Source organism: Dipteris shenzhenensis, chromosome 16 (assembly GCF_047967505.1).
Source record: "Dipteris shenzhenensis isolate YYH24624 ecotype China chromosome 16, Dip_SZ_1.0, whole genome shotgun sequence".
In the NCBI taxonomy this organism is placed as follows: Eukaryota; Viridiplantae; Streptophyta; class Polypodiopsida; order Gleicheniales; family Dipteridaceae; genus Dipteris; species Dipteris shenzhenensis.
This window is the reverse complement of record NC_141611.1, coordinates 43,670,216-43,742,304: the sequence shown is the minus strand read 5'-3', so window position 1 is coordinate 43,742,304 and position 72,089 is coordinate 43,670,216. Positions and strand designations below refer to the sequence as shown.

At 40.6% G+C, this 72,089-nt stretch overlaps 1 protein-coding gene across 2 annotated transcripts; it reads right to left on the bottom strand.

Moving 5' to 3' along the window:
* Window positions 1-12,240: 12,240 nt before the first annotated feature.
* LOC147893000 (protein SUPPRESSOR OF npr1-1, CONSTITUTIVE 1-like) lies at window positions 12,241-62,963 on the bottom strand. Of its 2 annotated transcripts, none has more exons than XM_087387279.1 (7): window positions 62,302-62,963; window positions 62,081-62,212; window positions 61,679-61,986; window positions 39,974-40,131; window positions 28,733-29,805; window positions 28,370-28,624; window positions 12,241-13,448 (listed from the first exon to the last, which is right to left on the bottom strand). In XM_087387279.1, the coding sequence occupies exons 1-7, from the start codon at window positions 62,587-62,589 to the stop codon at window positions 12,438-12,440; spliced, it is 3,225 nt and encodes a 1,074-aa protein (XP_087243405.1). In that variant the 5' UTR covers window positions 62,590-62,963; the 3' UTR covers window positions 12,241-12,437. The 2 variants fall into 2 exon arrangements, with proteins under 2 accessions (XP_087243405.1, XP_087243406.1); XM_087387280.1 differs by having other exon boundaries at window positions 28,370-28,612; window positions 62,302-62,962.
* Between the last annotated feature and the right edge of the window lie 9,126 nt (window positions 62,964-72,089).

The following is a 72,089-nucleotide window of genomic DNA, read 5'->3' as shown; positions in this document are numbered from 1 at the left end:
TGAGCCCCCATATGAGGACATGGGAGAGGATGATCTAGAAAATGGAGATGGGCAAGATAGAAGCCATGTGGCCAGAGAATGAGGCTGCCATGGGGGCAGAGTTGAGAGACAAAGAAAGAAAGAAAGAAAGCAAGAAAGGCTATTAATGTCCATGGGAGACCAGCAGGTCTATGGGATAGTAGAAAACCACTTAATACATCCGTTGAAGGAGGGCACAAGGCAGCTCCCAAGAAGTGCATAAAGCAACTCCGAGTTATTTGAAGGTATCTACGTAGAAGTCAGAAAAAATAAGACGATAAATAGCCATACACTTTGATTGTGATTTAAACTTCTTGATGAGGGCCACACCCTCACAATACAGTTGCTGTCTTGCTGGCAGCTCTGCAGCGCACTGCATGAAAAGCAAAATAGCTCCGCAACAAACCTTACAGCAGCTGTACAGGCTATACAACAGCCTACATAGTCTGGAGTAGGCACAGATCGAGCGCAGAGTAGGCACAGTCAGTGGAAAGAGAGTCGGAGAGTCTATGATAGTCGGCTTTCATAGACTGGGTCTATCAGTAGTAGTAGCAATCTGCTGACATCAACCCTGCCCCATAAAAAGGAGCCATTTACTACAAATTTGTCAGAAAGAGAATAGTGAGAGAGCAAGAGAGCTGAACGTCAATTTGCAATAGATGAAGTGAGTAATACAAGAAGAGGGAAAGGTTTTGTCTAAGTGATAGAACCTTATCCTTCACTAACTGTAGTTAGTGAACTAACTATGGTTAGGGGGAAAAGTCTCAAAAGAGGGGAAAGTGCCCCTATCCTACTTATTACATTACATTGGTCACTGCTAGAATATAATAACAATTCTAACACCCCCCTGCAGTGCCAATGTCATGTACAAGGAAATGATCAATCACCAAAAGGAGATAAGTTTAGGGCACTATGAAATGCCTCAAACTTTTCACGTGGAAGTGCTTTGGTGAAGATGTCTGCAACATTGTCATGTGTTGACACATAGATCATACTGATCTCTCCTACATGCAACTTCTCTCTGACATAGTGATAGTGAACCTCAATGTGCTTCGTGCAAGCAGGAAACACAGGATTCTTTGCCACTGCTATAGCACTCTGACTATCATTGAGAATCGGAGAAGGACCCTTCAATGAAAGATGAAGATCAGCAAACAAACGATGCAGCCAAACACATTCAACTGTCACTGTGAAAGCTGCCATGTACTCAGCTTCACATGAGGAGGTAGCCATTGTAGATTGTTTCTTGCTCAACCAAGAAATGCAAGCATGTCTCAGAAAGAAACAATTCCCACTAGTGGACTACCTAGTATCATAGTCTCTAGCCCAATCTGAGTCATTGTAAGCATGCATCTGCAAGTGGGAAACATCAAGCCAAAAGACTTTGAACCTTGCAAGTAACGGAAGATGCGTTTTACAGCTGGCCAATGCATAATCTTTGGGCCATGCATATACCTACTCACCTGAGAAAATGAAAACTGAATATCATGTCATGTATTGCAGAGATAAATGAGGCATCCAACAACCTAGCTATAGAGTGTGACATCAATTGATTCACCTGCATCATGCATTGTAAGCTTCATCAGCCCGGCTCCATCGGAGTGGACATAGGCTTGCAATCATGCATGTTGAATCTGTCCAAGAGCTTTTGAACATACTTGGACTGAGACATAATAATGCCACGTTTCTCTTGAATAAATTGGATTCCCAAATAGAAATGTAACAAGCCCAAGTCTGACATATCAAATGTAGCTTTTAATTGGACTTTGAAATCTGCAATTACTTCCTCATTTGATCCGGTGAGGAGCATGTCATCTACATAAAGAATAATGACATGTCATCTACATCCCCCGCATCTTTCTTGATATAGAGGGTGCTCTCAGTTGGACTATTGTGCAGCCCTTGTTGGTTAGAAAGGCATCAATTTTGGCATACCATGCACGTGGGGCTTGTTTCAACCCATACAAAGCTTTATTCATCTTGCATACTTGATGTGCATTTTTTGAAATTTCAAAGCCCAGAGGTTGTTTGACATAAACTTCTTCCAACAAGTCTCCATGAAGGAAAGCTGTTTTAATGTCCAACTGATGAACATTCCATTCAAAATATTTAGCCATTGCTATAACTGACCTAATGGTGGTCATTCTGGATGTAGGAGCAAAAGTCTCCTCATAATCTAAGCCCTTTTTTAGGGCATATCCTTTTGCAACCAACCTTGCCTTGTACCGATCAATGGACCCATCTAGCTTTCTTTTGACTTTGAAAACTGAACGTGTACTTATGGCATTCTTACCTGGTGGCAAATCCACGACATCCCAAGTCTGATTTTTATGAATGGACTACAATTCATCGTGTATGGCATTCATCCAGTGCACATTATCCCTTTCTTCTTCAAATGTCTCAGGATCCTCCTCATCAAGAAGAGTACCTGCATAAGCTGATTCAACTGAAAGAGCCCCCCTTATGTGCCTTACTGCACTACGAGTCCTGCCAAGTAATGGAACCTGTGAGCATCTATAAGTTGGTTTCATAACTCTTCTTTTAAAATTACGCTGCTTTGGAATCAACCATGCTACAAATATCTTAAAATAATGAAAAATCTAAGCCATGGAAGTCTTGAACTTTTCTAAATCCTAGACTTTTAAAACCATCAACAAGGATCATTCACCCTACTAAACACAAAAACAAACGTCAATGGTAGCAAAATTTAAGCATGGAATACATGCGTTGCATTAGTTGTGTATGTATGTCTAGGCTTTAGAAATCGGACATGGAAAAAGTGACACTAAAATGATTATGTCAGTCAAAAAACACCCTTATGAAAGCTTGCTTGTGACCATTTACAGATCCCATAGTAGCAGCACTATGCTATTAGAGGAAATGAAATAAATGTTTTGAGCACAAGACACTTCTGTGCAAGAGGAACACTATAAACTTGGATGCTAGGATTGAAATTTAACTTAATAAGGACATGAGATCTGAACATGTTTCATGTCCTTATTGACAAGAATGCAAGACCAGTCCAAGCAAAATGATGTAGCTAGTTGCATATGCTCCAAATCTTGCCACTGGTCTCATGTGCTGATGGATGGTGCATTTACTACCTGAAGAAAAGTGTGAAATACAAGGAAGCAAGCATCACAAGAAAGGGAAAATCCTTCCTGGGTCATTTGAGCTTCTGAGGATCTATCCTATTGTGTCAACAAAGAACAAGTGATAGCTTCATACATTTATCCTCTGATTAATTAGCTAGCATTTCCAAGCAAGCCTCAGCGCTCATCAAGGCATCTATTCCAAGCTCACATTTTTAGTGAACTATTAATTATGTCAAACACGCAGAAAGTGCGCTTGGAATTGCAGGTTTATGTAGATCGAAATATACATTAACGTATGAATCCCTTTGTAATTTACTTTGAGCATTTCTAGACTCCTTGTAACTCTACAAAGCAGTCAGTTGCATTGTCTGTTGCCACAACAGTTCGAAACAATGTCTAGTCTGGTCACATTGGCAAGCCTGGCTAGATGCATTACAAATCACAGAGTTTCCCTCCTTATGGCAACCTTTTGCAATTACCAAAAGTGTTGCTCAAGAGGCTACATTGCCCTCTTTCATTTCCAACGTTTTTCAAGACATGGAATATATAGAATCCTTAACAGGTTTAGGGCTTTTTTATTATCAACCAACTCGGACGTAATTACAGAGAAAAATACAACACTTTCTTTATCACGCTGACACGGAATGCATATAATGTGAGGACGCTATGTTGTGAGGACTCTGCTCATAGTGCGAGAGATTGATCGAGGAAAGCATATGATATGATATGTCAAATACGTATGATTGCAAATAAAAAGACCTTGAATGAAAATTTTGGAGATCAAGATTTGGGGTCTGAAACAAGACTAATACATGCACTCTCGGCTTGTATACATCTATGTAGGCGTGTATAGGTAGAACTGTGCAACATCGCCCAAGAAGACATTGAGATATGGAAAGCATTCGAGTAGGTTTCATAAGATGCATTTAGTGGTTATCGTGCGATGAGAGGCAAAGCTTGGAGGGCAGACGCTATGGATAGTATGTTTTTCATCGTGGTTTCTGACTCAACCGTAGATGAGGCTGAAGAGAAGGCTTTTTCTTTGTGTGCACACAAGGAACTTTTGACTAATGTCTATATAGGAATTTGGTGTTGAACTAGGAAAGTTGAGCATATTTCCTAGGCAGAAATATGGGATTTTCTCCTCTTAATCTAGGAAATGCTTTTTCCTATATAGACAACCAATGCTATCTAGGAAATTTGACTTGTAATATGGAGAATCAAGTGGATTCTATGTTTTCTATCTAGGAAATGACGTCTTTTTTTCATAGCAAATTATATTTCCTATATAGATCAGTCAATGCTATCTAGGAAATGTGACATCCTATATGGAGACTCAAATGAATTTTCTATTTTCTATATAGGAAATATGGTTTCTTCTAGGAAATATGTAATTTAATATGAAAAATTAAGTGTTTCCTATATTCGAAATTAGAAAGAATGTATCTTTTATATATGGTGATTGCAATTAACTACATAGGAGGAGTTTTTTGTATACTAAGCAAGAATGTTAAATATTCCATATATAAAAATATTTTTATATAAAAAATGAGCATATACTTAACAAGTGTGTATCATTGTAATTTTAATAAGATATATGTTGTAGGCTAATTATATTTTCTTTAATATTAGAACATTATATTTCTTCTATATGTAGTCGAAATAAAAGTGACAATGAGAAGTACATGCGCTTATTTTTCTTCCAAAAAATTTCATGAGAATTTGAAATGAAGGTTTCTCCATTTTGTAAGTTAAAGATATAATAAAATCTAAATTGTCAAACACATAGACAATTATAATATGCTATGTAATTCCAAATTAATTTTCTAATTAGAAGTATATGCACAATGTTAAGTTCACAAATCACAATTATGTCTCACGTTTTCTAGGGTAAAAGTATATCTCAAGGGAAATATTTACCAATATAGGGTAAATAATTCCTTGAACCTTGAAATACAAAATGTGTGATGTCAAATGTATTGTTTTGGTATAAAAATCAACTATCTCATGCTCCCAATAATAAAATTATAACTCAAAATAAATGCTCTCTAACATAAGATAAATATTGTTTACCAATAAATATATGAAGTTTATTAAATTAATTACGAATGAGATGTTGATTTCTTGTAGTGTACATCTTTTCACTTAGGTATGCAAAGCTATTATGTTGTCATGTCAACTACATTCATATTTTGGTACTTTGAACATCTATGTACATTTGTGAATACGCCCAAAATAAACCACTAGGTTGAGTGACTTGTTGACCATATAAAAATCTTTCATCTAATATGAACATAATCTTCTTCCCTCCCATTGTGTTGTTCCCTTACATTCTCGTATTCAGCTCATACACATTATACATTTTGGAGTATTATGTTGTAATGCTAATGCATCATCACTCCATTAACTTTTTGATGCCCTTTATCCAAATACATTTAAAACTAAATCCAAAAAGACCTATATGTTTCTTGCTATATTATCAATCCAAAAGAAAACCATCTAGATTAACATAAGGTGCTTCACTCCCATTTTCCCTCTACATCTTTGTATTCTACTCATATACATTCTACTTTTGTAGTGGAAGAATGGTCGAATGTCCAACAATGGTAAAATACCTCCACTAAACACACATAGTTTTCATAAAAAGATGATGGTTGAAGAAAGTATACATGAATTGAAGAAACAAATATTGAAAATGTCGAATAAGAACCATAAACATGCTTTAGGTGATGTAATAGTAACAATAAATGTTACCACATGCAATTGGCACAAGCTAAATCTATCAAGACAATAGAAATGCATTCTTAGATATGCATTGTTTAGATTTGAACTACCAAAGGGAAAGTATTCCCATTGCCATCATGATATGATCATTTACCATTCTTGGAGTGCACATATATTATTTTTCAAAGACCAAAGAAACTGTACTATATGATCTAGTGGAATTATTTTATAAATCATAAAAGCATGGCCTTCCTTTGCATCACAAGTCAAAGTACATGAGCTCTTTAATGAGAGATATCGATAATAGAGTGAAGAAAGAAATCGATGAAGCAACTCATAGAATGACATTGGCCACACCTTATTCCATCTGATATGGTCGATGGCCAAGGTTTCCTAGCAAGTATTTTGAGAGTTACAAGGCAGAGGAAACACAAAAGTTCGTACAATGGTGTCTTCCTTATGTCCTAAGTGAAGTCCAAGGTATTCCTAAGAAATTCTATGATTTGGGTCTCTTGATCATAGATATTGCTCATGCCTTTTATAACTATACTAGAAGTAATGGCTGGTCTCAAGAAGACATAAACACTCTGAGGGTATTGCTTGCTTCTTGGAGAGTAAGATCAGAAGAGTGGATTGGAAAGAAACTCAACTCCATTAGAGCATATTGCAGGTTTCGGAGAATTTCTTGATGATATTTTGCGACATGGCAACCACGATGGGTTTTGGTGCTACATATATGAGCGTATGGTCTCAACATATGCTAGCATCAAAACAAACAATAAGGACAATAAGATCTCATATGCAAACTATCATCGAAGGAGATTTTTCACATGGGTCTTTCTACATATTCAAGAAGATGCTGATAGGTTGTTTCCTCATCAAAGGATGTTGAAAGAGTTTCATGGAGTTCTTTCAGTCCCAGATGGATATTTAGTGGACAAACATGGATGTTATGACTGTCCTCAATGGCATTCATTAGGATTGATACATGTATCATCCATTTAAAAAGCGAAACATTTATGGAGTTTAGCTACATTGCATGCTAAAGACTATCCTTGCCAAAGAGTCATTGGCCAAAAGGGTATTGTAATAGCACAAAAGAAGCCAAAAGTTGGATACACAACAAGTGAGGAAAGAAGGTATGTAGAGCAAAATCTTCAATTCGGGATTGAGAGAGTAACAGAATATAAGAAAATTATGTTTAAGGGTGAGGTTTATAAGATTGAAGATAAGGTTATCGTAAAGTCTGAAGAGGATCCAACATTAGTCTCTAGTGTGGGACACTGGAAAGCATGTATAGCATTGTTTTTTTCCTTTCAGCATAATGGTGACATGCAACTATTCTTTGGAGCACACTACTATAGGCAATGCATTGTTGTTGAAAGAGGATATGAAAGATTAGATGTTGATGGCACCACTGGCATGAGTGTCCTACAAAATGCATATTTTCCATACACCTGGAATTGTATAAGGCCAATTAGTTCTTTATTGCATAAGTTTATTCCTCTACAGCATGGAGGTGGTATCATTGCATATGAGACAAAAGATTTAGGATTGAGAACACGTTTAATCCAGCCTAGTTGCATTGGATGTATTCCTCCTTGGCTAGAGGAGAATGATATTGTTTTATTGAAGTCTTATCTTGCAGATACAATATGTTCACCAAATGATCTCAAGTATGCCGTTGTCAGAGATGTGGATCACATGCTAAATCAAGTTAAAGTAGCATGGCTAAAGCTAGTTCACACAGAGGAAAAGAAATGGAAGGTCTCGATGGAAGACAACGAATGGAAGGATTGGTGGTTTTGTGTGTCTGTCAACGAGACGTGGAAAGTTATCAAGACAAAGAACATGGTAGTTCAGGGCAAAGCCAAGATATTTCCTATCATGTGGCAATCTTAGGCATATAGCTAGGATACATGAAGTTAACATCATTCAAGGAATTAGAAAACGGATTTGGTACGTATTTGTATTTGATTTCCTTTTATATCTATTTCTATTTTGTGTGTTTTTATTTCATACTAACAATAACTAAACTCTTTTATGCTTATGTTGTGCATGATCAAGATGGCTAGCAACAACATGGACATGGTGGCGCTACTAAAGAAAATGATGAGTGAAGATGCAAGTTTCCTTGGACTCATGGATTCCATGATTAGTTCAATTAAAGGTATGTCATTTTTTTGTTGGATTTATGTTATGCATTTGGAGAAAGAAGGGGTTGAACATATAGAGAAGGTGCTGTGTGGTTGATGAATGCATGGCATGTATTCACTGCATTTAGAGAAAGAACGGGCTGCTTTTGTAAGCATGTATGTTATGCATTTGGAGAAAAAAGGTGGTTGAATTTATAGCATGTATGTTTTTGCCTTTGGAAGTAAGGGAAGGGGTTGAATATATGGGAGAAAGGGGCTGAATATATGGGAGAAGGAGGCTGAATTTACGGCATGTATGTTTATGCTTTTGGATGTAAGGGAGGGGGCTAAATTTATGCATTTGAATTTAAGGGAGAAGGCTGAATTTATGCATTTGGCTTTAAGGGAGAAGGCTAAATTTTTGGGTGAAGAGAACAGTTTTATGAATTTATGGGCTATTTTCATTGCATTTACAGAAAGAAAAGGCTGATTTGTAAGCATGTATGTTATGCACTTGGAGAATCTAGGTGGTTGAATTTATATCATGTATGTTTTTGCCTTTGGATGTAAGGGAGGGGGCTGAATTTATGGGAGCAAGAGGCTGAATTTATGGCATGTATCTTTATGCATTTGGATGTAAGAGAGGGTGCTGAATTTATTGGAGAAGGGGGTTTGATTTATGGCATGTGTGTAGATCCATTTGGAGAATGCATGTGGCTGACTTTATGGCACGTATGTTATGCACTTAGAGAAAGGAGGTGGCTTAATTTCTAGCATTTATGTTTTTGCATTTGGATGTAAGAGGTGGGATGAATTTATGGCATGTATGTTTTTGCATTTAGATATGAGAGAGGGGGCTGAATATATGGCATGTATGTTTTTTATATAGGGAAAATGCCTATGGGAGATGAATCAAAGGATGTGTCCTTCAAAGAGAACAAGGAGCATCTCTCTTTGCAAGATAAATCTCAAGTTTCTATTCCTCTGATCTCAGGGGTAAGTTTTACACCTACATATGATGAGGTGTTTAAACCGCCCAAAATGATCTGTAGGGATAAGAACAAGCTATATGGGAAAGAGCTCCTAGAAAAGTGCTTTAGAGACCAGCATTCTCTGTTGTTAGAAAACTACCATTGTGTACGAAGGTGGTTCGAGGGAATAGAGACTATTATAGATCTACGGCATAAAAAGGAAGGACAACAGCATATTAAAGGCATCATCCATGAGCGTCATCATGAGATAGTGCCTCTAAAGTTTAGTGGAGTTGAATATAGCTGGAGAGAGGAAGATATATATAGGTGGTGGATCTCCTCAAAGCAGTGTAGCAGGAAATACTCGAAGAAGAGGACCCTTGTAAATAATGTGAGTTGGCCTTTCAATTATGTGATATTTTATAAAACTGTATATTTGTAATATAGATATCTAGTCAATGTAATCTATTGTGTTTCAAAGGACAAAACGAGCAAAGTTCAAAGAAATCAGGAGCTTGAAGCAACTAGTCCTTGTATTGACAAGTCTCCACATAATTCAATTTCAAAGAAGGTATGTTAAATACATTTAATGGTTCTCTAGCATGAAGTAAAAATTTGTATTTATTTGCTTAATTTATGCCACTTCTTACTTGGATTATTTAACTCTTTAGCAGTCTATTGGAGATTCTATTTCTATAAGAGAGGAATTTCATGAACAAGGATATTCAACATCTCAGGTTGTTGACACATTTGAAAGATATGTTTTTTCAAGAAAAATTAAGAATATCATATACCAATTGAACTAAGTTCTCATCCCTTTGGATTTCAAAATGATCTATAAGAGTTTAATAAAATTTTGTATATCTATTTGAAACTTTTTAGAGATATATGGAGCCTCAAGCAACTACTCCTTGTATTGACGAGTCTCCACGTAATCCAATTTCAGAGAAGGTATGTCTATATTAATACCTTGAATGGTTCTCTACTTTTAGTAAAAAATTATACTTTTTCGTATAATTTATGTGACATCTTACTTGGATTATTTAATTCATTGGCAGTCTATTGGAAATTCAGTTTCTATTGGAGGAGAATTTTATGGACAAGGATGTCCAACATCTGAGGTTGTTGAAGCATTTCCAATAAAAGATATGTTTTTAATTTTATAAAGAATACAAAATGTTTTCTTTAATAAAATCATATGTTCTTTTATGTAGATAGATAAGTTCATGGCGAAGAGATTCGAAGGGTTTAAGTAATATCACTCTGATCAGGTGTGTAAGTTTCAATCATGAGTTGTGTTCTATTTTGAAAAAGTATTATTAACCATTCAGTTATTCACAATTCATCTATCTTGAATATTTTATGTCAGGATTCTTATGGTGAAGCGAATGCTGATATGAATGAGATTACATTTTCTAAGATGCTTCATGGTGACATCACTACAAATGAAGATAAGGTATGAATTGCCTTTATCTTTTAGATATGCTTATGATTGAAGCTATTTTCTTTGATTCAATTGTGATCAGCATATTTTTAGGATCCAATATCAAATGTGATTGATTCTACGAATGAAATGTTTAGAAAAAGTGAACGAAAGAGAAAGATAAAAGTTTTCATTTATACAATACCCTTTAAAAGTAAAGCAAGTACTTTGTATGCTTGTATTCTTTACATAATTCTTTCCAATGGCATTAACACTACTTGTTGTTTATCATTCATAGGTGAGTGAAAAATGAGAGATCACTTAGAATAGAAGACCGTGCAAAGAAGTGATAAATTCCAAGGAAAGAGATGCAAGGTATTCTTATATTCAGAATTTATTTTCTATGATTTGAAGTCTTTATACCTTGATTTTAATCTCAATTTTTTATTTAAATTAGAACTTAAAAGATATTCAAGGTACAGACATGGAGATGACTATGATTTCAAGCGAGTATAAAAGAGTATGTAATAGCCTTTTACATTAATAGGCTTGATTATTTAAATCATTTGCTTCGAATTTGTTAATATATTGTCACTTGTTTTGTTATGATGCCCTCAGGTGGATGACATTTCAGAGAAAAATATAAAGACGATACTTTTAAAATACATGGGAGTCCACACAATTCATGATATGTACTTTTCCTTAAAAAGTACATATGTGAAGCTTAAAAAGATGGAGAGTAGCTTCAAACAGTACTCTACAGACATCAAGAAACTAGCCAGTAACATTATGATAAGGGACATTGTGCATTGGCTTATTGAAAGTCAAAAAGTTAGATTCATGGAAAAATCTGATGTGCTTAGTTTAGAAGATATAGAGATTTTGATATGACATTTAGCTTGATTCAAATAAGTCTTCAAAGATGTTATGTACAGCTCTTTTATCTCTCTTTGGTTGTCTTATATTTCTTATAGTAGAAGTTTTTTGCTTTTTCTTTTGAATATTATAATAACGAATGGACTTTTTACCTTCTTATTATTTGTAGAAATATTAAAGAGAACTCCATAATCTTTTTGATGGTTTTGTTGAATCTTAGTGTAGATAATGTAAGTTAATGTAATTATAATAACAATTGCTTATTGCTCTAGGTACTTTAAAAGTTCAAATTGCTACGTATAAAAATATGAAACATGAGTGCTTCATTTCTTAAATGACATAACTTAGACAAAATCACTTATTTTGTGTTCTCCCTATATAGGGAAATAGAAGATTCTCAATATTGTTTACTAGTTCATAACTAGGAAGTTTTCAAACTATGAAAAATGGGACATTTCCCAGTTTGTCTTACAAAGAAAAAAAGGATTCTCTATATCATTTACTAGACTATAACTAGGAAGTGTGCAAACTAAGGAAAATGGAACATTTCCTAATTAGACTGTGTAGGGAATTACTAATGAATTTCACTATCTATGATAATTTTCCTATATGGTGAAATTCTCTAATGATTCCTTGCATTGACTTGCATAGGGAATTTTTTGATTGATGCCCTAGATAAGGTAACTAGGAAGTGTTCCATTTTCTCTAGTTTGCACTCTTACTAGTTATGTTCATTTCAAACTAGTAAATGATATAGAGAATCTCTTCTTTTCCAATACTGAGAACGTCTCAAAGTTCCTTGTGGTGAAAACGAGAGTAGAAAAGAAAACATTAGTACGACTGTCTTTGTAAGCTTTTGAGTTCGCAGTGATCCAGCCGGATTTCGGAGGTTCTTGAGAACCGTATGTCGAGACTTGAACAAACAGTCTTTATGCAGCGACTTTTAATAGTGCCGCTTGAACGGAAGTTTTGATGAAATAAAAGAAAGATTTGGCATTGTCATTGATTGGCAATCGGTATAGAAGCACAAACGAACTGCACCGGCGTGTGAGAAGTCATCGACCTAAGGTCGAGCTGATGACTTTTAGAATCCAAAATAATATAACACAGAAGGAGCAACTCCCAAAACACGGCTACGTAAACAGGTCGAAGATGACATCAAAGGATTCATGCCTTGCTGCGTTAACGTATGCGGTCACAATTCGTCAATTGTCAAGCGTGTCAATTGTGACAATCCCTGAGGAAGGGTTTGCAGCGACATAGCCTCTGGAATCCACAGCTCCGTCAAGCTCGTCAGTTGTTCGATTTCTTGTGGCAGTTGGGGGGGTACGGGACAATCCTTGGATGTCCAGATATGGAGCTTCTCTAAGCCCTTCAGTTGTGCAATTTGTGGAGGTAAAGTTTCCACTGGATAGCAAAATCGCAAATCAAGGGTACGCAGGTTGGTCAAGCTGCAGATTTCTTGTGGGAAGGCGTGCACATGTGTTAAAGGCAGCAATGCAGGTTGTTGGAAAATCGAGAGGCGTCGTTGAGGCAGGTTGAGGCATTGACGCCGCCGCTGCTGCTGCTGCTGCAGTGGAGTTTCCGAGCGTAGTTGAGATGAGTCGTTTAGAGGCACGAGTCGATGTCGAGGAAGGCAACTGCACCCATCCAAGCCCAAGTACTCCAAGCGCGTGAGGTGCCCAAACGTGCCATCCGGAAGCGGCCCTAGTTTACTGCAACACTCCAATACCAGCGTCTGCAAGCTGGTCATCCCCGTTGGAAGCGATCGGAGGCTGGAACAGTGGCCCAAGTACAGTTCCCGCAAGGCTGTGAGACTCGCCATCTCAGCTGGTAGCGAGAGGAGGCTCTCACAACCGTACAAGTTGAGTTTTTTCAAGGCTATGAGAGTCGTCGCCATCTCAGCTGGTAGCGAGAGGAGGCTCTCACAACCGGACAAGTCGAGTTCTTGCAAGGCTGTGAGACTCGCCATCTCAGCTGGTAGCGAGAGGAGGCTCTCACAATCGGACAGGTTGAGTTCTTGCAAGGCTGTGAGGTTGGCTATTCCTTGGGGTAGAGATTCTAGCTCTCTACAATTATGTAATGTCAGCTCCTTGAGAGAGCGGAAACAAGCAAGAGACTCCACATCTTGCAAGTCCTCCCAGTTCCATAATATCAACGATTGAAGGTTGTGCAAGGAGCTGCTGCACCCTGCCCCTGTAAGCACCTGCAATCAGTGTTCACAGAAAAACCTGTAAACAAAATCTTTTCACAACTTTGTAAAACCTCCAAAATTTCAGCAATTTAGTTATATTTTAGCTTTAAAATACCCATGGAGAGGAAGATCTTTAAGCAATCCACCATTAGATAATGCATCAATAAAATATATGTGCTAGTGAAAAGCTTTAGAGCCTTATTTTGAGAAAACCACGTTACTATAGGAAGAAGGTAAAAGCAAAAACAAGCATGGTACATTGACAATGAGAATTGGCAATTCTTACTCAAGTTTTGTCTAAGAAATGAGCTCAACACTTGTAAAAGCTTTATCTCCTAAAACCTCTCTCGAGCCTCTTTATGCACCTAATTGCCCTTCACCCAAGTCTCTCTCCGTGTGTGTATGCACGTGTGTCATTGAGGTTAAAAGCTAATGTCTCTGTGTAAAGAGAGATCTTCTTTCTTTCTTCACAAACTTACAAGCTAACCCAATTCTTTGTATGCACTTGATGATTCCAGTGCGACTGTTATGATTCATGAAATTTTCATGCAAGGGAACCCATAATTAAGCTTTGAGATTGTCTTATCCAAGAATCGAGAGAGAGAGAGAGAGAGAGAGAGAGAGAGCTTCTTCGATGGCCAAGTTTATTAATAGAGAAGATAAAGCATTGGGAACATCATGGCACACGAAAATTGTTGAACTCTAGAACATCCAAAATGTGTGGAAAACATCATATGAAGCTTCGTCCCATCTGAATCTACTTTGCCATATAAGAAACTGACTAGAAGTGAATAGTGTATTCATAAATTTAATGAGCCAGTTTATGGTCATAACCCGGGAGTTCACTAAGCGATATGTAAGATAGCACATGAGTTCAATAAAAGGGGTTTTATAAGTTCTTTTGCAGTTACCAAAAATATGCATGCACAAGGGTTATAAAGGCCACTTATGACTTGTTTTATTGAATGCACGTGATGTAATGAACCCCTCGGGGTCATGATCATAAAAGGACTTTATTTAATTAAAGAAAAACTATCCTCCACACTACTAAACAATAACAATTGGCACTAGAAGTCCAAGGTAATATGCTATAATTCTAGAGACAGACATCAAATTACTATTGCACTTGGAGAGTTGAAGATCCACAAAGAAATGAAATCACAAATAGGACAATGCGGCAATATGCACATTCTACAAAGAAAAAGAATGGTAGTTTAGATCAATCCAGGGAATTAAATGACAAGTGCTTATTTTTTAAATGGCATGCATGTTATTGAGAACAATTGTAAAAGGCAATACCTTAACTCACGGGGGGGCAAAACCTTTAGGATAAGAAAGAGCCCAAATGGTTCATACGAATAATTAAAAAGAACTAAGTGTTTATAGCAAGATTTAGAAGTATCTATGTAGTATATAGATTCTTTGTAATTTTTTAACACAAAGCCAAGCTATATAAAACTAACATTAGAGGTTCTAAAAGGGGAAATTCAATGGTTCCATTCAATCGAGCTATTTGATAAATCTCACAATGCATTTCTTGAAGATAATAAATGACTTCTAATAAAGGGAATAATCGATATCAAAGCATGCTTCATTCATGATACTCTTGCAATAGACACGAGGAAGAATCCAATCATTAAGCATCTTCAAGTATTTAGTTTTCATGTTTCGGTCCATGTAAAAAGTATACCATAGGAGTGCACCAGACATGGTGGGGGTCCTAGTGGATATTGTGTGGTTTAGTTGGAAACGTCTGACTAGCTTGTGATTTGTCATACTAGACGATAGATATTGTGGGTGATTCCATATTAATAATGATGTCGATGGCGTTATTAGTGGTATGCTTGCTTATTGTACTTTGAACACCATTATATTCGGATCAATTGATTCGGTGATACGTTGAATTGATTGTCAATAACTAATGTAATCAATGGCTTAAGTACAAGTGATGGAATTAATGACGATGATTGGAGTTGGAGTTAGTGTAAGAGTGCTGATTGATGTATTGCATAGTGCATATCATATGGCCATGGGGAGGCCATGGGTCAATTTTGTATTTCATTGATACTATTAAACCTAGAGCAATATTATGGTAGAAAACATAAACCATTTTTTTATAAAGCAAGTCCATAGTGACTTTGTAAATAGTATGGGATGTAGATCATTTTGGATAAAGTGAGCCCAAATTGGCTTTATAAAAAGTAATCCGTTACTTTGGGAAAAAGGAATGCTTATGCACTATTATTGACTCTTTGTCTTTGTAATATGCAATTATAAATACTCTAGATGGGAAGCAAGAGCCACCATCTAGAAGGGGAAAATCACAGCCCATGCATGATGCAACATCCCTCTCTCTTCTCTCTAGTCTCTCTTATTCCTTTCTTTTAGTTCATGCTTTTATTTGTTCTTTGTATCATAAATGTACAATCTCGTCCAATGTGAATTCATCCTCATCGCTCTGGGAGTTTAGATATAGAGCCAACACTCAATGTCATGCAAACAAGATTTCGAAGCTAGAGATGCGAATTTAGCACTAAGAATCCATTTGTTCAAAGCAAACACACAGGTAACCATCATCAAGGATTTTCTCCTTTCACAAGAAATTGTTTCTCATATCATGATTTGTCCAATAGGTTATGAAAAAGTTGAGATTGATCTTATAGAGCCGCGTAATATAGTTCAAAGCAAAAAAGAGCTTCTCCTTTTTATAACAATATTTCTGCAAGCGCTTTGACTCCCAAGCTCTATACCTAGAGCGATTCTTAAATAGAGGACCTTCACTCGTTCGCTTTTAAACTTGATTGATGACTACATTTGTGCTTGCACTCTTCTCTTACACTCCAGTCAGATGGAGAAATCTTTTGGATAGGCTAGATGATCGTTAATGTTGTTTACTTTGATTCGAAGCTCTCCTAGCATTCCAGGCTAGGAAGCAATACTAGCATACATTTCTCGTGCAATTTAGTTTTTCCTTTTCTACTATGACACCCTTCACAACGCCACAAGCCCACACCCAATGCTAATGTTTGAAAGGTAAGTACTCTGGGGGTGTTGAAGGATATTTAAATCATTAAGAATGGTAGGACTCAAGTCTTGAGGTCTTGAGAAGTGAATTATTAGGATTGCTTCCATGAAGAATGAGTCTATCAAGCATCACATAGGCAATGGAATTTACATCTGAGGTATCATAGCTCTATCATAGTAGCAACAGCAAGCACATGAAACTGTGAACTTGTAACCTCAATGGGACCGTATAGAAGAGGAGCAAGGCGTGGATTAGTATCCATAATCACCATTCCGCGACAACTTTGAAGATATGCAGCATCAGGAGCTCCGCAGCAAGCGAGAATCTCTACTCTCTCAAAAAATTTGTAAAGTGGATCTCCAAAGGTAACATGATGGAGGTGCTTGAGGAGGGATAGTTTCAACCAACATTGCCAAGTATAGCTATGGAATCTGAGGTGCCACAAAACCTTGCTCAAGAGCAACGTCCTTGAATCCAAAAGCAACAATTTCTCTTTGTCCAATAGTGTTGCAGAATGTGATATAAGGGTAGCCAATTTGACAAGTAAATTGGTTTCAAGTTTTGGGAAAGTGGTGTATACAAAGCACCAAATTTATGCAACTAGATCTTACTAAGTTGACTTGGATGCACAATTGGAGTACACCAATATATATTGTAATGAAGGGAGCGATGGAAGACATGTGATTTGCGAGCTATCTATAGGTAGCTCATCTACTCAAGGCACTCAAAGTAATGATCGACATCTAATGATGAAAAGAAGAAGAATGCTTTTCCATGGACTTGGTTCAAGGAGGATCAATGGCAAACATAGATACGCATTCTATCTCCTACATAATTTTCACTTAAATTGCTTTTCTTTGGTTCTTACCTATAGAATAATGCATATAACGTCAAGTGTTTTGCCAAAGCTAAGTAAGCATAAGAAAAAGAAAGGGTATGATCACACAATCATTCAAAAGGCTCTATAGGGATTACAACACTATGAACTCTGGAATTAAAATTTTACGAGTCATCTAGTTAAAATCAGTTTGATGTTATAATTCATTGAAAACATTCCTTATGCTTAAGATAACATGTGAGATCAATTTATATATGGTTTAAGAAGAGTAAATCTATGTTGTATTGTATGTGTGGTCATAGAAGTGAAACTTTTAAGAAGAAAAGATTCTTGTGTACCAACTCAAAGGATTGAATGAACGGTTTATTTGAGTAGACAAATACATATTATTTTACATGATATCGCTTAGTACATATAGTATAATTGAAGCAGAGAAAGCATATGTTTGATTTAGATCCCATAATGACATTCTTGCTAAGCAAGAGGGGTTAGACATCAATGTGGAACAAGAACATCACTTTGAAATAATTCTTTATGCCATTGCATATATTAAGGTTGAAAAGGATACTTAGTATGTGAGATAATGTCTTCTATGCATTTTCTAGTGGCAGTTAAAGAAAATATATATTGGACTATTACTCGTTGCCAAGGTTAATGAAAAACTTTGGAGTGTGATTAGATAATGATGTACATATATTCTTCTATTGACTACAGATTGATATGTCACTTATTGTTTCCTTCAACGTCATACTAGTATGGAAGTATAGATGTTGAGGAATTTGACAAATATAATGCTTGGATCTATACCAAAGTAACATAGGCAATTAATGGATGCGGTATAGTATTTTCTATTGGTACAAGATAAGAGTAAAAATAATCTCTCAAAATGTTATTCACTATTTCTTGGTTAATGAGAGTTTAACATCTCTTCAATATATTTTTAACCATCTTGATGATGATACTTGAACATGAACGCTTGTTGATCAACAACCCCAAAAGAAAAATAATCTCTCAAGATAAGAGTTACAAAAATAATCTCTCAAAATGTTATTCACTATTTCTTGGTTAATGAGAGTTTAACATCTCTTTAATATATTTTTAACCATCTTGATGATGATACTTGAACATGAACGCTTGTTGATCAACAACCCCAAAAGAAAATGTTTATGTCAAATATTTGCTCAAGTTTAATAGTGGATTTTTGAATGATTTTTTTGAGATTTTCCAAACCACATCAATTCCTATAATCAAACACCCAACTGAGGCCAATTGCAATCCAAGCAAGAGGGATGTTACAAAATTATATTTTTTGATATTTCTTGCTAAGGAAATTATTTTATTTTAATCGTGTGACTATGGTAAAGTATTCCATAGGAGCGCCCCGGACGTGGTGGGGATCTTAGTGGTTACTTTGTCTGGTTTAGTTAGGGATGCCTAACTAGCTGTGATTTGCCATGCTAAATGGTTGGTATTATGGGTGATTCCATGTTAATACTGATGTCGCTAGTGTTATTGATGATATGTTTGAATATTGTATTTTAAGCATCGTTTTATTGGAATCAATTGATTCAGTGATTCGTTCAATTGATTAATAATAACTTATGTGATCAACGGCTTGAGTGCAGGTGATGTAACTAATGACAAGGATTGGAGTTAGTGCAAGGATACGAATGGAGATGTCGCAGGACACATAGCATACGACCATGGGCCAATTTTGTATTTCATTGATACTTTTAAACCTTGGGCAATATTGTGGTAGAAGACATAAACCATTTTTGGACAAAGTCCGTCCAACATAAACCATTTTTGGCCAAGTCCATCCAAAGTGACTATGTAAAAAGTATGGGATGTAAATCATTTTCGATAAAGTAAGCCCAAAGTGGCTTTGTAAAAAGTAATCCTTACTTTAGAAAAAAGGGATGCTTTTGGATGTACTATTATTAGCTCTTTGTTTTTGTAATAAGCAATTATAAATACTCTAAATGGGAAGTAAGAGCCACCATCTAGAGGAGGCAAATTGGATTGCATGCATGATGCAACATCCCTCTCTCTTCTCTCTCACTTATTCATTTCCTTTAAATGATCTTTTTCTTTATTCTTTGCATCATGATTTTTATGGCTCATCAATTTGTGGAATAGTTAATATCCATTTTTGTAACAGTCATGAGGACCCAAGAGAGGTTTCAAATTACTTTTATAACTATACAAGGGGAGATGTTGCAATAGCAATGCCGAGAACAATAAGAGTCAAAACCCAAGGAAATAGATAGCCTAAGGTAAATCCCAATTTATAAGAGTCCAGCCAAAACAAGAAAATTGAATCTTGCTTTGGATAAAGAAGAAGAAAAGTCTATATACATAGGTGAACAACTCACACATAAAGAACAAAAAGAATTAAAGCACTACTGATGGAATACAAGCATTGTATGGCTTGGAAATGAAAGGGATTTCCCTCGAAGTTACAATACATAAGATATCTATTGCGGAAGGATCCAAACCTAAGGTATGTGGACCCTACAAAATAAATCATAGTATAGTACTCGTGTCCATGAAGAACTTGAAAAGCTGCTAGATGCCAGTTTCATCTATGAGATTGAGCACACCGACTGGGTGTCACCGATTGTGAATGTTCCAAATATGAACAAGAGAATACAGAGCATGCGAGGAAGCCTTCCATGACACCCAAGGCAAGCTAGCATACTGTAATAAGCCGATCTTCTTGAGCCATTTCTAATGCTTAGACAGGTCCAATGATACCTTGAAATTTGTGAAGCTTGCTGTTGTGAGCATCTACTTCTTCTGGGGTGGAAGTGGTGGTTTGTCATCCAATTTCGTCTCCTCCGAATCTGGGATGTGTACAATCTTCTCCATGGTCGGGCTTTGGCGTGGGCTTTTTCGAGCAGGGGTGAGAGATCTCTTAGGAACCATGGCTACGTTAAGGAGCACTGTAGTGCTTAAGAGTTGGAGGTTTGGCTCTAACTCTTTTGCTAGGATGAAAAATGTGATACGATGGCCTCTTTTGGGTGCCATATGTAGAGGAGGCTCGTGGGAAAATCTTGTGTTGATCTGTTGTTGTAATGGACGGTTCGTCAATGCCGCATGCAACGAACTGGTAGTGTTTTTCGACGTGTGTGAGGGACTAATCATCTTTCATTTGGCACTACGAGAGGTATTCTTGATGATGGAGTTCATCGGGGAGGGGTCGGCAAGAACGGTTATTGTGAGGGTGTGAGCCTCATCCAAGGGAACAGGCTTGTCAAGACAAGGGTCAAATTCATACCATGTACATCCTTTGGGTGTCCTGTCAGTACGAAGGATCTATCATGTGTGGCACAGATTGTGTTGTTATTGGAGCAGGGTCGGGGCACTATCAAAGACTCATCTGTACGTCGAAGCTGTGTCGGATGGCAAAATATAGTAGTCGGATCAGAGGCGCAACATTGCCTTTTGTGCGAAGTGGATCAAAAGCGAATGTCAAATATGTTGCAACAATCAAAGATCACTACCGCCTACCATTAATACAAACAGTTTTGAAACAGATAGTTAGGTTCGAAATCTATAGCTTCTCGAGAGCTTCTCGGATGGGTTCAACAGGTACAACCAAGTATAGATTGCTCCTAAAGATCAGTCAAAGAAAGCCTTTACCACAGAAAGGGATCTTTTTGTATATATAGTCATGCCATTTGGATTATGTAATGCCCCAGCCACTTTTCAAAGGGTCATGTACACCACCTTCAAGGAATTTCTCAATAAGTTTCTACAAGTCTTTCTAGATGACTTGTACGTACATTCAAGTAAAAAGGATCACTTGAAATATCTTGAAGATATATTGAAAAAATGCAAAGTATGACATCTCCTTGATCCTCTAAAATGCCAATTCTTGGTCACGCATGGAGTAGTCTTGGGACATATAGTCTCTAGACATGTGATTACTACTAACATGGATAAAATCAAAATCATCATGGAACTTTCCCCTCCACAAAATACCTCGGGGGGGTCACTATGTATAAACCCTCTAAATCACGTGCGTTCAAGGCCTATATTTAAAATCCCTTATCTGTAAAAAAATTCATTAATAAAATGTACCCCTTTTCTATACAAATCTGTAAATTTTTTCCAAAACTATTTTAAATAGTCCCTTATGTATATTTATTTCTGTAAATTTTAGAAATAAAAAAAATCCTTCTGTTGAACTCACGTGATAGGGTTACATATGATGAGTGACCCCCCCGAGCAAAATACTAAGTATGTCCAAGTATTTATGGGTCAAGAAGGATACTATAGAAGATTCATCCTCAGGTATGCCATGAGTGCAAGACCCCTATACAAGCTACTAATCAAATTATCATGGCCAAAAGAATGTGAGCAAGCATTTGAAATTCTGAAGTGGAGATTGATCATCATAGTTCCCGTACTAATGGCTCCAACTTTGGACATTGAATTTTATGTGCATAATGATGGTTCCAACTATGCAGTAGGAAGTGTCTTGTGTCAACCTCAAAAATACAACAAAGACTACCCAATATGCTTTGCAAGTAGGAAATTCAATGATGTAGTGATGAACTCCACCACCACAGTTAGAAAAGCCCTAGCAATGGTCTACAGTGTAAAGAAATTTTGACATTATCTATTAGCGATTAACTTTGTATTCTACACTGATCATCAAGCCTTGGTGTATCTTGTTAATCAACCATGTAACACTGGTCAAATAACTAGGTGGCTTCTACTCCTACAAACATTTAACTTCGAAATAGTAGTGAGGAAAGGACCCCGGCATTACATCGCAGATCACATGTCCAGCTTGATGACAGGAGAAGAGCAACATGGAGTAGAGATGCTTGCTAGATGCCGCACTATTCCAAATTAATGATGTCTGAGATTGGTGTGTAGACCTAATTAGGTATTTAAAAACAGGAAGGCCACTCCCTGAAATGAAACCAATGGGTGCTAGAAAGTTAACCTTAAAAGCTGCCCCCTACCAATCGATAGCAAGTCAACGATGGGCAAATAAAGTACTTAGAAGATGTGTTATGCCCCATGAAATCAAGCCAATCATTAGACAAGCCCATGAAGGCATAATGGGAGGTCACTTCGCCAGTGAAGCAATAGCACGAAAAATCCTCTTAACAAGATATTGATGGGTGAATACTCTGAGCAGATGCCTATGACATATAAAGAGTTGTGATGTATGACAAAGAACAATTAAGCCCCAACACAAAGACTTCAACTTGCTAACAACAATTGTTACACATAAACCATGTAAAAAATGTGAGATTGATTTTGTGGTACCTATACATCCACTTGCAAAGGAAACACATGCATGCTACATCATTGTGGCCACAGACTACTTCACCGAGTGGGTTGAAGCTAAAGTAGTAAGGAAAGCAAATGCAAGAAGCACAACAAAGTTCTTATACGAGAACTTTTGAGTGGCTTTATGGTTGTTCATTAAAAAAGCACATCCTACTATCCCTAAGGTAATGGACAAGCTGAGTCCACCAACAAAATACTATGCATTATCCTCCCCAAGCGATCTGCCTCGGTAGAAAAGCTAAATGCAGCCTTATGAACATATAGAACCACACTTAAGGTCACTATAAGATCTACGCCTTTCAATTGGTGTGCGGACGGTAAACAGTGGTTGTACTGAAATTCATCATATCAAGCCTATGCATAGCAGTGCAAGAACGCATGGGAATCCCTTCAAGAAAGGCTCCATTAATTGTTAGAAGCATACAGAAATGAGGTTAGTAGCCTATCAAGCCATTACAACCGAAAAACGAAGAGGAAAGGCATGGTTTGACAGAAATCTCAAAGCTAAAGATACCAAGAAAGGTAACTTAGTCCTCCTCTGTAATACCAAAATCCATAGGGATAAGATTAAATATCTAGGTTAAGGACTTTACAGAGTAAACCAAATGAATTCAATTGAAATTATGCTACTAGAGATACTTGAAGTCCAGTTCACGTCAACAATCAATGGAAGCAGACTCCAGCACTACTATGACAACTCGCAACTTCTACACGATAACACGTAAGCCATCCTTGACAACACCAGAGCTTTGAAAGTCCCAAATCTCTCCTAGTGAGCACCAGATTGTCACACATGTACTCACTTGCTTACATATGTTTTCACACATTTAGAGATGATGACTGGGTCCTAGCTGCTCTCTGAATTTCCCGCAAATAAGCATACAGATAATCCTTGCCTAGTTTGTTACACGATTTTGCTAAACACAATAAATTATATCAATAAAAACTTTGCAACACACTTTCATTTCACTCTCTCTAAGCATGTCATGAATTCACATATTTCACAACACACATATTGTCCTCATGCACAGCTATCACACCTACATACACACTGATCTATAAGTTTAATGACCAGGATACAATCCTATCAAAAATGGATGCAGGATGTGAAGAAATGCCAAAGCTAAAGAAGATTTGATGGAAGAATCTGCAGCATTATCAACAAGAGCCACACCCAAGCTCACAGTTAACTACCTCTCAACTGAAGCAACGTCCTCTCAACTGAAGCAATGTCTTCATATGCTTTAATATTTGAAGGGCATCATCGAATTTGGGCTCATTTACCAAATTAGATCCGACTTTCATTAAATGAATGTCATTTGTGTATTGGTGTGAATCATTTTGTCCTTTTCAGCTCCTAGTTAATTTTAGCAGTAAAGAGAGGCTTTCATGTTGCGAATAAGCCCACAAAGTAAAAGAGTTTCTAGTGTGCTTCATTCAAGGATGTCAAGTTGGTATTTGTTTCTAAGACAATGTTTACGACATGAGGCATAACGAATCAATTTCCTACCATGGTATTAGAAAATCGGATCTGTTTGAAAGCTTTCAAGCATAGTGTCAAAGTTGCATATACCATCGTTAGAGGTTGCAAATTTTCTACCCAGCATGCAAATGTATGTGCTTTTGATGTGCATCTTTCCTTGAAGATAGTGCATAATCATTCCTAGTCATGGTACACAAAGGTGTAGTTCTTTGTCTCATATTGGTAAGAAAAGTAGGTGCAATGATGCACGGAGTCATGCTACACTAAAAACTATGCTGGTAATAGGGTTTGCACAAAATGATGAGCTCTCTACTATAAGTCTCTACCTTAATAAACAAAGCATTCACACGCATTTCCATGTGTCTCCTCTCTCCTTTGGCTCTTACTTAGCATTCATGAAAAATATGTTACCAATGTAAGAGCCTCACACATGGATTAGAGGTCTCCTGTTATGAGGCCACAAGCGAGGCTATTTTATCGACAATCATTACACATTGCTATAGCTATCGTTAGTGTGTTAAAAGAGTGTGGGTAGAAATCGTCAATTAAGGAAAGTTCTTATACTAGATGGAGAGCCGCCTCATGCAAGATCCTCAATATGCTCCCCTAAAAAGATTTCCTTGGCTTGTGAAAGAGCTGTATTAAATGGTTAGATGATCGCATGCAAGTAACCCTTGCTCAGTGGCCTTAGATTGCTATGTGATATGTTGGTTGTTAAGGTAAATGTCCAAGTTTCTCACTAATTGTAAGGCATCTTTTCAAGATCCATACATCCCAACATCACATGCTACACTATTCTTACATCAATTTTAGATAAGTCTACAAAGGAGGGTCCACATAAGCATGCCAACATGAAAGAAATTGTGATCAAGCTACATGCATACAAAATCAACAAGGATGAAGCAAAGTGATGTATGGAAGAGATGATAGCATCTTTTTGAAGAAGAAACACATCCTTGTTTTTGTACAATTTCATAATAAGTTTATGCATTTTGAAGCTTATCAAGTTCTAATATATTCAAAAATCTACTTGACAAATTTTGTACATTTTAAGATAAAGTCTACATATTTCCATGCTTTGAAGTTGTTAATTTGAGTTATTGCAATTATTATAATGTGAAATACAAAAATTCATGTATCATGACTTATAAACATTGGGTTGTAATATTAATTTCGAATCATTTGGGAGGTCTTCTACAATTTGAAAGTGCTACATTGTTTTCTTCAAGCACTTAATGTTGTGGCTCATCTTTGTCCCTACATTTGCTTTATTTACATTGTTTCCTTGCCATATGCCCATGGTTTAATCCTCACAATCATCTATGTAAGCTACATACAAACCATAGGACCAAAAAGAGCCATAAAGCTTTTAGAGGATGTCGTAAGGCAAGCATTAGCCCAACGAGAAATGCAAAGGCAAAAGCTATTGCTCTGGCTAGCCTCTATGATGACCCTCATGGTTGGATATCAAATAGGAGCAAAATATCCATCAGTAATAACTAGATCCTTGCCATTTGGCATGCGAAAAATAATGGGCAGGGGTATAGGCCCATAAAGAATTTCACTCACACAACATGTTGTTCGTGAAAGTGCATTGTTTCTTTATTTTAGTAAAATGTTATATGTGAGATTTTTACTATGATATCCTATCGAAGACTCGTGCTTGTAAGGTCAAGGGCTCGTAACCACTACTACTCACAATGTAATCAACATTATTGAGAAGCACTACACATTTGGGTCAGTACATGAGAATCAATTTCCTAGAAGGAATGAGCTTAATACTTGCATTCATGTATTTGAAATATTAATTAGCATCCTTGAGTACAATCACCTCTCTGTGGGAGTGCACGAGGAGGGAAAAGGATCATTGGTGGACAACAAGGCAAACAACTCCACACTATACTTTGTGGGTTAATAATGCCAACATAAGTGAGCACACAACCCACAAGACTATAGGCAGATTGATTAGCATGGCATAAGAGGGCCACACAACTCGCACAAAAGTCTCTCTCTCTCTCTCTCTCTCTCTCCCCCTCTACATTGTAAATGTACTTTCATGTATGGGTTGATACAAGCCACATTAAGTGCCGTGAACCTCACGATTGTCACATTAAACTTTCTTCTAGAAAAAAGATCAAAGTCTGCCATTTACATTTGAAAAAACAGCATTATCATCTACAAAATTACCAAGTAGCACAATCTATCAAAGAACAAAATCACCTTATTAAAATTTAAACTAATCACAATAACGCGGTTCATAGATGCTGACATAAGCAAGCAACATAACCCGCATATTCTTGTTGACAATGCTTGTTTTTTTAACTTTTAGAGACTCCAGCTAGCCCAATTAGTGGGCAATTGATCATCTCAAGGATGGGGATTGTTCAATGTCTTTAGGCTTTATATACTAAATTTCACCATGTGGTAATTACAATTCACTGTGCAATAAAATAAAAATAGTGTAGTGAAGTAAAGTACCATACAATATTTACCATGCCACCATAACTAAATTGTGATCGATCTTGGATTAAAGATGTAACTAGGCTAATTTCTTTGGTATTTCTTTTGTTTGAAAACGTTTACAACATCTAAATTGACCAACTTAAATCTCTTGCAAATCCTTACTAAAATCACGATCTTCAATCAAAGGAGGACAGCCTCTGTTTCAAACTCTATAAACTTTTAAACTTGCACTTCATGGGTAAAGAAACTATAGAATGAAGCAAGGCAATTAAATTTATAAAAAACGAGAAACCACAAAATTTGGGTTATGGTGTTTAATGTTGAATGGAAAAATTTGTTATTTGATAAAGACATAAAGGCTGAACATTGGAAGAGTATTGAGTGCATTGTTGTTAGCCTTGGACTCCGATGCTCCTTTTCTTTAATACTAGATCGAAGTATGTCCCCATACTCATCAAAAAGTCAAAATTTGATGATTTGGGACACTATTAACCATGAAGAGAAGTTGAGTGAACAAAATATGACAAGCATAGAATTAAACTAAGGGGAAGTTGTCAAGTAATTCACATTGAATTTAAAAGAGTAAAGTCCACAATTGAAAAAGTATGATTCATTGATCAATACAACAAGACACTTGAAGTTAGCTAGCCTAGTAAACTAGAGGAGCACCTAATAAAACGTGTAGTTGGGTGATTATCGACAATACTAAAACAATGTACAACAATGAGTTGTTATTATGAAAGGGTGGGTTGTAAGAAGTAGAGAGAATCTCATAACACTTTTTAAAGTCCTATGTTATAAGGTAGCAAGAGTAGTCCTATGTTGGTGCCTCCTTTCTAGTGTTTTGAGTCCTATGTTATAAGGTAGCAAGAGTAGTCCTTAGCATAGGACTCAAAAAATCTATGACATAGGACTACTCTTGCTACCTTATAACATAGGACTAAAGATACTAGAAAGGAGGCACCACCCTAGGTTTTGAACATACCTTTGAAAGCAAGTCTAGCTTCATGTCGATCAAGGGAGACTTTGAATAAAGGATTTCTTTATGTAAGATCAAACCCACCAAAAGAGTTCTATAGGAGAGACAAGTATTTTGTGTACAAGTAATGGGGATGTGGGCTGAAATTGCCAAGCCCTTCTTATGTGCATATCCATTTTTCCTTTCTCTCTTGCCTACCTGATAAATGCATGCATGGCACACATGCAATATAGTACAATTTGAGGGTGATTGAAAGAATAACTATTGGCAGAGCTTAGAAATGGCCATTGGGGTTGGCTAAAGAGAGATGTTTGGGTTTAAGTAGATAGGTTATTGGGTTTGGGGTTGTCACAGGGACAAACTATTGGGACAAGGTGTTAAGATTGAGGCATTTGAGAGAAAGGGTCTCAAGGAAGAGGGACCCATGATTATCAAGGCTGAGACATAGTTGAGGATGGAAACCAGTGGCCGGTAGGGTCTAACTATTGACCCAAATGTAGACTGCTAAAGTATAGAATTCTATTAGATTTAGTGCAATATATTTATTCTATCATTAAATGCGAAATGAATTGTTATTTCAATACTCGATTGACCCTCCTCTTCCTACGGATGTCACCGAAGGACAACCATGAGTCATGCAAGGTGTGTGGGTGAGTTGCAAGAAAAATATATATTTTGCTTTCGTGATGAGCTTCTGTATGTGTGGACATAATTTATTTTAGCAAAAAGGATTGTTTTGCTATATTGAATATTATTGAACATGCGCGTACCAACCTTCCAGCTTGTACTGACATCGAAATTCAAAGCGTGGTAAGAGAAGAAAAGGAGGTACCTTGGAGCTTGCCTCGTTTTGGACATCGTCACAGAAGTAGAGGTATTTAAGAGCAGTGCAGTTCTCGATCGAAAATGGCTTCGATACTGTCCAAGAAGCGTAGGAAAGGTTCTTGAGCACTGGCGCCGCCTCAGTTTCACCTGTTATTGTTACCTCATGTAGAATACGCAACCCTGGCATTTGTTGAAGCTGGTGAGCTTGCACTTTCACCTCTGCTAACCCCACCACCTTTCGCAAGTCACTCTGTTGCGACAGCTTCGTGTAAGGAGACATTGCTAAAACATTCAGCTTCGTGTTCATTGCTCAGCTCTCTATTTCAGCTTCTTTCTCCGAAAGATATAAAATCATGCAAAGTAAGCTCACCTGGTAATGTAGTAGCAGGTCATCAAAGTGTGTTTGGTCCCTTGCGATGCGGAGCTCTTTGTCATCTTCTTTCACGAGTCTCTCGCCCATCGCCCTCAACACATCATGCACGCGCACCCAATCGCTCCCGTCCTTCTCGACAAGCGCACGCTTACGAAGGTTCTCCAGGCGCCTCTCGCCGACCGCCCATCCCACCTCTTGCCAATTTCCCAGATAAGGGAGGAAGGCCACAACGTCTAGGAATGCCGCCTTGGTTGGTGCGTCGAGCAGGTTTATGCTGAACCTCAGACGTGAATACAGCTCATCATTCTCGTCTCCCGTAAGAGCCTCCGCTGCTTCCATCGCCTCAATTGCTCCCTTCCAAACCTCCGGGTCTCTTGGACGACCTTCCGCCGCTATATGCCCGCCCACCACTTTCAATGCCAGAGGTAAACCATCGCACAACTTCAGCAGCTTCTTCTCCAGCGCCTCGATCCCTTCCGACCCTGCAGCCTCTTCGTTCCACGATGGCTCCCCATCACCCTGCTCCACATCCAACAACTCCCTCCACAACAGCTCCTTGGCTTCCTCCCACCCCAGCTTTCCCACGTCGATCTGCTCGACGTAACGGATTTTACGTTTTTTAATTCCATTCACGATGTCCTTGTGTCTTGTAGTCACTATCATTCTACTCCTCGCTGGAAAACATGTTGCCTCTGGTATCAACTCCTCCATATGTGCACCTGCAAGCACATTATCTAAATACAGCAATATGGGCTGTCCCACAGCCTTCAGCTCTTTCTGCAACAAGCGTCTCCCTTGCTGGGTATTGGAAATTTCTTCAGCAATTCCCTTCGCAGATATTTTCTTGATAATCTTCTGCTGGATGCCTGGTAATTCTCTTGCTTCTATTCCCAATCGTAGCTCCTCCGCACAACACCTGTACGTTTGCATCCTTTGAAGCTCGGCAAATATCTCATTCCCGATAGTAGATTTTCCAATTCCGCCCATCCCTTGCAAGCATACTACCACCACATCCGCACAATCCCTATTCAGATGCTCCATAGCCCTTTCCTTTGTGTTGCCTTGACCAACTGCAAGTTCAGAAAATTGAAGCTGGTTAGACATGCTCAAGCACTTTAGTTGACACTCAAAATTCACACACCTCGGCCAATGCATGAATAATTTTCTTTCAGCTATCATTGATTCTGTACACTGTTATCATTCCTCTTCCCCAAACATATTCAGTCGAGTGTGGCAGCAAAATTATTTTTATATAGTTCAACATTGAATCTTGCAAATAGACTCATAAAGCAGCAACATCTGACCACGGACTAAACTTCTGTAACTATCAGATTCCAGTGTTTGAAAGATGTCATTTCATGACCGTTTTCGATATCGGGTTTAAATGCAAAGAAGAAATAACAGAAATGGTCTTCGACTTTTACAACAGCATTATGGTAACTCAGCTCTTTATCATCTAGCTTGCAACTTTCATAAGCTATCACACCATGCTCTTGTTTTAATACAGCTCCAATCCCTCTACCACTCAACTTCTATTGGTAAAAGCCTGAGGAAAATCTGGGCACACAAGAATAGGAGTTGATGTCAAGGCATCTTTCAAGTCTTGGAAACTCTTTTCTGCAATTTTGCCCAGAAAAAGCCTCCTTTTTAACTGATCAGTAAAACGTATTGTAATTCGAGCATAATCTTAGAAAATAGAGGTGGAAGTTCCTTGCTATAGCCAATTCTACCTGCAGCGAAAGGTAAACGAAGAGTTAGCCTAGGAATCACACAGTGCTAATTTCACATCCAACTTCTTTCCTTATATGTACTAGTGTAGAGGGAGAGAGATGTCTAGACAGTGGATGAGCTGTGCTGAAGAGAGAGAATAGAAATAGTAATATAAATTTGTCCAAAAGATGGACCAAACCATATACAAAATGTGAACAGTGTGCCACCATCTATCAGTAAGGTGTTGCCTAGATGTGGACCCCTGTGGCTCCAAAATCTGTTCTCCTACCTTCTCATGGCACCTTCTAAACAATTCAGCCTCTGTGCTCTCCTAGCACTTCTGTGGGCTTCGTAACGATGCCCCACAAAACACACCTTCATGTTGCTCCAATAGACAGCCAAACGGAAGGCAGTGTTTGCCTTGTTGAACCTTTCTCTGCTGAGGCGCAATCTTTGTCCCACAAACTGTGCGCGCTGGACTCCTTGCTGCTCTCCACGACAGCCTAATGTGTGGCCAGAATGGATACAATTAAGGGCCTTTTATAGGCTTGGAGACCTTACAGAAATACCTCACCAGTCAGCAGACTGGCCGACTGGCTGACTTGCTGGTGCAGACACAAAGTTGCCTAACTGCTACTCAATCTTGCCACATGTCATCGCCTCAGTAAAGCACCTATCTGCTGACTGTTTTAACACTTCCCTGACCTCCAAATCAGCTCCAAACATGTCCCGCATGCTGCAGTCTGCTGCACATTCGTATAGAATTGCTTGCATACTTCTGTTTTGGCCCTGATAGTTCCATCTTAATGTCCTTGCAGAGCTCCTTCTGCTCCAGTCACAGTCTTTGCTGCCCACATGGCAGCTAGAATGCTGCCCGTGTGGCAGCTCTGTCAATGCATTCAATTTTTCCTCCATGGAGATCCATGTGGCCTCCCTGAACCTCTTTGGGTACACCTCCCAAATGGTATCCTCATTTGGGGGCTCACAGGTGGGGAGGTGCCATACAGAACTCCAATACATGATGCTTGATAAACTTCATATAGAAAGAGGTAAGACCAAGAAAACACCTTAACTGAGTGGTACTTTTAGGACGTGGCCGCCATTCTCTTATGCATTTGACCTTATTGGGCCAAGATACTCCACCTCAGTTGCCACGAACGAACATTTGCTTGCTTTGGCAAAGAGTTGGTGCGTCCTTAATACTTCTAAAATCTGTTTCACGTGCACCAACTGCTCCCCTCTGGATTTGTTGTATATAAATATATCATCAAAGAAGACCGAGTATGTCTGTTGGATTTTCTTCACTAGTGCTTGGAATGTTACTAGAGCAAAGGAAATAACCTTGAACTGGTATAATTCAAGTTCAGTCCTAAAGGCTATCTTTGGCTCATCCCCTACTTTCATCCTGATTTGATGATAACCAAACCTCAGATCAATCTTTGTAAAAAATTTAGCACCCTTCAATTTATCCAATAAGTCATCGATTCTAGGTATAAGCCAATTTGTGATGAATTCTCCGTCCAGAGGCTCCTTCATTTGCCTTGCCACTTCATGTCTCTCAGACCTTGATTATTGGTTTTTACCCTTTTTCTAGAATAATCGGATGGTCTATATCCCTTTAATTGGGATGTTGGTGTTGAGGAAGGTTAGCAAAAATGTCACTATACTGCTGTTGTGGCTTCTGCATGTCTTTGTTCACCACTACCAGCCCATTGCCATCCCTTGTTTTGGCCAATTGAATGGCATAAGCTGCACAAACACCCTTTAAAACTCTTGCCAATCTTCTTGATGAAATGATAGTCAGCTTATGGGATTTAACCCTGGTCAAAGTTGCTTGCCAAAATGTAGAAACTTCATATTCATGTTGTTCAAATCCATTGAAAACTCACCAAAAGCTCTTCAACCATTCACAGACCAACACAATGTCAATGCGTCTCATGTCAAGGACAAAGAAATCTCCAATATAATCTTTTGAAAGTTGTATTTGAGTAGTTCAACAACATTGACTACTGATGGAATGCCCACCATTAGCCACCTCAACTCATAGACCATGCTCCAATGTTGTTGGATGTAACCTCACTGCTTGAATAGACCTAGAATTGATGAAATTGTGGGTGCTCCACCATCTACCAATATATGGAGCTCAGGTCTGTTGCTGACACAGGCCTTCAGCCTAAGAGTTTGTGTACCTTTAGAGCCCATTAAATGCTTTGGAGAGACACTGTATAGAAATGATCCTCCCATAATAACTCATCATACTCCACACAAGAATTCCCCTTTGAATCTCTGTCATCACAGGAATAATCGTCCGTAACTTCTAGATTCCATTGTCCGCAAGCTCGTTGGCTCTTTGAATGGAAGTCACCATTTGACATTGAGTTCCCCAAAGTCAAATCGCCGGGGTCGAATAAAAAAGAAGTCCCCTTTTTGGAGTCTTGAGGTACTTCATCGCCATCTTTTCTTCATTCAAACAATCATGAAGTTTTAAGTCTGCCACTGGCTCATCAAAACCTGTCTCATCTTCAATCTCTAGTACCATGCTAATCTTTGCCCCAGACTTGGCATGTACTTCTATGCTCCCAAGTCCACTTTTCTCCACACAAAAAACACTAATTATTTTTTCTCTTCTCAATAAGAGCCTAAGATAGTTGCTTAACCACCTTATCTATTTTATCCATCATGTCATGCTTTAGAAGAGGTCTGAATGAGGCCTTTGCATCCTCATCCTTGTAGGTCCTGGTATGCCCCAAGTTTCAGAACTGTTACTTCTGGGAGCTCTAACCTGTGGATGGACATTCTCTTTATGACCTGGATCCCCAGAAATATGATAAACCTTCCTAGCCATTGCCATGAAACCCTCAGTTCTATGCACTAGTTTCTCATCTAAATTTCAAAAGTATGCTCAAAGGGTCTTGTATTTGACTATTCTTAAGATAATCAAAACCCTTTCTTCATAGAGTTGATAAGAGGTTTTGCAACCTCTAATTATTAAGCTTGATTTCATCTGTCATGTCCTGAGCATAGGATCCAAACATTCCTAATTGATTGTTGGACATGAATTGTCCTGAGTGATAACCTCAATAATTATAGAAGTATTAACCTCAGGCACTCCCCTGTGATTAGAACCTCCAGCTTGCTCCTTTGGCAGTGATCCCAAACCTAAAATTGCAATGCCCCCAGCCCTGATAAGTCACCCTCAACTACAGGATATGTCTGAATTATCCCGTCTCTTAGATTTATATCCTGATTTCTTGTTAAGCATTATTTCTTCTGAAATCTCTGTCAATCAAGTTCCCCACTAAAGTGCAGAAATGGATTCTGAGAATTTACCCTCAAAACCCTAATTTCAAAAATTAATAGATTTTTTCCCTTTAGCTAATTTCTGCTGCTAAATTCAATCACAAAGACTAAAAACATGAACATGATTCCATACAGCATGTGAAGAGATCATGGTAGCCAATTCCCAAAATTTTATGAAATTTGCTGGCCTCAAGCCGAAATGGCAGTAGCACCTGGCAAAAAGGGGGATTAGAAATCAGGCCAAACCTGACTCGATTGAAATGAAACTTGGTACACCCCTTGGATATGCTTGAGCAACACGCTATTAAATCTGGTCAAAATTTGATGGAATACACCTTTTGATCATAGGTAATTCTTTGTGGTACCAAAAACCGCTCTAAAAATCTGTTTACCCCGAATGAAACGATTGAAAATCTCAATTTTGACATCTTTGATATTTGTATCTTAAAATCCCCCATGAAGCGGCACCAAATGCACAATTGCTAAAGAACCAAAGAAGTGTTCAGACCTTTGAAGAGCCATAGAAGTGTACTTAGAGCTAGAAACGTAGTGCTAGAGATGTGAAGGCAAGGGAGATGTAGTGCAAAGGAGAGGACTTAGTAGCTAAAGAGCTTGGTTTGGTGGAAGTTGCAATAGAAGGCACAAGAATGGAGCAAGTATTTACTTGTCACCTAAGAATACTGAGATCCACCTAAACATGACATGGCCACATTTTTCTATGAATCCACTAGAATCCCAAGGGCCGCCATGTGTAGATGCCCTACCTATGTGGAGCCTTGCTGGCACCTCATTGAGTGTGGAGTTTTCCTTAATTAGCAATCATAGTCCACTATTCCCTTCAAAGTAGGATTTGCAATTAATGATTAATCCAAAGAAAACGAAATCTTAGCAACTCCTCCTTGATGACAGCATGCCTAGGAATTCACCATAGATACAATTGATTTCTTCTTGAAAGGTCTACTGACCCCTCTGGCATGTTTCAAAAGATGACGGGGGATCAGAGGATGAATAGTGGTGAGCTGGCTCCAATAGACTTCTATCGAGTCTAGGATTCCAACCTATAGGCATTTGGTATTGAGATGTCATCCTTAGCAAGCTGATCCATCGAATGCAATCCTACGTGGTTTGTGCATACGAACTTAGGAATTCGGTTGCTGGTGTAAAAAGTGTGCTGCCTCTGTGTTTAGCTGCTATGCCTCAGCTAGCACTTTGATTAAGTGCAATCTATACCTTTTCTAATTTTCATGCCTTTTTCCAAAGCAACATGCTTCATAAGCTTGAACACGCATCGGATTTATCCATCTTGATGTATACATTTCATTTGACGTCTTTGATGTTTCCATGCTTAGTAATGTGAGGAGCTAAGATTCCTCATTATTAATAATTTACTACTTGATGTTGTCTTAATGACTCCAACCTTCTTGATGTTCCCTCTTTACTACCATAACATCCACACGTAGTCGAAGTACAACAATTTGACTGTTGCAGCTTGTATATGTTGTAGTGAAATGATGTTTTAAATAACACCATTCCAGCAAGAAACTCATCTGACATCAACTTTCTGTAGCATGGTTCAAGTAAAAAAGATAAATTTGGATTAAAACGTGTTCATTCATGCCCCATCATAATGTTGTTCGAGTAGATGGTCCATTGTCCCACATGAGGCGGGCACACATACACGATATGTGCCCAAGATGGAGGGGTGTAAGAATGATCAATGTGGGCATGGTGCATGCATGCCCCATGGGTAGATCTTCATAGATCTGGCCTATCAAAAGGGTTATCCATGTGGACAACATGTAGAGTGACACATGGGCAGCCATGTAGGCATGATATGGCATAGAGGGTACAGCAAAAGAAAGAAGAGAGAGGTGAAGATTGGGTACAGTATGGGTCACAAGACCTCTGAGAAGCTGGCAGATCTACAAAAAGATAAGGTAATTTGAAACAGAGGATGATCATACCCTATGCACTGTGATTACAGGTCAGCTACTACAGATGGCAGAATAGTGGACAAGGTCGAGGAAGTGTTCATCCCCTTGAACGAAGGGTCTCTACGAATTGATCCAAAATGCGGGACTTAAATAACAAAGAAGATGTTCAAGGGAAGTAAACATGGCACAAGGCAATCCATTTGCAAACATGCGAATCATTTGGACCAAACCCAAGCGAGGAGCTGAGCTGAATGAACAAATTGAATGGTGCACATTGACATGAATGGTGGAGCCACAATGTAAGCAAAAAGTTTGGCAATCGTCAAGGGATCACCTACCCACAAATGGCTAAGTGCCATCAAATGTAAACTGCTTGGCATGTGGTACTGCCGAAGCATTGACCGTAGGAAGGGTATAGAAGAAGGGACTAACATTGTAGAAAAGCTCACCCATCATTCGTGAGTGGAGATTAGCATGAGAGTTGAGGTAGTGAGTGTTAAGCAACTAGCAATCCCCAATTTATGGGGCAAACATACCAGTCTGCAGGCCAGCCAAAAGGTCAGCCAGCAGGGGTCTGGCCAACGAGGGGTCTGGCCGACCAGCAGCCAGCAGGGGTCTGGCCGACCAGAACTGACCAACCAGCTGGCCGACCAGCTGGCAGGCCCACCGACCAACTGACAGGTCCACCGACCAGCTGGCAGGCCCACCGACCAGCTGGCCGACCAGCTAGGTCAGGCCTATAAAGGCACTAGCCCCCACACTCTCAATGACAGGACAGGACTTGCAGCTGCTCCTCATCTCCTCCATCCTTTGCTGCAGCCCTGCCTGCTCCACTTCTGCTTTCTGCCATCTTCTCCTACCTCTGAACAGGACCTGCAGCTGCTCCTCACCTCCTCCATCCTTTGCTGCAGCCCCTCCTGCTCCAGATCTACTCCTCTGCTCCAGATCTGTCACTTCTCCTCCTCTGCTCCTGATCTGTCCCCTCCTGCTCCATATCTGCCCCTTCTGCTCCTCTGCTCCAGATCTGCCCCTTCTGCCCCAGATCTGCTCCTTTTCTTCATCATGTTGCTATTCTAGATAACCTGAAGGTTCCTTCCTCAGAGCATGCTGGTTTTCAGCCATTTCCTAGGGCAGCAGCTCCAGCCCTTCATCATCTTCGTCATCATCAAGCTACACGGAGGACTACATTTCGCTCCCTCTGCTGCTATCTTTTCTACAGTTTCTCTACATGGAATCATCTTTCTGATTCACCTCAGCCACGGTCCTTGAGACACGACAGCTTGAGGTTCTTGTATTCAGTTTTTCATATTACCGACAGGCACTATGTTTTCTGAGTTCCGTTCTTCAATTGTGTCTGAGTATTGTCTATTTTTTTATCGCTCCACTGCAAACCCTATCGTTTCTCTATATGGTATCAGAGCCATGGTGATCTAAAGACCCCAGATCTCTGGTGATCTAAAGATCTTGCTTCTTAAAGGAGGCCATAGGTACGGGGAGCATCACTCCTATGAACATATCAATTTCCTCTTCATTCCGCTGCGCACTAAGGGAGAGAACTCCATCCCTCCCTCCCGTTATCTTCTACACCCATCCCTCCCTTCCTTTTTCGGTTTCAGGCTTGACACTCCCCATTCCTTCGAACAAGGAGGTCATGATCCTTCACCTCTACCAGATCTCCATCGGCATCGACTTCCAGGATCTACAAGTTCCCCCTAGGCAGGACCCTTTCTGTTCAGATGTGTCTTGATGTTTCTGTTCGAATCTTCTACATTCATGGAGGCGGGGATAGACTCCTTTCTCCCGAGGTTCAAGATCGGGCACACACATTGGATCACTGTTCAGCTCCGACCTCTTCCTTTGGTGAAATACTACCATCTCTGGATTATCAGTGCTGCTACGACATATTTGTTCTTTACCTTTGCTTTTCCCTCCACCTTTCGGCGGTGAGAGGGGGTGGCTTATTCTCTCGAGCTTCACAGTGTTCTTATTTCTGCTGATCATACGTGTAACTCGGGCACTTGAGGAAGTGAACAATTCCCTTGCAAGGGCACTCCTCTTGTGATCATCTCTTGGGCATTTCACAGGGATAGCCACCACCACCGTCGACATCCCTACACGAAGCTCCACGCACACACAGTCTGCCCCTCCAAATTGGCAATTGAGAGGGGGTGTTAAGCAACTAGCAATCCCCAATTTATCGGGCAAACATACCAGTCTGCAGGCCAGCCAAAAGGTCAGCCAGCAGGGGTCTGGCCAACCAAGGGTCTGGCCGACCAGCAGCCAGCAGGGGTCTGGCCGACCAGCAGCCAGCAGGGGTCTGGCCGACCAGAACTGACCAACCAGCTGGCCGACCAGCTGGCAGGCCCACCGACCAACTGGCAGGTCCACCGACCAGCTAGCAGGCCCACAGGCCTATAAAGGCACTAGCCCCCACACTCTCAGTGACAGGACAGGACCTGCAGCTGCTCCTCATCTCCTCCATCCTTTGCTGCAGCCCCGCCTGCTCCACTTCTGCTTTCTGCCATCTTCTCCTACCTCTGAACAGGACCTGCAGCTGCTCCTCACCTCCTCCATCCTTTGCTGCAGCCCTTCCTGCTCCAGATCTACTCCTCTGCTCCAGATCTGTCCCTTCTGCTCCTCTGCTCCAGATCTGTCCCCGCCTGCTCCAGATCTGCCCCTTCTGCTCCTCTGCTCCAGATCTCCCCCTTCTGCCCTAGATCTGCTCCTTTTCTTCATCATGTTGCTATTCCAGATAACCTGAAGGTTCCTTCCTCAGAGCATGCTAGTTTTCAGCCATTTCCTAGGGCAGCTCCAGCCCTTCATCATCTTCGTCATCATCAAGCTACACGGAGGACTGCGTTTCGCTACCTCTGCTGCTATCTTTTCTACAGTTTCTCTACATGGAATCATCTTTCTGATTCACCTCAGCCACGGTCCTTGAGACACGACGGCTTGAGGTTCTTGTATTCAGTTTTTCATATTACCGACAGGCACTATGTTTTCTGAGTTCCGTTCTTCAGTTGTGTCTGAGTATTGTCTATTTTTTGATCGCTCCACTGCAAACCCTATCGTTTCTCTATAGTGAGGAGGAGAGAGTAAGAGTGTGTTGAGTGTGTGGCTAGAAGTCATTTGTACTACCTTTAACAAAAATATTAATTAGAATACAACATCCTTTTCTCCATAAAATGTGCAAAGCCTTGTTTAACTAAATTGCATCATTTATTTTCATTCCATTTGCATTTGTTTATTGCGCTACACTCATCCATTTGATAGCACACTGTTTGCATCCTGCCTCGAACAAACAATTCATTAAGCCGTATGGAAAAGGTACTTTGACTTTGCAAAAGCTCCCAGCACGGATGAACCACGTGCATGTCTAGGCAAATGGCATCACTCACTAGAGCAAGTTCTTAAAGGTGTATGTCCTATTTATATAAAGCTTTCTTTGAAATATCTAATCTACCACCCTAGTTATTGATAGGGCATAAAGTCGCTACCATGCCTTACATTGGTGGCATGCTATCACCCTCACCCACTTAAAATGCAATGTTTCCTAGACTCTAATGCCAAGAGGGAGTTATTTCATCATCACCATGGAGTTATTTAATGATCCTGCATGTCGATGATGGTGAAAAAAGAACATAAAATCATGCTAATATTTGATATTAATTTTAAAAGGCATAAGACTTTAAACAAAAGAAATGCCTACTGGTTAGTCGGTTGCTGAGTACACTCGTTCTGACTGCGACATCATACACAAGTTCACTTGATTTTTAGTTGATTTGGTTGAGCTTCATCATCACATTCCCCTAACTCATGTTGAAATCTTTTCCATGATGGCTTCTCTCAATACCATCCATGTTGTGAAATGACCATCTCAATACTCCCCAAACCACTCGATGGCCGTCTCTATAAACATGGTGGGAGTATTCTTCCTCTGTATTCATAGAAAACTTTGTACGTGGGAATGCGGGTTTTCACCCTCTCATCCCTTGTATTTTTGAAAGTTTATTTCGATATTTGGTCCTCTAATTGGAGGATTCGATGGAGTCAATGGTGGACTTTCAGACTAATCCATTCTTGTGGAGTGTGTTGCTGAACTTGATTTGTCTCTTGCCCTTATGAGTGCCGTGGGGATCTCTTGTGTTAGGTATTGCCACGCTATCAAGGAAAGAAGATAATAAATTCAAACAATTGCAAGTTAATCTAGCAAACACTCGTTAAAACATTAATCACCATATAAGAAACATGATTCTCTATTTAAGGTTTAAAGGATTGAGATGAAGATGTAGACCTATTCGATCATTTTGAGAGTAGATTGATTGAAGACATGGCCGTTGAATTGCATTGTGTGTACTTATTATAGCGAGTGTTGAGAGCTCTCTCCATGCTTCATCCACTTCCTTGCTCAAGCTCGCTACTACATCTTTATTTGGTACAGCTTTGAGAATCCTGTATTACCCACAGAGTTGTTTTAAATAGAAATTTGGCAAATATAATTTGATCAAGCTCTTAAAAGTAAATAACAAATTGTCGAAGATACTATGCAAGTGACAATGTTCACACTACGACACACCTGCATTAATTTTTTATATTACGACCCCCACCTCGAAACTTTTGTAAGCTTTAATATCATATACATTATCAAGTTATTGTGTTGCATGGCAATTATAAGAATTTTACTAAGAACGAGAGAGCATATATATACACGTGCACATTGCCCTTGTGGATGAATATTTTTTGCTAGATTATACTAAAATAAACAGTCATACTAATTATTGTTGCTTTGATGACTTCAACTTATCATGTCGTGAGGAAAAGTCCAACTGAATGTTAGAACATGAAGTCAAGTTGGGTGTGTTTTAGTGTGTTCTACTAGGAGTTCTAGTAGAGCCTTATGTGTGAGTGCCACGTGTCATATTGGGAGATATCCCATATTACACTTTGATATTCTAGTGTGTGTCTATCCTATATATGATTGTGCTTGTGTGTCACATCAACATACATCAAGGAGTCTACATCAACCTTATCAATGTGAGTCTTTCCATTTTGGTCTTTTGCTCATTTCCATTTCCTTTCAATTTTATTATGTTTCCATTTGAGTATTATCTTCTCTCTCCCTAGCCTACCCTCTCTTTCTCCCTCTCCCTCTCCACCACGTTCCTTCATGTGGTATCAAAACCATCCTTCCTCCTCCCCTTCTTTCTTCCTACATCCTTCCTTCTCCTAGTCCTTTCCCTCTTGCTCCTTGCTCTTCCAAGGGTTTGAGGTGAGGGAGGCCAAGAAAGAGGAGCTACTCTCCCTCTTTTCCCTTGGAAGGTAGCCCTCCTTCCTTCACTCTTAGCCTCTCCATGAGTTGCGGCTTTTGCCGGGCATTGGAGCTGATTCATGAAATTGGACTTGCTGTGGGATTTGCTCCGCCATCAGCCTCGAGTTTGCTGCAGATTTGTGCTTATATTTGGACCAACTTTGTCACCATTCTTGTGGGCATTACTGGGCATCTTCATAGAGGAAAAGACACCACGTTTTTTTCTCAAAAACAGCCCGTTTTTTCCTCAAAGACAGTTCATTTTGCTGTTTTCGGGGCGTTTTTATGAAGGAAATACTTGCTTACTGTTGTGGAGACGTTTCTACTACTGGTCACCCTAAAAACGACCTCATTTGGAGCCTTTTTTTGAAGAAATGAACTACTTGAAGAGTGTTGTTGCTGATATTTACGTCTCAAGAATGCCGCCATTTACCCCGCAACATGAGCTGCTGCCTACACTATTCCAGCTGGTCCGATGCCTTTTCTTGGCCGTTTTCTGCCCGAACTGCAAGTTGAGCTGCTGCTGCAGCCCATATGATTCTAACCTTTGCTCCAAGCTCACACTTCAGCCCGTAGTGCTACAACATTTGAAGCAGACATGGAGTATTCCAAAGCAAGAATTGTCATTGAAAAGTTTTATGGTAAGAACTTTTCAACTTGGCGAACCAAGCTGAGGCTTCTGCTTATGAAGGAAGGTGTGTGGAAGGTGGTTAGTAGCAAAGACAAGAAACATGAATCTGATGAAAAGAAAATTCTAGCATGGAAAACTCTCAATCTTTCTATCATTGGTTTGGGTTTGTCTGAGGACATTATTCATCACTTGGATTTGGATGACACTGCACATGAATTGTGGGACAAGCTCGAGCGCTTATTTGGCAACAAAATTATCAATTCCAAAGTATTTCACAGACAGGAATTCTTTAAGCTCCATATGAAGCACGAAGACTCTCTTAATGCTCATTTGAATCATATGGAGTCCCTCATCACCCAACTTGCTGCTTTAAAGGCCCTGGTTGGGGAAGATGATCAAGTGGTTGTCCTCCTTCTAGCATTGAGGATATTTCTCAGTATTGTGATATCATACGAGTACTCCGTGTAGCACGGGATATGTCCTTTGATGAAATGGTTGCAATGCTTCTTGAACATGAACGAAGGCACAAGGATGTCCATGAGGACCATACATTATATTCCAAGGGTAAGAAGCCATTCAAACCTTTCAAATGTACGTATTGTAAGAAGCTTGGCCATACAGAGAACCGTTGTTTTCAGAAGCTTGCCAAACAACAATCCAAGGAGCATGCTAAGTTGGCTGCAGCTGCCTATAGTGAAGAAGAAGCAGATGACACTCCGACACCAACTTTTGCTCTCACTGCTCATCTCCAAAATCTATCCTTCCCTCGCGAGGTAGATGAGGATGATGACTATGTTTTCTAAAATATGTCCATGAGCTTGATGTATATGGATACTCTGCCCTAGGTAGTCCCACAAAAATTGAATGTAATAATCTCTTTGAGCCAATAAAGGTTCTTAGCCTTCGATAGTCCTCCTAAAATGGTGTTTTTCTATCTATGGTGTGTGGCTCCATGTCACCCCTCACCCTATTTTGGAGCTAGGAGGGGGTGTATTGTGGGAGGCATGTATTGTCTTTGATAGGGTCTCTTTATCAGGTCTGGCCGAGTTTCAAAATGTTGGTGTATTCCTAAACCTATGAGCTGGTCATGTAGCCATGCTAAAACATGAGCCTCTAAGTCATGTTGAGTCTCAAGCCATGAGAAGCCATGAGAGTGCTTGGATCAACCTCTGAACATGCTCAGACTTTAAGCCTCTGAGTTACTTGGGATGCACAGATTAGTAGTTCGTCATTGTTCTGTTCTTGGTTCCATTCCAGTAGTGCCTCACCTTTCCTTCATGAGGGGTGTCAGAACATGAAGTCAAGTTAGGTGTGTTTTAGTGTGTTTTACTAGGAGTTCTAGTAGAGTTTTATGTGTGAGTGCCATGTGTCATATTGGGAGATATCCCATATATATTTTGGTATTCTAGTGTGTGTCTATCCTATATATGATTGTACTTGTGTGTCACACCAACATACATCAAGGAGTCTACATCAAGCTTATCAATGTGAGTCTTTCCATTTTGGTCTATTGCTCATTTCAATTTGCTTTCACTTTCATTATGTTTCCATTTGAGTATTATCTTCTCTCTCCCTAGCCTACCCTCTCTCTCTCTCCCTCTCCCTCTCCACCCTGTTCCTTCACTGGATTCTCTTCACCAAGCACAAAGGGTGCACTTACAACCTTTGGATGATACACATAAGTTTGCAATGAAGGTTTATGGGGGTTACAATTCACATTTACAGATAGGTGACAAGGAGGACGGGGTAGAAAGGTTTTCAATATATTTCTTTACCATGTAGGTGCATAGAGGAAGTTAAGCATGGGTGTCTTGTAACAATATAAGACACCCAAGTTACACCATGTAGGTTTGTAGAGGAAATTAAGCGTGGGTGTCTTGTAGCAATATAAGATGTACTTTTGATTGGATAGTGAACATACGTGTATTGGACGATGGTCATACCCCTTCGTAGCTTTTGTCTATGTTAGAAGCCTTATCCTCACAGGATCTCACCTACCCAATCTTGAGTCAAGCAGTCTTAGTAGGTTAGAACCCACATGGTGCTATGAGTTCATGGATTGCAGCTGTGATTTGCCTACTTTCAAGATTGCAAGGTCTCTGCTCAGTATCTTGACGTTGGAAGATCCTGAGCTGGTCATTTGTGGATGATTTTAGTCAGATGACCTGGATATACTGCGTGGCCAAGAAGTCTCAGGCTTATGAGGAATTTAAGGAATGGAAGGCCCGAGTAGAGAAACAGACCAAGGAGGCAGTCAAAGCCTTCCGCACAAATAAAGGGGGGAGGGGTTCACTTCTATCGAGTTCAATGGATTCTACAAGAAGCACTGGATCAAGCAGCAACTTACTACAACTTATACATCTCAGTAGAATGGAGTTGCTGAGCGGAAGCACACGACTGTCACAGAGACAAGTTTGACCATGTTACGAGGGAGAAGTTTTGTTTTGTTTTGTTTTGACTACTGGCTTTGCTCTGAGAAGCGCTTACACCCACTAGACATCTCATGGAGAACTCTTTCCTCCCACCTTATTTATTCAGTGCCACCTCAGGTGTGGACTCTCCATATTAAATGGAAACTTAGAGAGTGGAGAAGATACCAAGACCGTGACAGACCCAAGCATACGGGACTTGCCTTCGACCCCCAGGCCTCTAGCTCACCACGCTAAAACTCCATAAACCGACGGGTGCTCGATCTAGAATTGCCATACCCATACCGGGCATCACCTCAACTAGGGTAAAGCCGTGAACATTGCCATTCACATCCTCAACTGAATCAAGGCCACGACTATTAATGATATGACTCCATATGAAGCTTACTATTCATTTGCGGATTTTTGGGTCTAATGCATTTGTTCATGTGCATAAGGATGAGCAGACAAAGCTTGATTCCCATAGCAGAAGATGCATCTTTGTGGGATACAGTGAAGAATCCAAGCTTATCGCCTTTACGACTTGGTGAAGAAGTTGATCCTCATCAGCAGGGCCATGATCCTCAAAGAGTCATAGCCCCAGATTGAAGAAGAGGTTCATGAACTTTCGACATTACCCCCACCCAGGGTCACCATCAAGGAGGTGGAGAAGACTAAAGAACCCGAGGAGAAGGAGGAGGAGCAAGATCACCTAGTGCCAGCTCCGAAGGAATCTCCATGGAGAAGAGGCTACCTCAGTGATATTTGAAGACTTTAGCAGACTCACAGGTCGCGGACATTCCTGACAGCAGTTCCGGAGCGTAGTGGCCTCCACACAACGTGAAGACTCCCTCCATGAACTATGCTATGGTGGCTCAACTCCACGAGCCTAGATCCTTTGAGGAAGCGAGGGATATCCCAGAATGGTAGGATGCTATATAGGTAGAAATGGAGAATCCGCCCAAGCGAAAGGTCATTGGTACCAAATGGGTGTATAAGCTAAAGTTCAAGTCTGATGGGAGCTTGGGCAAATACAAAGCACAATTGGTTGTGAAAGGTTACGCACAATCAGAGGGACTTGATTTTGATGAGTCCTTTGCCCCTACAACCAAGATGGTGACGATATGCACTATTATTGCCTTGTGCCCATCATGGTTGGCCTATCTTTCAAATGGACGTGAAGTCCACATTCTTGAACGGAACCCTAGAGGAGGAGGTATATGTGGATCAGCCACCAGGCTTTCAGGTCCCAAGGTCCACATCCAAGGTATGCAAGCTAAAGAAGGCATTGTATGGGCTGAAATTAGCCCCGAGGGCATGGTACCAACGGATAGGCAAGTTCTTCATGAAGATCGGGTTACAACTGAGTCCATCTTAGGCAAACCTCTATCTCTTCACTGAGAGGGGGATGCGGCTGGTACTTATCCTGTACATGGATGATCTTATCCTTATAGCAGACCACTCGAAGAAAATTTATCAAGTCAAGAAACTTCTCATGGAGGAATTTGAGATGACAGATTTGGGGATTCTTCATTACTTTCTTGGGATCGAAGTAAAGTAGGAGAAGAGCAACATATCCATCTCTCAAGAGAACTACTACAGGGAGTTACTAATGCGGTTTCAGATGGAAGACTGCAAGGTGGCAATCACTCCCATGGAGGTTGGTCTAAAGCTGAGCATCCATGATATGTCTCAGCCAGTTGATGCATCACAGTATCGACAGATGGTGGGTAGTCTACTTTATCTCACCAACACCAAGCCAGACATCTCCTTTGCAGTAGGGCTACTCTATCAATTCTCCGCCAAACCCAAGAAGGTCCTTTGGGAGGTGGGAGGCAGGCTTGAGGGTGCTAAGGTACTTGAAGGGTACATGCACCTATGGCATCACATACAGTAAATGTGTCGAGCTAGGTGGATTCTGTGAGAATGATTGGGCCGGTGATGGTGACACTAGAAGATCTACTACAAGGTATCTCATGGCTAAGCAAGAAACAACCTTCTATCTCCCTTTCATCAACAGAGGCACAGTACAGAGCTGCGTGCATTGCATCATGCGAGACGTTGTGGCTCAGGTGGATCCTAGAGGACATGAACGTGACTCAGAAGGATGCGACAGTGATCATGTGCGACAACCAAAGTTGTATTGCCATTGCCAAGAACCTCGAGTTCCTTGTACGGATGAAGCATATCAAAGTCCACTACCACTTCGTACGAGAGCTCATCATTGATGATATCATGGAGCTGATGTACTGTCCGACCGCCATCAACATGTCAGACGTCTTCATGAAGGCTCTCCCTAGGGAGCAGTTGGAGCACCTCATTTGACGCATGGAGATTGGCCCACGATTGTGTCATTGAGGGGGGGTGCTAGAAATCACTGACCCTACCTTGTGAGGCAGGGACAAAGGGGCAGTAGATAATAGGGGGCAGGGTAGGCACCACTGCAGCATAGGGGGCCTGCATATAGGGCCTCCAAGTGGACCCGGAAGAAGGCTGGCTGTAGGGCAGCAAAGGCCCTACAGCAGGGCCTTATATAGGCCCAGATTTGGGCCTGGTTGGTCGGCCAAATAGCTGACTGCAGGGTGCCCCATGGGGATGCTGCCCAGGTCGGTGGAAGAGGCTGAGTCGGCCCCTTCTGGTCGGTTGATATGCCCCAGTCCCTGGGCTATAAAAGGGGCTCATATTCCCCCCCATTTCTCACACTCCAGCCCACTGAAGTCTATAAAGGACAGCACACAAGGAGTTGTGACGAGAGTTTAGGCAGCGGAGTTGTACCTCAGTTTATGAGGTGCTGAGTTTTCCCCATTGTTAGTGGACGACATACTCTCAGTTTCTCTCTCTCTTGCTGTCTACATAGATCTCTCTCTATGAGTGTTTCCCAAAGTATTTCTGAGTATACTTTAAGCTGAAGGTCGAAGAACCTCCTATTCCAACATGGAGAGCTACTGTTGAGGAGACCATAGCGAATGATCAACGTCAATGCTCTATCATGGGTATCATTCCTTTGCAGCCCCGATCACTACCAGAGCCCCTATCTCCTGAACCCTCCTATCCATTCTTAGATGCCCAGCAAGACTTGGTTCACAGTGATAGCACACTACAGGCCTATCCTTCTCCTGTTGTATTTGTATCCTGCCACTCATTCAGTCATTGTGTCTGGTTTTTTCAGTCTCATAGACCCTTTCGTCCATTTAATACTTTAATAAACTTCTTCCTCTCTCTATGCCATACACCCTCTTTTCCGTACACCTGTCTGCAATACGCCTTATGCCCCCCATCTTCCTTACGCATGTTTGTCGTACGCCTCCCGTAAGCCTCCCGTAAGCCCCCCTAGGTCTGTCGAAGTCTATCGTAGGCCTGCGTAAGCCTATCATAGGCCTCCCATAGGTCTCCCGTGCACCTCTCATAGCCTTTCACCATCTCCATTGTAACCCCTCTGTAACCCTCCGTCAGCTCTCTCCCATAGCCCCAAGTCTTGTCAACAGCAGGTCGAAGGATTCTCATCTAAGGGGTGAACCCATAGTTGCGCTGAGCCCCAGTTCAACTAGGGGGGGTAGTTCAGCCAGGGGGTAACAAGAAAAATGGCCAGCAAAGTGTGGCCCAACCTCTCTTTCTCCTCCTCTTCTTCGAAAACTCCCTTTACTCCAACAGCCTGTCCAGAAGGACGAGATGTGCCACAGTTGCAGCTTGAACGTCCTCTCCTACGCAGATATATGTGAGAGAGGTCTTAATACTAATGTTGCTAGTGTTATTGGTGTTGTGCTTGATTATTGTGCTTTGAGCGCGGTTATGTTGGGATCGGTTGATTCGGTGATTCGTTCAATCAATTGTTAATAACTAATGTAATTGGCGGCTTGAGTACAGGTGATGGAACTCATAGCGAGGATTGGAGTTAGTGCGAGGGTACCGACCGAGATGTCACACAACACATTATATATGGCCATGGGCCAATTTTGTATTTGCTTTATTATTGCAAGTTTAAACAATATATTTTGTAGTGGACATAATTCATTTTTGGGCCCTAAGGTGGCTATGTAAAGCCAATCCCTCATTTTGGAAGAGAGGGATAATTTTGGCTCCTTCGTGCTTTTATGAAATATCATAAATACTCTAGATAAGAAAGCATGAGCCACTCATCTAGGGGGGGAAGATTGTACCCAGTCTACTATCGTTTTCGTGGTGTGATTGTGCTCTTCTTCTCCAATTGATTTAGTGGTGACTTTGTGTTGAAGATAATTACCTTTAGGATTGAGTGGTATCAGAGCCTTGGTGATGCTCTTATGAAAGAAGAAGGCTACCTCGTGGCTCGTGTGAGAAGTTAATGAGAAGTTTGTTGTCAAAGACGAAGAAGAGAAAGCCCATGGAAAGAAAGAAAGAAAGAAAAATTTCGAGGTTTTTACCATGGTCATCTTGTTTCAAAAGGAGCCGGCCTATGGCCCTACAGTGATAGAGAAATTTTGAAAAAATAATAATAATAACAAATAAATTCAATGACATTGTTACGCAATCAATCTTGGCCATTGTGCCTTGACAGAGCAATCGGGTGCCATCGCGAATTGCGCAATCCACCGCTTTTCAGAGGAGCCATCGGGTCACCGTCTCGTGTGCGTAGCTAGAAGACCAAAGGACTCTACTAGCCTTGAGACTTGGGATGCACTGCACTGCAATGAGCAGCACTGTGCGCCAACCTGCGGATTCTGCCCTTTCAAAATTCACGTGTCTATTTGCAGACCTACCCTTGCATTAAAGTCTAGCCACCTCTAGAGACTTTGGACTCGAGAGTTTCTCTCTGTGTGTGCCCGTCTCGGGACCTGCAACTGCCTGCAGTAATTCGGTCTGCGTGCCATCTTGGACTCTGAACTCCGAACCCATAGCACTGAAGTAGCCTGCAAACAGTCTTTGTCCCTCTGCCATCACGGACAACAAAAAGCAGCCCCATCAGCACTTGGTCTTGGTGCCTACTCCTTAAATCCGTGCGCAGTGCCACTGGGCATTCAGTCAGCACATCAAAGGAGCCATCGATTCCGTGAATCCGCAAGGTCTGAAGATACTAAGGTCCATATTTTACTCTTTTAAAAAAAAGGGAGAGAGAGATTTTTAATTTTATTTTTATTTTTTTTAAAGAGAGTACTAAAGTTCAGAAAAAGAAGTTTTCTTTTTAGCGATCTACAACACACAAAGTGCGAGGTCACTCGATTGACCAGCAAAGGCTAACGGTTTTTTTTTTTTTTTAAGAAGAAGCAAAGTAAAATCTGATGAAGCTCAAATCAAGAAGGCGATTTGGAACCACGAAATCACCATGCAATTAATTGGAGATCAGTCGAGCGCATAGATGACTACGAGCGACATCATCGGTCACATATCTCCCACTCTAGTCCTTTATACACTTGAATTACATTTTTATTTCATCCGTTTCATTCTCATACACTTATTATCCTTATTTCCCTCCGTTTCGCTTTATTTGTATTTATAGCATTATCATGGCACATCGGCCACCACCACCCACGCTTCAAGAGCAATTAGACACACTTCAGGCACAGTTGGCCAATGAGCGTGAGCATAGGGAGAGATTGGAAAAGAAAATCAATGGTAAGAAAAGGAAGAGGCATTCATTAGACGATGAGTCATCCAACGATGATCCTATTATCAGGACAGTCAAAGCCACACTGAGAGCACATAATTCGAGGAAGGAGAGAAAGATAAGTAGAAAAGCTTTCTCATTTCAAAATTTCAATGGAAAGAAAGAAGCACACACTGTCTTGTCCTGGATTAGTCAGTCAGATGATTATTTTTCAGGGGAGAAATTCTCTGAAAGAGATAAGATTAAATGTGTCTGAAAAGCCCAATGAAACTTGAGATCACTCCTTTACTCAACACACACAAGCCAAAAGAGCAATTAGAAAACGTGAGAAGACATATCTGATTTTGGTGAATACGGTAACGGCTACTCAACCAAACACTAAGCCTACACACCAAAAGTTTATTTCTCAATTTTTTGATTGTTTCTTAGAGGATTTACCGCCTGGATTACCATGTTCTCGACTTGAAGATCATAGGATAGAAATCCTACCGGGCAATACTCCACCTTGCAAAGCTCCTTATAGAGTCAATCAGCTAGAACGAAAGGAAATTCAAAAGCAAGTGGAGGAACTAATAGCGAGAGGATTAATAAGACCCAGCAATTCTCCTTATGGAGCACCTGTCTTATTAGTCAAAAAGAAAAATAGAACCTATCGAATGTGCATAGACTATCGTGCATTAAACAAAATCACAGTGAAGAACAAATATCCAATCCCTAGGATTGATGATCTCTTGGACAAATTGAAAGAGGCCAAGATCTTCAATAAGATAGATCTCAAATCCGGCTATCATCAAGTTCATATGGTAGAAGAGGATATATACAAGACTGCCTTTAGAACTCAAACGGGACATTATGAGTTTCTAGTTATGCCTTTTGGGCTAACTAATGCTCCAGCTACTTTCAGTAGAATGATGAACAGAATCTTTCTTAAACACCAAGATTGTGTGATAGTATTTTTCGATGATATACTGGTGTTTAGCAAAGACATTGAGGAGCATAAGGAACATCAGAAGCTAGTCTTTTCACTCTTGAAAGAAAATCAATTGTACATAAATCCTGAAAAGACTAGTTTCTTTCAAGATCAGATAGAGTATTTGGATCACATTGTATCCACCGATGGGATTCGAGTAGATCCAAAGAAGCTTGATTGCATAGTCACATGGCCTAAACCCCGAGATATACATGAATTTAGATCATTCTTGGGATTGTGTAGCTTTTATGGAAAGTTCGTCAAGAACTTTGCATACATTGCACATCCATTGACAGACCTTCTTAGAAAAGTTAAGCATTTCTTATGGACTAAGCGTCAAGATAAATCTTTTACAACTTTGAAAGAAGCTCTCACACAAGCTCCTATGTTACACCTACCCGATTTCTCTAGACCATTCTTTGTAGTTGTAACCGATGCTAGTGGATATAGAATTTGAGCGTACTTATGCAAGATGGACATCCAATAGCATATGAGAGCCGAAAATTAAAACCAGCGGAATGCAATTATAGCACATATGATAAAGAATTAATCGTTGTTGTGCATGCCTTATAAATGTGGAAACACTATTTGATGGGAGCTCAATTTCTTATCAAAACCGATCAGCAAAGTATCAAGCATTTGTTGACTCACCCACCAATATCCGATAGGCACATCAAGTGGGCATCATTTATACAAAGTTTTCAGCCCATGATTCAGTATCAACCTGGAAATGAAAATGTAGTTGCTGATGCTCTTAGCAAAAAGCCAAGTATTAATCACATCACTGCTGTAGAGACCCAGCCTTTCGAAGGTATGAAGAATTCTTAACAAGGGGATCCAGACTTTTCCGATATATGGAACAAATTAGAGAATAATAATTGGAATCCTATGTTGGACTATTCATGCAATGATGGATACCTCTTTTATCAAAAGAAATTATGCATCACTCAACCCTTTAGACAAATTGTAATAGAGGAAATGCACCAACCACCATATATGGGACATAGGGAAGTGACGACCACTTTACAAGTGATAGCGAGGGAATTTTATTGGCCTACAATAAGAAAAGATGTGGCTAAGTTTGTAGCCGAATGCATCACTTGCCAGAAGATCAAGAGTTACAAAGGAAAGACCCCAAGATTGCTAATGCCTTTGCCTATTCCTACGCAACCTTGGGAACAAATATCTATGGATTTCATAAAAGGTTTTCCTACTACAGTGAATCAAAATGATATGATTTGGACGATAGTAGATCGCTTTAGTAAGCAAGCTTATTTCATCCCATGCAAGAAGACTTTAACAGCTCAGCAAGCTGCACATTTATTCATCAAGCATATCTTCGTTCATCATGGCTTGCCAAAGATTATAGTGTCTAATCGAAATTCAAAGTTTTGCAGTAATTTCTAGACTGTATTATTTCATAATCTAGGCACTAAGTTAGATTTCTCATCAGCTTTTCATCCAGAATCGAATGGACAAACTGAAGTTTCAAATTTTCTGAGCTGTTCTCATTCCAGCCCCATTTTCACACTCTCCTCACCCAAGGGAGCTTCAGAGGCATCAAGGACTTCATCTACAAAAGGGTTAAGTCACGAAGGGAGTCTGTATTGCTAAGTTTATCTCATTTACAGCACTATTTCATGTTGTTTCTACTATCTTTCTAGAAACTAGTGCTTGCCTCTAATGTTGGATGTAAGTGGTGATTCTTGCAAGGTTCTTCCTTGTGGATTGGGCAAGCCAAGAGTTGAAACCTGAGCTTGGAGTCCTCCTTTCTGTTGTCTACCTTTTACATATGCTCTTGAGTCTTGTATCTAGGTCCTAGGCTTTCACTGAGTTCATTAGTTTGGAAGGTGCATTGCATCTTGGTCTTGTATCTCCATTTTCAAGAATAAAGTGAGCCTAGATAAGGGGGGGGGGGGGGGCCGTCTTGGCCCCTCAATCATATTGCAATTTCCAATGATGTCACTTTGTGTTTAAGTTGTATAATCTTAATTCCAGCTTAATTGCAATCTCTTAAGTTCAAGTATATGTGTTTGGCAACTCGCAATCATTTCATTCAAACGCCTCTGCAAAATCCGTTGTCTGAATTGATAGAAAGCACCGAGCAGTTTACAGAAATCTATACATCTTGCCAAGAATGCAACCCTCTCAAGGCCTTGCCAAATAAAAGGACTAGAGTGCTTCTTCCTGGCCAGCTCAAGGGTCTGCTCCAGACGATGCCTTCTTGCATCCTATGAAAACCTCCCCTTGGGGCATTCTTCCGGCCTTTGGCTGGCCCTACCTCGCCACGTGACAAGCAGCCACTGGCCCAAGCAGGCCTGTCCATCGTCAGCTTCAATTCCAAGCCCCTTAGGGACCAAATAACCTTGCGGACTTGTGCATTTCTGTCCTCTTCATGTGTGGACAGCATCTTTGCCAAATCTGCCCTCCGTGGTGGATCTCCTCTGCCAGGTACTTTACACACTCTCCGCTGCCCAAATGACAGCCCATGTGCTGCCCATGCGACAGCCCCATGCCTATTAGTATTCTATGGCCCACCCCTCCAATGCACTCCTCATCACAGGTGGGGAGGTGACCAATCCTATTCCAACACCCCCTCTCATCGACCCACATTGGCCAGATCCAATTCCGTCAATGAAGATGCTCTTGTAGCTCTTGTGGATCCAATTCCGTCGATGAAGATGCTCTTGTAGCTTCCAGGTCACAGCCCTCTAAAACACTTTGGTGTCGTCATAGTCTTTCAACCAATGGCTTAAGCTCCGCCGGGTCTGGTTCTGCTTTCACATGCCATTCTACTACACAGGTCCATCCTTGGCACCAGCTGATGGCACCACCACCTTCAATCACGAACCCGCCTTCGAGCTCAAGCTCTCTAGGTACCAGCAATTTCCAACTATCCCCCTCATGATAGATGAACAGCCTGAACTCCTCCAGGCACCAAGCTCTCAGGGTCCTGTTTCAACCCGTCCTCCGTTTGGCTAGGTCTACGACCAAATAACATACCCAAGATATCATATCCTAGGCACAAATCCAGATTACTTGGACCGTGAGCTCCAACTCTGGTTCTATATTGTTGTCCCCCTCTAAGTCACAGCCTAGTCTGACCTTGAGTCCTCGGGTCCAGTCGAAGAGTTCCCCCTTGCTTTGGAAACACCAGCCAAGCACTCGTCACTATCCATCACCTTCACAAAGGATCCCGCCTCCTCTTATGACCAATCCTTAATGTCTTACATCCTAACAGTCACACCAAGGTCCACATATCTAATCTCAGCAGCACTCGGAGTTACCACCAAGAAAAGTTACTCTGTCACCTGCTAAGTTGACTCCTCTCACTCTGAGCTGGCACCCATATTCTTCTAATCAGCATTCTTTCTTTATCAATCTTTCACAAAATGTCCTGGCTCATCGCAGGAGAAGCACTTCTTCTCTTTCTTTCTCTTTTTCTTATTGTCTTATCTGAAGAGTCTGCTCTGTCATCAGATTTGGGCTTACCTTTGCTAGGCTTACCCTTGCCCTTGCCCTTGCCTTTGCTCTTATCCTGAGCTATCAGAGCCTTATCATCCTTACTCGTACCATCGTACTTCTTTTTCCGAGCTTCTTGTTGCAGCAACAATGGAACCAGCTCCCCAAAAGCCACCGGCGCCACCCTACACCCTAGAATCATCGTGGTCACAAAACTACTACTGAAGAGTCTGCTCTGTCATTAGATTTGGGCTTGCCTTTGTCAGGCTTATCCTTGCCCTTGCTTTGTTTCACTATAGAATAAAGCTTCATAAACATGCGTGTACTTCATAACCATTAATGTAAGTGCAAGCCAACAAATAGTCTGTGCTCAAATATAAATATAGAAGCAACACAAAAAAGATCATTCTTAGTATTCTTTGGGGTAAAAAAGGAATCATTAGCATAGGCTTGAGCAACCATGCTGAGATTTTTTGCCATTTCCAAGCCATGAAGGATTCATGTATCCATCAAATGGTCTATATATTGCAACATAAGATGCATAGCAATGGCATACAGCAAAGCACTAAGGGGACATCCCTAACGGACCAAACAAAGAAGAGTCCATTCTTCAGAGATGTCTCCAGTGAGAATATAGGCAACTTTGTTGTCCTCATAGCGCTAATGGATGACCTGCTGCATTTTTATTCCAAACCCCAAAGCTCGTATGGTTTGCTAGATCAATTCCCATTGAACTGTATCAAAAGCTTTTGCAATATACACCTGCAAGAGTAGAACATTCTACTGCGTGTATTTTGCATATTCCATCCCAACATAAGCATTTGCAATATTGTCTGTGATATGCCTACGAAGGATAAAAACCCATATTGAGAAGGATGCAGCCCCTCATGCAAATAACCTTTGATACGGTCTGCAAGCATTTTGGATATGATTTTGTAAATACTGGCATAAGCATGATTGGTCTCCAATCAGAGAGTGAATGACATAATTGCTTCTTAGGAAAGAGCTTCACAAGTCCTTTTTTCCATGACATTGGCATGTGCTGATTTTCCCAAGCTGAATTAACCATGCGCAGCAGAGTAGATACCAACCCATCTTGGAGATTTCCATCTACCACAGGATTTAACTGCATCAGACAATTCACTTTCTGTGAAGGGGCTTTCCAATTCCAAAGCCTGTGTAACAGAAAGAATAGGATGGACATGCTGTAAAAGAAGTTGCCATGTAGACACAATCTGAGGAGGAGGAGGATCCACATGCCCAAAATTAAAAGAGAAGTGTTGCACACAAGCAGCAGCAAGTTCTGAGCGAGATGAAGACTGGGCACCATGAGGCATCCGTATCCGACATATATATATGCTACCTGTCGCTTGTAATGCAAGCTTTTAAAAAATTTCTTTGAGGAGCAACCTTTATCAAGAAAAGCTTTCTGTCGAGAGCGTGTTTCCCATTTAATGCGCTTTCTTTTATCATTAGATTGGAGGTAAAATCTGGCCTGGCATAGCAACATGTTTTCTTCCGAAGACAAAGGCCTAAGATGACCAAGCTCTGTCAAATCCTGCCAAGTGTATTTGGCATGAGCAACAGTCTCCCGTAGTGCTCTCATATGAGATTTGCCATAATCCCGAATAGCAGCTCGCATTCTAGCAATAAAATCCTGCCATGCATAATCAAGATCTATCTGTGACTGATGAGAAAATGGTTGAATGGCATCACAAACCAATGCTTTAAAATCAGCATGCTTCAAATAACTATTATTTATCAACAGTAGCCTTCTGCAAGGCAATCTGTCATCTGGAAAAGCATGTAAGGAGAGCCTTAACCAAAGAGGCGCATGATCCGAATGTGTGAAGACATGGTCAATCCAAAGTTTACAAGTAAAATTATCACAATGCTGCGGATCAACTCGATACCATCAATCCAAGCGTGCCTAATAAGAAGATTGGGCATTTAGCCCAGCAACATGGATTGTAATTCCTTCCAGAGATCAACCAAGCTAAGCTGAAGCAAAAATTGAGACCATGCCTGCATTTCAGAGGCTAAATATGAGTGTTACCCGAGGTATTATCTTCCTATTGTGGAGCATTATTAAAGTCACCACAGATGAAAGCATAATGTCTCCATGGATTAGTTTGCATAGCATCCCAAATCAAAGACCTTTCGTGCAAAGATTGTGGAGCATAGACTGAGGCAAATTCAAAAATCTCTCCTTGAATGAGACATCGTATGATAATCCATCTACTTGATGATTATTGAGGGCCACAAGCGGCTGAAGATCATGCTTCACCAAGAAAGCCACCCTTGAGAAAGAGTGTTCAACATAAAAAATGTCGTAACCAACAAAGTGTCCAATCTGACCCGCATACATGTGTTGGTTATGCTCCTATAATGCGACTACGTCTGGCTGTAATTTGTTGAGATACATCCACACATATTTCCATTCTCTACCATCACACATACCTTGTACATTGAGAGTAACACATTTGATATGATCAAGCATATTTATAGATATAAGACATGTATGTACAGTAGCTAAAAAGCTGTCTATGATTGCATTTCCACCTCAATATCCGAGCCTCTCACTTGAGAGGAAGAATCAGCTCGAGGAGAAGCCAAGAGGGCAGCAACTTCCTCTTTTGGAAATAGAGTATGATTGGCAATCACTGAAGCCCAAGTAATACCAATTCCAGATTTCTCTTTAGGAGTTTTTCCCTTGGAAGATGCACCATTCCAAGTCCTAGAAGGCAAGGGTCTCCTAGGCAACATAACTTTTCTAGGAGTTTGCCATGCTTCAATCAAAGTTTTTTCTCTCACCTGTGGTTGAGATGTAAAGGGCACAGAAAGAGAAGTATTATCATTCGATGCTACCTGCGTTTTGCCTTTTTCCTTTTCAACAAAAAGCTGTCGAATACCCTTATTCTTCATCACAGAAGAGGCATTAGAATTCTTATTCTGAAGCGGGAGAAATTCAGCCTCCAATGGCATTTTGGGAACGCGTGAAGGGCATTGGGAAGCAAGGTGCCCAAATGTCTTACATTCAAAGCATGCACCTGCAAATAAACCCCATCTAAACTTATAAAAGGCACTGCCCATCGAACATTCTTGACTGTAACAGAATATGATTCTAAGGTTGGATTATCAGTGTCCCACAAAACACAAAATATGTTGGAATTGTCATTTACCAACATCTTCTGCAACAAGCATACGTCTTGGAAAGAAAATGATGATAGCATGCTTAGCATAATCCTATACGGTATCATAGATATCATCCACCTCAACCATGATGCCCATCTTGGGAACCGAATCTTTTCAACTCTTTCGAGTGTCCTCACAACCCTCATGCATCACTTCATAAAGAAGCTGAGCCTCTGCGGAGGCATGAAGAGGGTCATCCTAACCCATCACCTGCTTTTGTTTTTGTTCTGACCCGACCTTTGATTATGAAAGGTTTTCTCATATGCATAGTCTCCCATTTTATATGAAAAAGCAGAAAGCACGAAAACCCCCAAATGCCTGCAGGACGAGAAAAGAATGAAAGAGAAGCAGTATTCCTGACCAAACTGTACGGCTGACTGTCATGAAAGGGTATGTATGGAAAAAACTGTACGTGCTGTACGGAGTAGAATGTACGGAAGTAGAGATGTACTTGTACTGATGTACATGTTGTATGGATGTACGGCTGTGCGCACTGTGTGAAAGTACAAACGCCGAATCTGTACGTTGTAAGGAAAAGTGCAGGTCTTATACGTCGATGGATGTACGGACAACAGAACAATGCAGAGCTTATACAACCTATGAAAAAGGAATGTACGGGATGTACAGACGACAAAACTGTACGACGTACGGCAAAATGCAGAGCTGTACGATGCTTATAGCGAAGCTGTACGGGACTGGACAATGTGGCTAGAGGGCAAGAGACACCATAGCTTTCTCTTTCTCTCTCCTACACACTACCCCACACACACACTTTTTTTTTTTTTTAAAGTAAAATCTTTATATTTCTGTGTGGGAAACCTCAAAAAGAGGTAAAAACCCACCAATAAGTACAAGGAAAAAGTTGCGTCATATCCCACAGAATGCAAAGACGAACATCACGAGAGGCTTGCAAGAACTCCTGTCTCGGAATATGGAGAGGCCTTCCCAAAAAAGCTGCAAGAGTTGGAAGATGCTGAAAAAGAGACACATGCAGAGCTTTGAGAGTGATCCAAACCGGACAGTGACTCAGAAGTGTTACAGAAGGATCAAAAAGTGGATCCCAGGGCATAACATAAGCAAAGAAACCCCCTCCAAGAACACCAGCATCATTAACAAGGCGCTCTACCACCTCAGTCGAAGAGCACTGGGCATAGTAAAATCCTTTGCCTAGAAAGACAAAGGAAGAAATAGAATCTAGACCCACTGCAACATTAGCCCAATGATGGAGCTGAGCTGAAGATAAAACCCTGCCCATGAAGTAGAGGCAGACTCCAAATTGTTGAGCCTGCCGAAGACCAGAGACCAAAAGGGCAGAATCCATGGAGCAAACAAGCGGGAAACTCGATGAAGGAACTTCTGTGACAGAGGCAGAGCACAATTGGCGAAGAAGATCCAGCTGGAGTGAAGAAGAAGGGCCATCAGATCCATCCAGCTTTGCCGATTTGATAAGAGGAGAGGCAGGCAGACCACCATGCTTTCGGCGAAACAACACACGAGTAGAAGCAGGGGTAGAAGGAGGTGTCAAAGCGGAAAAGACAAAAGGGGGAGGTGGCTGCGCAGAAGATTGTACGGTCATCCATACATGTTGTAATGACCATACATGTTGTACGGTCGATCGTACAGTCTGTACGGAAGGCCGTACAGTAGGGACAACGGACTATACGGGAGGGTCTGCAAAACACGCAGAAGGTACAGGAGGCTCAACGGGAGACTGTACGGGCGATGGTACGGAAGGCAAATCGAGCAAAGATTCTACAGATATCCGTACAGCTGACGGTGGCTGTACGAAAGACAGGGCAGATAGTAGGGGTGTAGCAGGGGACTGTATGGACGAGGACTGTACGGGCAGAATCAGGGATGAAGACGGGGCTGGCTGCACAAAGGCGGATAGTTCCATCGCACTCTCTTCCACTCCACACACACACACACCACACACACACCACACACACACACACACTACCCCACACACACACACGAGAGAGAGAGAGAGACATACACACACACATATATAGCTTTGCTCTATTGTGGTTCTTATATATGTACGTACGTACCTATGTATGTATGTATGAATCCAAGAACATGCCTAAACTCATTCTCTAAAAAAACAACATAGGGAAGTTTAAATCTCATGATAGTCACTCATAAGGCTGAAAACCATAAACTCAATCACACATACATACACACACCCACACACTTCTTTTCTCTTTTGTTTTTTGTGAAACTATTGTTGCTTTTTATATTGCAAGATGAGCATCCCAAAGCAGGATATGCTCAAAATACATCAAGCAAAGATGTCAATATATGACAAATATACATCCTGATCTAGACCATGTTTGCAAACAATCATAAAACGATTGTTGCAAAGAGTGCCTGAAGAAAGAGTAAACTAAGAAAGTCAAGTCACCAAAAACTCTATGATTTTTGTCCTTCCGTAGAGTCCAAAGTCCCCAATATCGAACCCAAATAAAGAACAAAACAAACTGATGTTGAGGGGATGTATCCCAAACAGACAAAAGTGCTTGCCAAAAGTAAAGCCTGGAAATCTAGCGCATAAAGTTTGACCCAATAATGCCAAGAAATCACATGTATGAGAACAGTGCCAAAAGAGATGAGACATTGTTTCCCTAGGAGCCAAACATCGGCGATAAAGTGGTGGAGCAACACGACGTTGTGCTAAAAACTGCCCAGCTGGAAAGACTCCCAATAAAACACGCCGTAGAAACACCTGTTACCGAAGAGGAATTTTTGCTTTCCAAACCCCTTGCAATCTTTTTCGCCACCACTTTGCTGTTCTATTCATATGCCAAATTTTATTTGCCCTCTGTGCAGCCCAAGGCAAAGGCAAAATAACTTTATAGAGCGCCGAAACTGTAATATTGGACAGAACCTGGCAAATATATATAGAGAGAGAGAGGACACACACACACACACACACAATATATATACAGAGAGGACACACACACACACACATATATAGCTTTGCTCTATTGTGGTTCTTATTTTCCTTCTAAGGGACGGACATGACAAAAGTGTCACTTTAGTCAAGCAAACTTTTTGTGTTTGTGTCTTCAGCGTTGACCAACATGGTTTATCTTCCTTTCCTTCGGACAAAACTAATCAATTCTAGTTGATTGCAATTTGAAATATTAGAAAATGCTATTGAGATGCCCTCTTACAAGGAGAAGCTTTAAAACTGGCCTCTAGGCAGTGTGACATGCAGGAGGCAATGCGAGAGAAGAATCACCGTAGAGCTAATAGCACACATCTATTAGCTCTAATGGCTCCTTCGGATTCAAAAATCTGAAACTATCAAACGACAGTATTTTGGACTGCAATCAATTGGGAAATTTTCGTAATTTTCAAAGAAAATTCTGGTCATGTCTCCTGGCAGCAAGAGATACTGAGGAAGAGGGCACCCAGCTTCACCGAAAGTACAAAGGAGCCTACCGTAAGCTAATTCTCCCACCTCCATCTGCCTCCCTTTGACCGCTCAATTGCATCTCTCTCCCTCCCCTCGACCCTCGCTCAGCCTTCTCTCTTGCCTGCCTCTCTTCCCTCTATTCCCAGCAAGTCCTGATCCAGGCCTTGCTATCGAAGGCCACGTCTCCATTTCTCTCTCCATCCCTCTCGCTTCATCCCTCTCGCTCTTCTCTCCCTTCCCTCTGCATCCACCCCCCCTCCAGCCTGGGGGATTTATACTTTGCGCAAGGCGGCGAGGAAGAATCTGGAACGTGGTAGAATCGAGACGTGGCAAAATATTTTAGCTTCCTTTATACCATTGTCCCGCTGCAACGAAAGCAACAGCTACGCGTCAGCAATGCATTCGTCTTCTAAAATACATATGGGGAAATACTAAGTGCCAATGGAGTTACTCCCGAATCGTTGCATAGAAGCAAGGATTACACAGACTATTGCTTGTTCCAAAGTGAAAGATTCTCTAATGCCTGTATATCCGACTATTCAAAATGACAAAGCCTCTACGATGTGACTTGATTAGGACTTAATATTGTTGAATAATCCTAAAACCTTACTCTATAGTTTGCACTTCGCTCCCCCCCTCCTCTCTTTCTCTCGATCTGGATCGCTCGATCAACAAAGTCGCAAAGGCTCCAGCCCCAGTCGCTTGAGGAGGGAGGATGTTGACGACCTCATCTATGGACAATCACCAAATGAGCTAGCAAGTTCAACCACCCTGCTCACACTGAAGGGGCCGTGGAGGACTCAAAGCACCGCTTGAACCCCGCTAGAAAAAACTATGGTGAAGCAGAGGGCTTTCAGGACACGATGCTAAATTGGGTTTGCTTGAGGATGATAAGCAGTTGCAGAATTTTGGTTTGTCTCTACAATAATGCTTTTAATACACTTATCAGCAATCCGCAAAAGTCGGTATATGTAAAGTCTCCGTGACTCCTTTACTCGTACGGTTAAACAGAAAGAAGAAAACCTGTGAAATAGACCATCTTCCTTTAATATTTTGCCACATACAATGGCACATCGGAATATTGTTTCTACGATGCGTTGAAGCTTGTGAATCTCTTCGTCCGTGGAGGATATCCATAGCATTCTCACGTAGTCCAAAAGATTGACCATTCCACTCAACATTTGCTTGCAGTCGGCCCTATTCTGTGTGGAAGTAGTGACTAAATCAAGGGTCAAAGCAATGAAGGACAAGCCAAAAGCGGCCCAATGCGCCTGGCCGAGTTGTTGCAGAGTGTCTCTTAACAACGGCAAAAATACACCTGTCATTACCATCTGCACAGTAAAGGCATGGTGGCGTTGTAAAGCGCTCACTTAAGAATGAATAATTGCTTGACTCAGGATTCAGAAACGTAGCAAGCCGACCAACCTGCTGGTTCGACACTTCTGAAGATTTATCTATCGTCTCGAGAAAAGAAGTAGCTGTACTTGTGTAGTCCTTCCAAAGAGAAGAAGCGATATCGCTCTTGGAAGATGACCCTTGCTCGCATTGATAGTAAAACTGAAGCACATCACAGCACAAATACGGTTATCAAGCAATTCTACCTGAATTTCCAGTCTCAACGACTCTAAATGGGTGAGCTTAATCACCTGGCGTATGTCAGCAGACAATTTGTCAAGATCTTCGTGCGTCACTTTCATTGCAGCCCACAAAGGGGATACGTTTGCATCATCCGTTTGCATTTCCATCGCAGCCAACGAAGGGGAATCGTTTGCATCATCCGTTTGCACTTCGATCGCAGCCAACAAAGGGGATACGTTTGCATCGTCCGGAGGAGGCTCCGCAGTCGCTTCGTCAGGAGACGGGGGACAACAACAAATTAGAGACGAGATACGTCCTTTCCCTTTCAAACGGCTTTTAGCCGAACGACCAGCCATAGATTTGTGTCTCTCTGAAATCACGACAGCTCCAAGGTATCGTGCTACTGCAGATTCTTGCGAGCTGGATCTTGCAAGCGCTGAAAAAGCAACATACGCGAATTCGCAAAGCTTACTTCTCTCTCGCTCAAGCAGCTCAAACTCACTCTTCCAGCTCGAGGCTGTAAGGAGCAGTCCAGCTGGAATGAAGCTATGCAACTAAAGCACGCCCTCTGCAACGAAGCTATGGAAGCAACAAGGACTGAAGGACGGGTCAAACTGCAACGAAGCTATGCAACAAAAACGTGAGTAGAGAAGTGACATGCGAGTACGTGCAAGCCTCAGAAAATAAGTGATGGAAGTGTTACTAGAGTATGATATACTTACTAGTAGAGACCTGACATGAGAGTACGTGCAAGCCTCATAAAATAAGTGATGGAAGTGTTACTCACAGAAAACATTTTTCTCTCGAACGTGGGGTTTCAAATTCTAAGGTTTTCCTCAAAGTTGAAAATGAAAATGTTACATGTTCATTGTATCTAGTTTTTTTGCAGGTTTTCTTCTTGAGAACACTCTATATGACACCAAGTTGAAAAGTGAAAATTCTTATTAATTAGTTGTAAGGGGTAAAAAGTAAGAGGGTAAGGCATTGTTGACACGATGTTGAAAAAATAGAAATTCCTATTAACTAGTTATAAGGGGTGAAAAAGAAGAAGGCAAGACATTGTTTTTTTAATTATTTACTGTTATGGATAAATTTGACCAAGGTAAAAGATATAAATATGTGTGGCAATAGTATAATAAAATATGGTGTGCATAGGGTCCAGGGTTGAGGTGGTAGGGCATGACCATGTGCCACCCTTCCATGTAAGAGGACCCATAGGTGTGTTGTACATAATCCATGGTAGTAATATTATAAAATGTTGAGGTGGCATGGTTCTTCCATGTGCCAAGCTTCCACCTACGCGGTCCCATACCTGCATTTAGTAAGACAGAGGTAGTCAATAGAGCGAGCAAGAAAAAGCGAGCGACAATTGGTTGAAGTGATTGGAAAATCAAGCAAGCAAAGAAAGAATCTAAGTTTTCTATAAAATAATTGCTTGAAGTATAAAGTATTCAAAAGAGTGGTTATGTGTCACATTTCTTGAAATTGAGTAGTCTAAAGTTAAGCCTGCATTTAGTAAGACAGAGGCAGTCAATAGAGCGAGCGAGAAAAAGCGAGCAAGCCCAAAAAAGCGAGCAACAATTGGTTGAAGTGATTGGAAAATCAAGCAAGCAAAGAAAGAATCTAAGTTTTCTATAAAATAATTGCTTGAAGTATAAAGTATTCAAAAGAGTGGTTATGTGTCACATTTCTTGAAATTGAGTAGTCTAAAGTTAAGGACTATTGTAACATGACCCCATTTGGGTTTGGCAATTATTCTTGGGGGTCACTCATAAACATGTAACATACCACTTTTGTGCATTGAGGGGTATTTTTTAGTGGGGGGACTTAACATGTTGTTTGTGTGCATGAGGGGATTTATAAAATAGCAACTTAATGTAATTTATATATGTAGATATTTTAAAATGTAAACACATACATGGGTTCAACCATTTACATGACAAAATGTAAATTGTAAGAATAGGGGTAATTTTTAATACATGCTTTATGGGTTTATGAAGAGTGATCCCCAAAGTGAAATTAAAAGATAGAGGATGTTAAATTTTGGTTTTTTTTTTGCCAAAATAGACAGTGTCTTCTCGCTTCCCATTATAGGAAACCTTGCTTTAAACTTGGTGCAAAAAATTGGACAGAATCTCACAAAATTCATATTCTGATACACACAAATTGTTTAGATGGTACAAAAAGGCATGATATTAATCTAAATCATGTCTTGTCATTTGATTTGATATGTAACATTATGCCATTTATATTTGACAATAAAAAGATGTAAGGATGTTAAAAACTCATCTTTTGGGCCAAAAAAATCATATGTTGACATCTTGCAAAAATACAAGGATGTGAAAATGCCCTCTTTTGGGCCAAAACAGGGAGTGCGTTCACATCCTTGTATCTTTTGATTTACAAGTCCAAATAGGGTCATGTTACATATCAAGGACAGGTCAAACTACAACGAAGCTATGCAACAAAAACGTGAGTAGAGAAGTGACATGCGAGTACGTGCAAGCCTCAGAAAATAAGGGATGGACGTGTTACTCAAAACGTGAGTAGAGAAGTGACATGCAAGTACGTGCAAGCCTCAGAAAATTAGTGATGGAAATGTTACTAGAGTATGCTATACTTACTACCAATGCAACAAAAACGTCAGTAGAGACATGACATGCGAGTACGTGCAAGCCTCATAAAATAAGTGATGGAAGTGTTACTCACAGAAAACATTTTCCTCTCAACAAATCACAAAACATGGGGTTTCAAATTCTAAGGTTTTCTTGAGAATTTGCCATTTTTAAAGCAAAAATATAACTGAATTTCCTAATATTTGGTAGTTGAAAATGAAAATGTTACAAGTTCATTGTATCTAGTTTGCAGGTTTTCTGAGAACACTCTATACGACACAATGTTAAAAAAATGAAAATTCCTATTAATTAGTTATAAGGGGTGAAAAGTAAGAGGGCAAGGCATTGTTTACGACAAGATGTTAAAAAAATGAAAATTCCTATTAATCAATTATAAGGGGTGAAAAAGAAGAGGCAAGACATTGTTTTACTGTTATGGATAAATTTGACCAAGGTAAAAACATAAATATGTGTGTGTGCTTGTGCAATAGTATAATAAAATATGGTGTGCATAGGGCCCAGGGTTGAGGTGGCAGGGCATGACCATGTGCCACCCTTCCATGTAAGAGGACCCGTAGGTGTATTGTACATAATCCATGGTAGTAATATTATAAAATGTTGAGGTGGCATGGTTCCTCTATGTGCCACGCCTCCACCTACGTGGTCCCATGCTTGCATTTAGTGAGACATGGCCCAAGGACATGGAAAAAGTGATATAAAATAGGTGGAGATGGATATTATATTGGATTATAGCTTTCATGTAGGATAGGCCCATGTGGAGGGGTGCAAATAGTCCAAGAATGCAAGTTAAATAATGGGGAAAGTAGGATGAGGTGGCAAGATTCCTTGTGCCAACCCTCAACCCTCCACTTGTCCTCCTAGATGTTTCAAGAAGAAAGGAGTCTAGATACTTCAAGAAGGGCTCGTTAAAGAAAAAGTGTGGGAAATGCGAGTAGATGGAACGTCTTTCTTGTGAGTGTGTTAGCAGAGGCAACACAAAAGAGGCGGGCAACTATGTGCAAGCCTCCTCTCACAAGTTGTCTGGTGAACTTCTTTAGTTTACTCTTTATGTAAAAAGCCCATGGTGTAACCATCTTGTAAAATTTGCCTATTATCATAAAGGCATATCATAATGTCCATAAGATGTAGGGATCTGTAATGTCCAATGCATTATTTTATTGAGCAAGGGTGTTGGAATATCACTCTCGAAGACATAGTGTAAAGGGTCCCTATAGGTATTTGGTCAAGGTGGGTGAACCATGTTGTGGTGGAAAAGAGAACACCTCATCTTTTATTCAGGGGTTGATAGCTCTCCATCTCTACAAAATGGAGGCCATGATGTGGTGGAAAAGGGTACACCTCTTCTTTGATTGAGGGGTTGATAGCTCTCCAGCTCTACAGAATGAAGGATAGCCTTGTACTTTGTACGGCTGAAAATCATAAGGCTAAGACCTTTTGATTACGTGGCGCCCTTACTTCTCTTATCTTCTTCTCCTCTTGCTCCACGTTTTGCCTTCTATTGTGCTCAACTTTGATTGCTCAACTTTGATGGGCTAGTCAGTAGTCTCCAACTATGTAACATACACATGCAATGATGCACCCATTGCAATATCAAATCTTTTTAAGATCTTAGCACATGGAAGAAAATAATAAGAAAAGGTGCTGGCCCATCTATGTACAAACATATGAGGACACATGGCATTATTTCATATATTTAGGAGATGGGCACAAGAACACGTGTCATCTTTCCAATCCCAAAAAGAAAGCTTGGTTGGTTTGCAATGGGTTTAATGATGACCGATAGATTCCCATCCTTAGCTCTCATATTTGAAGAGCTACCCCTTCTTTTCTTTTGAAACCACCCTTCCAACTACAAGATTAAGTTTAAGACCACCCTTCTTTTACAGAGGGAAAAAAAATCTCCCTTCTCCAATGATTTATTGCCAACTAATAATTTAAATATTTCAAACAATGTATCTATTTAATCACCTATGATTCAAATGATATCCAATACTTGACCAAACACACTCCAAAGTTCCAAAACACAACAAATTAGATGAATGTCCATGCAAAATACAACACTTATTACTCAACATTAGAATCAAGTCCGTTTCTTCTACTATCTATCATTAAAGAAAATAACTACAAAATAGAATGCTCATAGTTTTAATTACATTATAAAAGAACATATTTCTAGTAAGAAAGTATATAATTACTAACATGATGGTTGTAAAAATAGATTGTTGAAGAAAACACTGTATGATAATGACAATAATAGACATGGACATAGAAATGAGGACAATAATTTCAAAAGAGATGGCAAGTGGTTTGAGAAAAAGAGTACTAGTAGTAGAAGAAGAATTTTTTAAATATCAGGCCACGGCGCAATTCTTACGAGGCTATTAGACGTCGAATAAAGACGAACAAGTGAAAGAAGAAGGTGCAAATTAAGATGAAGAATATACCAAAATGTGCTCATTTGTTTGAGCATTTTTTACCAAACTATGCAGTTTATTGTTGTTTTTATTCATTGGCCTCGTTCTCTACCTACAACCCAATAGTACTGACACAACTCAACTCGATTCCTCCTAATTGTTTTTTGCCTAATTAACCTATGTTTGCCCATGGGTTAATTTACTTTATATATAGGTTAATCTTTTAAGCCTATGTCTAAGAGGGGTGCACATTATATTTGAAATTCAGAGTTAGAATAACATTTCTAAAGATAAATATAATATTATAAATGGTCCCTCCTCTCCCTCTCTCATTAGTATGTTTTTTTAATGCCACCTTTATCCCTTACTTTAAGGACCCTCTCGTCGGTGGAATACTTAGCATGTTTGTGCCTGAACGGTAGTCGTTTAAGGGGGGAGCTGCTTGGAGTGCTAGCTTAGGGCCATCATTAAGCCACATTTTGTAATCTGGTCTTTTTTGCACCCCTTAATACATTCGAAGTGTTTTGTAATATTAACTAGAAAAGAAATAAAAGCATGAGGCTAAACACTAGGCATGGCGATGCTCGAGGGTCATGGGGGAAAGGGAACATGAGGGGAAAAGCATTTGTTAGATATCAATGCTCCACTCTCGTGTAACTATGCGGGAACGAGCTAACTCTACTTGTAAGCCCCCCATATGAGGAGAAGGCATTTGAGTAGGTTGGTTATCCGGTAGGTCCTGGTTTGGACACCGATGGGGGCCATGTGTGGCCTGATGGCTGGACGGCTTTAGATAGAGTTGGCTACATGCAAGTGCGGGAAGGCATCCCATGACTGACTGCACTGAGGGTAGGCGGAGCATTTCCCGAGGTAGCCCACTCTCGAGTTGCGGGGCCCGTTTGGAGCCCCAGATGATCCCGGATGGCTCTGAGCCGAACGGCGACCATAGGTCAGTTGCTCTATTTTGCGCCACGGTCCTATTGTGTGGTCGGAGGCCTATTTCGGGACTGATGCCCAATTGGCTGTTTTGGGCGAACTGGGTCGATCACCCAATTGGGTCTAACTGACTACGACTGGTGGCTATATAAGAGCAAGCCCGTGAAGCCCATCATCATCACTAGCTACAGTAACCTTGATTCCTTAGCATCCAGCCTCCGTCCTCTACTGTTTTCAGCACGCCATCGAAGATCCTCACACAGGAGCGCACAGCTGGGAGGTAGCGCCATCTATTGTATCAGTTTTACAGTAATCAAATTTTTGATTCTCCATACTATCTGCTTTTCTCTCTTGCATACAAGATCCTGTTATCTATTGAGCACAGATGTTGTATTGTTTTCTTACATGGTATCAGAGCTTGGGCTCTAGCAAGAAGATTTGGTAGTGTGTTTCTATTTGTGAGCAGATTGTGAGAGATGGCCTAGCCCGCATGTTGCGAATCCCACAGTTCGGCGAAGGCAGAAAGTTGGACGGCACTAACTATCCACTCTAGAAGTTCAAGATAAAGACCATCCTAAGTGCATACAAGCTTTGGGATACTGCTACTGGGGTGGCCGGTTGCAAGACTGAATCCAGCCAATGTAGTACAACAGATAGTACCAACTGCGGATAAGATTCTCGCGTGGACAAGAAGAAATGCAGATGCATTGTGTTCTATTGTCTGCAATGTAAGTGATTCTATCATGGCATTAATTCAACATGTCACCACAGCGGAGGAGGCATGGTTGGTCTTGAAAAATCAGTACGAGACCACAAATTAGACACGGGTTTAGAATCTGGAGACTCAACTCGTGAACGTGAAACTATCTGAGTCTGAAATGGCAGAGAAGTTCATCACTAGGGTGAAGAATCTGCATGATTAGATGACTCCGATTGGCATCACCATCACCAACGAGAATCTAGCACGAAGGTGCATACGGATTCTCCCACCAAAGTACGACAGTCTTATTACAACGCTGAATACGCAGAATAGAAATTCGCCCCTCAACTTTGAGGATTTCAGTGCAATGCTTTTGGAGGAGGAGATGCATCAAAAGATGAGGACTGGAGAAGATTTGGCTTTCTTGACTGGATCAAAGAAAGGTAAGGGTAAGGACTCTGGTAACCCATCTTCTTCTGATGATAAAAAGAGAAAGAAGAAGATCAAGTGCTTCTATTGCAACAAGGCAGGGCACAAGCATAATGAGTGCTAGAAGAAGATTGCATCTGAGAAGAACAGAGTAAAGAAAGAGTCCAGCAACAATGCGCAGGCAGTACCAATAGAGCTGTTCATAGCAATTGAGGAGATTTGCACAAAGGCAGTTCATGTACCTATGGATGAGCCTTGGATTATTGACAGTGGTGCATCACACCATATGACCAGTTGGAAGGATTGGTATACTCTCTACATCTAGTAGGAAATGACATCCTGGTAGTAGTCGGCAATGATGCAAAATGTCTAGCAAAAGGAAAAGGTACGATTGCTCTCAAGTCAGATGGAGTTGTAAAACAGTTGTCCGATGTTCTTTATGTGCCAGATATCAAGAGGAACTTGTCCGTTTCTGTGATCATGGATCGGGACCTCAAAGTTTACTTTGATAAGAATGGCACACAGATTTTGGATCTTCAAGGGAAGGTCATTGGTAAAGATACATGGCACAGCAACATCTACGAACTCTCGGCCTTCAGTGCTCGAGCCGATGTGAGCAACACTAAGCTGTGGCATGAGAGGTTTGGTCATCTAAACCTTAGTTCTTTAAACAAGATGCATAAAAGTGGAATGATTGCAGACCTACCAGAAATTACAGATCTGCCCGATGTATGTGAAGCTTGCATGATGGGCAAGCAGCATCGGCAACCCTTTCCTAAAGAGGCCAGCAGGGCAAAGGCTCCTCTAGAGCTCATTCACATGGACCTTTACAGAAAGATGGAGACGGAAGTTTTGGGTGGTTCCTACTACTTCATGATGCTGATCGACGACTACAGTAGAAGGATATGGATATACTTCCTAAAGACTAAAGATGAGGCTTTTAGTAAGTTCAAAGAATGGCATGTAATGGTCGAGAAAGAAACGAGGAGGAAGGCGAAGAAGTTGCGATCAGACAGAGGTGGTGACAAGTGAATTCAAAAGTTACTACAAAAGTCACGGGATCAAGAGGCAGAAACCCTCGCCACATACATCACAGCAAAATGGAGTAGTAGAGTGCAAGATGCGCGTCATCTGCTGAATGGGCAGGAGTATGATGAAAGGGAAAGATTTGCCAAAGACTTTCTGCACTGAAGCATGTAACACGGTAGTTTACATTCTGAATCATAGCTACACGAAGTCTGTGAACAGGATAACTCCACTACAGGCCTTTTCTAGTAAGAAACCTTCAACTGCGCATTTCAGAGTTTTTGGATGTGATTGTTTTGTGCATGTCCCTAATGCTAACAGGACAAAATGGGAACCAAAGAGTCGGAAGTGTATTTTCTTAGGTTACAGTGAAGAGGTGAAGGGTTACCATCTCTATAATCCTATTACCAAGAAGGTAATAGTAAGATGCGATGTGGTCTTCTCACAACATCCGCATCAATTGGAGGAGGATGCTTCCTTCCCAGACAACCAGGACCAAGATATCCATCCAGTACAACCACCAATAGCAGACTGAACTCCCCCAATGGTGCTTGGGAGGATTTTAGATAAAGAAGAGGAAGAAGAGCCTATGGAACCACAATGGCAAAGGCCATTCCCAAAGTGGGTAAATCAGCTTTTGGATGGCAGAGAACCTCTAGCCATTGAGGAGGAACCATCCAAACACCGCCGGTCCAAGAGATTAGAGGACCAAAGAAGGGTGTAGGAACACTTGGTTAAGTATGCTTTGATGATAGAGGTGATTCGTGTTGAAGAACCCAAGTGTCTTGAAGAGGCACAGGGTGATGATAGGTGGATGGAGGCTATGTAGTCAGAGTATGGCTCCATAATGAAGAACAACACTTGGGACCTTGTGGATTGACCACCAAAACGCAAGGTCATCGGAACCAAGTGGGTGTACAAGACCAAGTACAAGTCTGATGGCACATTGGATAAGTACAAGGCTCGACTCGTGGCAAAAGGATTCACGCAGGTACATGGTTTTGATTATCTAGATACTTTTGCTCCCACATCTCGACTAACCACAATTCCCAGTGTTTTGGCTCTAGTAGCACAGGAAAGTTAGCCTGTGTTTCAGATGGATGTAAAATCCGCCTTTTTGAATGGAGATCTCAAGGAGGAGGTATACATGGAACAACCACCAGGTTATGTGATCCCTGTTTCAGAAGGTAAAGTCTGTAAACTAAAGAAGGCACTTTATAAGGTGAAACAGGCCCACTGAGCATGGTACCAACAGATTGATGCCTACTTTCTACAAAATGGGTTCAGGAGGAGCCCATGTGATGCAAATTTGTATAACTACAGAGAAAGAGGCAAGTGTATGATCGTGGTCCTTTATGTAGACGACCTTGTCATAATAGGAAACCATGAAGAGAAGATCTCGCAGACAAAGCATTTGCTAGGAAAAGAGTTTGAAATGACAGCTGATGCATTTCTATTTGGGGATTGAAGTTTGACAAGAGCCAAAACAGATCTTCATCTCACAGCTGAAGTATGCTGGAGAGATACTGAAGGCATTTGGCATGGCTAAGTGCAAGACAGTTGGCACCCCTATGGAGGTTGACATGAAGCTCTCAAACGAGGATTCATTAGCACTGGTGGACGAAGCAAAGTATAGAAGGCTTGTGGGCAGTTTGATTTACTTGTACAACACATGACTAGACATCAGCTTTGTGAGTGGTGTACTAAGCAGGTTT

What these genes read in the sequence shown, in the direction of transcription:
- LOC147893000 (XM_087387279.1), bottom strand. Translation starts at nt 62,589, where the DNA reads ATGGCTGGTCGTTCGGCTAAAAGCCGTTTGAAAGGGAAAGGACGTATC. An exon ending in TGTCTGCTGACATACGCCAG is followed by an intron (nt 62,213 to 62,301) that starts GTGATTAAGCTC and finishes GATGTGCTTCAG; the next exon opens with TTTTACTATCAATGCGAGCA. An exon ending in ACCTGCTACTACATTACCAG is followed by an intron (nt 28,625 to 28,732) that starts GTGAGCTTACTT and finishes CCTTACACGAAG; the next exon opens with CTGTCGCAACAGAGTGACTT.